The following is a 72,089-nucleotide window of genomic DNA, read 5'->3' on the forward strand; positions in this document are numbered from 1 at the left end:
GGTGGAGCTCGGTGGTTGAGGCAATACACTTCGAGAAGGCTCTTATTTTGCTGATTTTCTTGGCATAGCAGGGGTTGAATGCTAGGCTTCTGGAGGAGAAGAAGATGGGATACTCGGTGCCCAGAGACGAGCAAGACGGGTGGTTTACGAGGGACTTAGTGGCCGAGTCACTGAGATTGGTGATGATGCTCTGATCTTGAAGGTGAATGTTGAATTGGGTTTAGTGGCAGTGGAGTCAAGGTATGTGTAGAGGTTCGACGGGCGGCCAAGGCGAGACTGCCGCCCGCCTGTGAAGCAGGATGACTAGGTTGTTAACCTTGCTCTGATACCATGTTAAAATTGATGTATTATTGATTGATATATGTTATGTTTACAATGAGTCCTATATATAGAAGATTAGAGGAGGTAGGTATGTAGTAGGTGGAGTAGTAGGTAGAGTAGGTGAAGTGGGTGTAGTAGGTGTAGTGGTAGGTTTTGGTAGGTTTTAACACAACCAAAATAAACACGATTTCTCATAATTGAATGGGTCTCCTCTTCAATTCGAAAGCCACCTTACAATACACTGATTTTTCCTAGCACCTTCCATTGTTGAGTCTATAAATTCTCTCCCAAACCTTACTTTCACACCACATATCTCCCTCCATTCCAACACACTTTCTTCTTCCAAAAATGGTATTCCTCACTTTAAAAACACCTTCCTAACACTAATCATCCTGGCCGGAGTAGTCCTGCCAGAAATCGTAGTGGGTCAGAATTGTGGTTGTGCTACAGGATACTGCTGCAGCCAGTTCGGTTATTGTGGCCAGGATGCTGACCACTGTGGTACAGGGTGCCAATCAGGGCCTTGTACCGGTTCCAATGGTCTGTCGGTTTCTGATATTGTGACACAGGCATTTTTCGATGGGATAATCAATCAAGCTCCTGCTGGATGTGTCGGGACAAGCTTCTATACCCGGTCGGCATTTCTTAATGCTCTCAGTTCTTTCTCTGCTTTTGGTACCATTGGAACTACTGATGATTCTAAGCGTGAAATTGCTGCTTTCTTTGCACATGCTACTCATGAGACTGGATGTAAGATTTCAACATAATTTCTTTGCCCCAATTTCACTCATCGGTCTTTATGTCTATCTATTTATACATGTTTACTTTTGATCTAGACAGTTTGCCACTAGTGATTTATGTGCACTGAATCAATTAATTTTTAAAGAAAATCCTGAATTTGACACCTAAATCATTTTTTTTTCTCCTTGCAGATTTTTGCAACATAGATGAGAAAAGCCCAAGCTCAAACTACTGCGATCCAAAATATACCAAGTACCCATGTGCACCAAACAAGAGTTACTATGGAAGAGGTCCTCTTCAGCTGTCCTGGAACTACAACTACGGTCCTGCTGGAGATTTCATTGGATTCGATGGACTAGCCAACCCGGAAACTGTGGCAACAGATTCACTTGTATCGTTCAAGGCGGCCTTGTGGTTTTGGATGCAAAATGTTCACCCTGTAATGACTACTGGACGAGGGTTTGGTGCAACAATCCGAGCAATTAATGGTGACGTTGAATGCGATGGAAAAAAACCTGATCTTGTGACTGCCCGCGTTAATCTCTACACTAACTATTGCAGCCAATTTGGTGTTGCCCCTGGTGATAATCTCAGATGTTAGTTCACCAAAGCTGGCTCTTCGGTACCATCTAATTTTGGGTACATGGAAAAAAGAAAATAAATAGTAGTATGTTTGTTTGTATTATTTTTTCCCTGTAATAATACCATTAGCATGGATGAACAAGAGGTTTAGGTACATGTTTGGTCATGGCCTAGAGGGAATAAATCAAATTTATTGTTTAGTTGATGCTGAACAGTATTAATTGTTGGCTTCTTCAAGAAATAATAAATCAACATGATTTTAGTACATAGACAAAATGATTGTGACTTGAATTTTATTGATTTGAATCAATCTGTGGAAATTAAAAACTTGAACCTCAGAACCTGTCCCTAGAATTCTGATAAACACAGCATGCGAAATGCATTAAATCAATATTATGAGCTGAAATTAGGAAAAATCCTCTACAAAATTTGTGAAATCTCCAAAGCAGAATTTCAAAGATTATACATGCTTGGATATTAAAACAAGCAAAGTAATGGATTTGTGAATAATTCATCTTTGGAAGTGGAAGGGGATATCCCGCCTAGGAGTGTCAGAAAAATGATGGAATCGAATCGTCTGTTTTTAAGAACAATCGAAATTCTGTTTTCAATCTGTTTTTTGTTTCACATTTGGAAATTTTTATACCGATACAAATCGAATCAACCAAAATATTATACAGAACAACTTTCACATGTTTTTTTTTTTTTTTTCATTTATTCCTAATGTGGAATTCTAGAAGTTTTCATCTATTCCCTTAGCTGAACCACTTAGTTGGCTGAACCACTTGTCTCGTATTCTTCAATTTTATTTATTTTTTTGTGGTCTTCTTTGTATGATTTATGAATGATTGTTAATTAGAAAGACCCTTTTAAAAAAATGGTCAAGTCTAATGGTAGGATGAATAACTAGGATTGAAAATGTAATCAGCTAGAAATAGTTTTTTGTTTAAAAAAAAAAAAAAAAAAAAGTCATACAACATGATAATTAGGTAGGACTGTTGTAATTGGAAAACATGTCCCCTAGAATTCTCTGATTAAACAGAGCATGAAAACCCATTAAAACAATATTACAAGCTGAAAGTAGGAAAATTTCTCTACAAAATCAGAATATCCAAAGCAGAGTTTCAAAGTGTAAACATGCTTGGAGAGGAGTCTTGATATAATTACGTAATAATATAGCTTTGAAAGTATGAAATTAAAATGAATAATAGAATTTTTTTAGAAGAAAAAACACCACCACATAAATAACAACATATCCAAAAGGTACCAGAAGTCAGTCAACAACTCCATGATCCGACTCAACAAATGCTCACTATGACCCGTTCCTATTGTGTTGACCATTAAACACAAGAAGATAAGATCAACATAACTCTTTGAAACTTCACAGTGTATTTTACTTTTCTTGAGCATGTAAAAGACTTTTAATTTCTTGCTCTTCCTCAGTCTTAGTCATAGGTATATAACGATGAGTCATATAACGGTCACATAAGGATTCTGGCCATAAACTATATATATATATTTGCTTGGTGCATGTTACTAGATTGCTTACGTTTGTTTGTTTAGAAATCTGTAGTGGTTTCTTCAAGCTACTTAAATATTTATTATTGTAATCAGAATCAAACTTGTATCGTCGAAAGAAAATATAATTTTAGGCCTCCCCAACTTGATTCAATGACTTTATTTGAAAGCTTAAAAAAGGGCACAATTTACTAATAGTTCATGTAGTTTCTTTCAAGTTTCAATTAAGTTTCTATAATTTTAATTATAATAACAGTTTCATGTAATGTAGTTTCTGTAAGAATATCTATAAAGTGGCCCATATGCCACATGCTTGTTTTATTTATTTATATTTTATATATATATATTTAATCAGTTTAATGGGTAACTAACATATGTCCACTATCTCATATGGTGGTTTCATGGAAAGTTACAACTTCCTGATAGTGGGAAGTTATAAGGAGTTATACTTGGATATGGGTCCAAGCCTATCTATATATATGTCTGTGATAGCCATCAAACACAGACGTTGTCTTGTGAATAGAATAGGCTTGAAACTTTATTCCTTCTACTTTTTCCATATGGTTCTGTAAAAGTGTTCTGTGAGTGGGTTTTGTTTATATATTCAAGATTTGATCATTCAAGGATAAAAATTCAAAGGTTTGAACATCATGGCAGGAGGTATTCTTCTTTCTGAATTAAAATTGTTTTAATTCTCACAATTGGTATCAGAGCCACCTTCTATCCTTGTTGTTTATCGTTATTGTATGTTATGGAGACCAAATCTTATTGCGTTCTGTTTTATGCACTTGCTGGGCCTCTATTCCGTTATCATTTCGACATGATAATTTTTTTCATTTGTTCGATTTGTTTTGTTGGCTATAATATATTATTATGTTTTACACTTCCTAATATTTTAATTAGTCTGAGCACACCACGTCTCTGCTTTTAGCCCTTTGTTTATTTTCTTCTGTCAAGGAGGTTTTGGAACTTGCAGGCCATCATACTTTTGAAAATAAAATTAATAGTCTAATTCTTAATAGTGAAGTTTCAGTCAACATGGTGCCATCATTATACGTGACTTGTGATTGTGCCATATAGTTTAACATTATTTAAAGTTTGAATTATTAGAATGAATATTCATTGTTTGATTCATCTTTATATATATATATATATATATATATATATACATGAAACTTGATGGATTAAAATATTAATTTGATGTCTATCAAAGATGAATTATTGCATGATGTATTACTTAGAGGGATTAGTAGAATTCATTCTATTATGTGATTGTAGTATTTACATCTAAAATTACTCATGTTCTGAATCTATTTCATTTTGGAGAATTATTGTATGTCGTTAAGTATTGATTTCTATTTATTGACAAACATTATAAAAAATAAAAATAAAAATGAAAAATCGTGTCCTCTTATTTTGTGTAAATTCTAGAAATTATCATATTTTATTTGGATTTATTTGGTTTATTTTAAAAGGCATAAAAGACTTGAATTTATTTCTAGAATTTTCATAAAGAAATTTTAACATGTTGTTAAGGATGTTTTGTTTATTCTAGTTGCATGTTTAAATAGTAAGCAAATTCAATTGAATTTCATGCAGTGAATTATAACATGTTCTTTTAGTTTTATGATTTTTGAGATTCATTGGCATGTTATCTAAAATAATGTAATATTATATTACATGTATTAAGGTAATTATTTATACATTGAAAATTTATGTGAAATAAGAGCATGTATACATTATGTATTGGACTTATGGAATTTATTTCCAACTTCTAAGCAAAATCTAATCTAAGGTTGAATTACATGGGTTTTGGTCTTGGGATTTTCATGTGATATTATTATGATTGCATGTATTATGTGCATTAAAGATTATGTACTTGTTGTGATCATATGGATTTGCTCACATTAATAAATTATGCCATAATTAAAAAGATTAGATTTTTTTTTAAGATTAGCCACAGCATCTTAAAAAACATAAAGATGTAGTGATCCTCAGTATTATGATCACATAAAGTTAAAATTTGATTTGGCATTTTTCCTATTGCAATTATGTTTTGTGAATAATTTCTTGGTCTCACAGGAAAGTAATTATTTACGAAATTTAATCGGAATAAGATAATGGATTGGGTATTAAAAGGATTGAACACTCTAAACCCACAAGTATGAGTTTTCTTTTCCTTAAATATTTCAGAACCCATTAGTCTTATTATAAAGAAATAGCAAATCTAATACAGTTTAGTGACCTCTACCCACAGGAAAGTTTAGATTTGTTGCTGAATTTGACATTGGTTGATTCAAACTATAGTTATTGTTTTAAAGCATTAATAATGTTCTTGGTAATTGTAGTGATTTCTACCTCTGTACTATCTAATGAGTCTTCTTGTATTCCACTCTTGAACGGTGATAATTTTTTGGACTGGAAGGACAAAATCCTTCTAACATTAGGGTGCATGGACCTCGATCTGGCACTTCGTGTGGATGAACCTCCTGAACCCACAGATGAGAGTTCCGTTGCAGAAAAGAGTGCTTATGATAAGCGGGAGCGATCTAATTGCTCAAGCCTAATGCTCATAAAGTCACATATCAGCCAGAGCATTAGGGGCTTAATCCCACCATCTGATAAGGTCAAGAACTATATGAGGGCTATTGAAGAGCAATTTGTTAGTTCTGACAAAGCATTGGCAAGCACCCTAATGAACAAACTATCATGAATGAAGCATAAAAATTCTAGGAGTGTGCATGAGCACATTATGGAAATGAAGGACATTGCAGCTCGTCTTAAGTTTTTAGAGATTGAGATTTCCGAGTCATTCCTTGTCAATTCCATACTCAATTCTCTTCCTGTGGAATATGGAGCATTCCAAATTTCTTACAACACACAGAAGGAAAAATGGTCTATCAATGAACTTTTGACCATGTGTGTTCAAGAGGAGGAGCGATTGAAGCATGGAAAAGTGGAAAGCGCTCATTTAGCAACACATAAAGGAGGGCAATGGAAAAAAGGGCAAAAGTGGTTAGAAATGGAAGAAGCTTAGTAAAGTGCCATTTAAAAATCATGGCAATAAGGATGCATGCTTATTCTGTAAGAAAAAGGGTCACATGAAGAAAAACTGCCCCAAGTATAAGAAATGACTTGAGAAGAAAGGTAATATCATATCTCTTGTGTGTTGTGAATCTAATTTTGTTAATACTCATCAATATGATTGGTGGATTGATTCAGGTTCTACCATTCACATTGCTAATACCATGCAGGGTTTCCTCGGCCTAAGGAAATTGGTGGGAAGTGAACAAGGCATCTATTCAGGCAATGGGATGCGTTCGCACGTCAAAGTTGTTGGAACTTTCAAACTTGTTTTAAAGAATGGCTTTGTTCTGGATCTTGAAAACACTTTTTATATTCCATCTTTTTCTAAAAATTTAATTTCTGTTTCTAGACTAGTACCGTTTGGATTTGAATTTGAATTTGTTGGTGCAAATTTTAGTTTGTTTAAAGACTCTGTTTTTGTAGGATTTGGTAATTTAATTAATGGTTTGTACAAATTAAATTTGGATCCTATTTTTGAACAAAATCTTTTAACCTTGCATAGTGATATTGGCATTAAGTGTAATATTGTTGATGAGTCCTCCTCTATTCTTTGGCATAGGAGATTGGGACATATCTCCATTGAGAGAATAAAGAGGTTGGTTAATGATGAAGTCCTTCCGACTCTTGATTTTACTAACTTTGGTATTTGTGTGGACTGCATAAAGGGAAAGCAGACCAACAAGACCAGTAAAGGTGCCAAAAAGAGTGAGAAAATTCTTGGAATCATACACACTGATATTTGTGGACCATTTACTCCACCTTGTCTGAATGGTCAGAGATATTTTATCTCATTTATTGATGACTTTACACGATACATGTATCTCTACCTCTTGTTTGATAAGGCCGAGGTATTTGATGCCTTTAAAGTTTATAAAGCAGAGGTAGAGAAACAAACAGAAAAGAAAATTAAAATTGTGAGGTCAGACAGAGGTGGAGAATATTATGGGAGGTACACAGAATTGGGACAATTACTATGTCCATTTGCTAAGTTCCTTAAGGAATAAGGTATTACTGCACAATATTCAATGCCTACAAAACCACAACAAAATTGTGTCGCTGAAAAAAGGAACCGAACACTTATGGACATGGTAAGGAGTATGCTTCGTTACTCCAATGTGCCTATGAATTTATGGAGTGAAGCTTTGAAAACCGCTATGTATATCTTAAACAGGGTTCCATCCAAGGTTGTTCCCAAAACACCATTTGAGTTATGGAAAGGATGGAAGCCAAGTTTAAGACACTTACACGTTTGGGGTTATCTAGTTGAAGTGAGGATGTATAACCCACATTTAAAGAAATTGGACCCCAGAACAGTTAGTGATTTTTTCATAGGCTATGCGGAAAACTCCAAGGGCTACAGATTTTATTGTCCTTTAAATTCACTTAGAATTGTTAAAGCCAGAAATACTAAGTTTATTGAGGAAGTTGACCCTAGTAGGAGTTACCCTCAAAAGATAGAGTGGAAGGAATCACGAGATCTGGATACAACACCCATGAATATAGGTGAATTAGTTGTCTTTCAAGATAATCAACCCGATATTCTTGAAAATCAACCAATTCAAGAACTTCCACCACAAGAGAAACAAGTCAACATAGAGCCTGTAGCTCAAGTCCCAATTGAGACTACAGAATTTAGGAGATCCTCACGAGCCAGAAAGTCAGCAATTTTTGGTGATTATTTTGTTTACTTAATGGAGTTTGATTTTAACATCGGACCTAAAGATGATCCTATTTCATTTTTCAATGCCATGAATAGGGATGATTCTAAATTATGGTATGATACCATGAAGGAAGAGTTGGAATCTATGGCTAAGAATAAAGTTTGGGAAATTGTCGAGTTGCCTAAAGAAGTTAAAGCTATTGGCTGTAAATGGGTCTATAAGACCAAGAAAGACTCAAATGGCAATGTCGAATGATATAAGGCCAAACTCGTAGCTAAAGGTTTCACTCAAAGAGAAAGCATCGATTATCATAATACCTTTTCTCCGATTTTAAAAAAGGATTCATTTAGAATTATCATGGCATTAGTGGCTCATTTTGATTTAGAGCTGCGTCAAATGGATGTGAAAATGACATTTTCTGAATGGGAATCTTGAGGAAGAAGTATACATGGAGCAACCTGAAGGTTTTTGTTTTGATAAAGATAGTTACTTAGTTTGCAAGCTCAAGAAATCTATATATGGACTAAAACAAGCTTCCCGATAGTGATATTTAAAGTTCCACAATGTTATTACTTCATATGGTTTTACGAAGAATGTTGTGGACAACTGTATATACTTAAAGGTTAGTGGGAGCAAATACATTTTTCTAATTCTATACGTGGATGACATTTTACTTGCATCTAATGATTTGGGATTGTTGCATGATACTAAACCATTTCTTTCCCAAAAATTTGAAATGAAGGATATGGGTGAAGCTTCTTATGTCATTGGCATAGAGATTCACATAGATAGGTCCAAAAAGACATTAGGATTGTCTTATAAAGCCTACATTGAAAGAATTTTGGAGAAATTCAAGATGAGTGATTGCACTCCTAATGCAACGCCCATTTTAAAGGGTGACAAATTCAGTTTAAGTCAATGTCCGAAGAATGAGTTGGAAAGGAACAAATGGTTAGCATTCCCTATGCGTCTGTCGTAGGCAGTTTAATGCATACTCTGGCTTGTACACGACCTGTCATTACATTTGCAGTTAAGATGCTTGGAAGATACCAAAGCAATCCAGGAATGGAACATTGGAAGATTGCAAAGAAAATCATGAGATACTTAAAGGGAACCACTACTATAAAAACAGTTAAAGATCACACTTTGACAAATGAAAATATCTCACTTTTATTGAAAGTGTGATAAAAAAAATTAGATTAATATTTTAATCACGCTTGATTTGATTAAGTGTGATAATATTTATTTTTATATCACTTTTCAATTATGATTATTTATATTTTTTTTAATCACACTTTCTAGTTAATATGGGATTATATTTATTTTTTATATTACTTGTCAATTAAGTATCATTATATCTTTTTTAGATTTATTCTCTGTATGTATGATACATACCATGGTTTTGAAAACTGGACCGGACCGGCCGGTTCGACCGGTTGAACCGTCGATCGGTCGGGGTTCCGGCATTGGAATTTTTTTTTCTTTGTTTTTTTTTTTTCCTTATGCACCATGTCAAACAAAAGAAGCTGGCGTCCAAATTTCCTTCTCCTCGTACTAATCTTACACCTCCTCAAACACTGCCATCTATCTAGGAAACACCAAAGTTACACCAGACATATTAATAATGAACACACCTCCCATGCCACTTTACAATGATCACATCAGTTCTATTTACCATGCCACTTCGTTGGACACTTCCCAACACGTGTCGCCATGTCAGACACACATCCAAATGTGTCCTGTTATTATTTTTATACCTAGACACACTTCGGACACTTGAGGTACATGCATGTCCATCGCTTAGACACACATGAAACACATTACAATTTTGAAGAAAATAACCTAAGATCCTCTTATAAAAGAAAAACAAAGAAAAATTATATTTATCAATCCTTCCTCCTTTAGATGTTGGGAATTAATCTCATGTTACATTTTATTTTTTTTTAATTATCTTTGAAAGCAATATTTATATATATGGCATGTAATAAATATGTAAAACCATATATCTTACATATACCTCAACATGTCGTATCCATATCATATTGTGTTGGTGCCTCCTAGAATCAATAAAAATTAACCTCAAACTTTCTACGCTTGAAAGCATCTAGGTCTGCCCTCTCCCCTCAAAATCCACTCATTTGTAATATGAACTAACCCCAAACATTTAGAATTGTGATCAATCAACTATTGCAAAGCCCCAGTATTGTTTATTGATCAGAATTGGACCATAAAGGGCTTGTTTGGTTTGTTTCTTAGAAAAAAATTAATTTGATAAAAATAAGCATCAAAAAGATATTTTTAAATTTTTAAAAATTATTTCTGACCTCCCAAATGAAAATTTTATATAAAAATGACAAGTGTTTTAAATTTTTTATTTCTTTCACCAAATTAACTACTAATGTTTTAGAAAAAAAAAAAATCTGAAACAAGTTTCTAGAAGCCAACCAAACATTGCCAAAGACTTTGAAGTAGTCAATCTAAAATAGTCCACCTATCTTCCCATCAACTTTACATTGCACGAGCTCTCAAAAATTTTTAACACCACACCACATCAATCTCCCAATCATGCAATGACTTTGGAATCGAACATCCCATGTTATCATCACCCTTAACCTTATTCAGTCTTCCATGAAGCATACGTACCCACCACAACCCCATATAAAGAAGGTATGCTAATCCATAACATGGAACCCCACCTATACATGTACCAGGGTTACCTTATCACCTGTGTGAGTCGATTTCTGACTACACTGCCAAATTAGTACTCAGCTGGAGAACACTGGTAGAATAAATTAAGCCCGAACAACCTGCTACAAAAAGGAGAGATTGCGGCGGTGGTTTGTTCACCCGGGGGCACTCCGACGATCAAGTCAATTATCTGTCAAAGATAGCAAATGTGCTTAACTCACTATTCAGAATACCAAAAAGCGTACCTTAGACACATGAGGGTGTCTCTCTTTTATAGCCAACACAAACCTAATCCCAATAGAAGCCTAACTTCAATAGGCTCTGGATTACTACTAATCTTGGACTCCCAATAGGATTGGGATAAACTCTCTAAGAGTCTTATCTTTATCCAAACTGAAGTCCTCTCCCAATCTAGGACTCTTGTCTCTTATTCGCTTATCCCGGATTCCAGTATTCTCACAGATAACCTCGGCCTAGCCGAGATTACCTCGATATCATGTCCAAGACACGTGGCACCTCGGCTGACACTTCGGTGACAATGTCACGTGTTTTCACTCAAAAATTATGTCCCCACAATTGCCTCCTAGGTTCTATTACCTCAGCATCCTGAGGTGATGGAACCGATTTCATTTCTTCCACTTACCACATCGGCTAAGCTTACTTTATCTTTCATTACCGAGGTCATCATTCATTGGCCCCATACAACCAAGACCTGTAATCTGTTTTCATCAATGCCTTAGAACAAATAATCTAGTCGGTTCAAATTATTTAGCCGAGATTATCCTCATAGCCGAGGTTTTTGCTTCATTTAAACCAAGAACTTCAAGAGTTTCAACACGCGTGTGAGCTGTTACACACAATATTTCAACCGTTTCTGCCACGCATCTTTCCCTTACTGGATCGTACTTGACACGCACCTTTAAGTCTCCTTGCGTCTGCGTGCGCCATCTGACAAGCACGTCGCCCTAGGCACATTGATTGCAATTTTGCCGCCATTTCGTGGTTTTGATTAAAACCACTTCTCTCTCTCCGTCTTTTCACTTTTTTACCATCATATTCGTGCAAACTCTCTCTCTCTCTATTCTTCCCAATCCGTCATTGTTTTCAAGCTCTCAAGCTCTGCAACCACTTTCATTCTTCCCTTCTGGCGAAGCCTTTGCTGATCTTTTCCGGTTGCTTCCATAATTTGACTCCGACGTACTCAACACCGACTTCATTTTCTTCGGTGAGTCACTGTTCCTCCTTGTTTCTATTTCTTGTTTCTCCTCAAACTGTTACGTTTATATTCTGCTACTGTGACTTTATTCATGTTCTTGAACCTTCATTTGTGCGTTGAATTCAATCATGTATAAGGGCATGTTTGCCTCATGATTTTATTTTTGCCCAATCTTTTCCTGTATATACACATTGCTTACATATCTGTTGATTTTTGCCACTGTTCTTAACCTTACACACCTACACAAACTTTATCACTATTTGTGATTCTGAATCATTGTTCTTGTGTCTGTTTTCTGTGTCTTTTCTAGATTCTTGCCTTCAATCTTTGTTTGCCTAGACTTGGGTTTGGGATTTGTCATAAAACTCATGAATCTTAGGGAAAACTGAAACGAATTGCCCTTAGATTCTTACAAATTCTTACCACAGCACACTTTTAGGTTTTAGCCAAGGTCCTTCAAACCTTCACAAAACACTTCCTTCTGAAATCCAACACCTTCCCCCAAGCCGACATCATGGGCATGTGGAGGTGTAGGGTAAACACCCCAACTAAGTTAGAATTCTTCAGGTAGGAGTTTGACATCCCGACCGACATCCATCTCAAGTTGGCTGGGGAGGATGACTCCATCATGCCCACAGTCGACTCCATGCCCTTCCCAGTTATAGCTTTCATAGAGTGTGGACTTAGGCTCCCTCTTGACATCCTTTTTCCGAAAAGTCCTCCATTAAAACAAATTGAACCCAATGCAGCTCGCCATCAACTCTTACCGAGTTATCAATGGCATAATAGCCTTAGCCAAAAAAGAGAACGTTAGGGTTACTCTTGCCGATATCCAGTACTGCTATATCATGTGTGGCCTCAAGTTAGAAAAAGGCTACATCTACTACCTCAAACCAAGGTCCACAGAATACAAACTTGTTGCCGACCTCCCAGACTCCAACAAGGGAGCCGGGGACGATTACTTCATTGTCTCGGGCAACTAGGAGTTCGCTCCAGATAAGGACCTTCACCTCTACCCTCTTAGTCGAACAGTATTCGTAGAGGATAATGGTAAGAGCTAAGTGTTACACTCACTTGTTTTTCAAGTCTTTAATACTTTGTTCTTTCTGTATGTTCTAACGTTTGTTTTTCTTGCAGCTCTTCCACAGCCGCCAAAAGACTTCCGTAAGTCCTTCTTCCCTAGCAAGGACTTCAAGAAGCAGTTGGATTTACCAGTTTAGAGGCGGAGAGCTCCCTTATTGCTCAACTACATCCCGACATACAAATCCGTTTTGCCCGACGTCCCGAAGAAGAATAGCAAGTCTCCTCCTTCCACCACAACTCCACCAGCAACTTCATCGCCCCGGCCAGATTAGGGATCAACTTCCGATCTAGCTAAGGGACCATCAACCTCGACTCCACATCTGATCCCTCCATCTCAACGCAAATGCTGACTCCGAACTATAATCGCTGCCAAGATGGGTCGCAAGAAAGCAGTTGCAGACAATCTTCTGGCCGACATCCCCGACACTGCCAATGCTCAACCTTCTCCATCCTAGTCTCAACCAAAGCCAAAGCCCAAGAGACTGAAGAAGGCCCAACCTAAGGCAACGATGACTCAGATTGACATTGAGGACACCTTGCCAATTTCAAAATTGGGCGAGAGCGAGAAGACCTCCTCCGCTGCCGAGAAGAGGCCCGCCGAGGCCGAACCATCCCAATCAACGCAGTCGAAGAGGCCGAGGTCCGAATCAGCTACAACCTCGGGCTCTCTGAAATCTAATGCCCCCTGGGCTCCCCCCATTACCATCGAGGATCAACTCTATTATGTTTCATGGAATTGGGTACGGGTGTTGTTGCGGGTATGTATGTGAGTGTCTGATTCAACTAATTCTCATGTTGAGGACACCTATACAATAAATACTTATTTTATTTTTTAATGGTAAAATGATGTTTACAAACTAAAAAATAGCATTTGAGTATAAAATGGAAGCCTTATGCATAGTTATATAGCAAACTCAACTACTTATACATTCTTGTTATGTGCATCTCCTACTAGACATATTGGATGCATATCTCATACCCTTACTCAAGTCAAGCATCAAACAAGAGTACTTCGTAAATTTAGAAGAGTCCATACACCTTTTGAGAATTCATGTACCCCTTCCTAATACCTCTACATACAAACACTGCACATGCTTTTGCAATTCAGTTCCAATCACCCCGAACACAACTGTACCTTGTGACAACCTCTATAAATATGAGGGAGAAAGTCAAAAATCTATAAATATCTTGGTAACGTTTTTATCAAATAGAGTTATAAGTTCTGAGAATTTCATACAGGCCTTTAAAGCTTTGTGTAATTCAGAAATGAAGCCTAAAGGGAAGCATGAAGAGAGAGAGAGAGAGAGAGAGAGAGAGAGAGAGGGAGGGAGGGAGGGATTTTAGCAACAGTGCTATTGCCTCTATCTCTTAATTCTGACTTTGTGCGCAAATAGGAGGGAGGAAGATATTGTCCTAAAATATCTCTAATTAAATCCCAAGCACTTAGAAAATTAAGACAAGTATTAAATTTGCTTTCAATTATTTCTTACGAAAAGCAACAAACAAGACTTAAGAAATGGTATGTGAGAATTCTAGTAGATTCCCCCTCTCTACAAAATTTCTGAGAGAAAATTTTCCACCAGAGATTTATATTCCAGCCAAACAAACATAGTCTTAGAAAATGTAAGCTGGATTCCCAAAAGATTCTCCCTATCCTTCTCCTTCTTGTCAATCAGGAGTAGTCCTTCAATTATTTTCTTTTTTTCTGCATTAACCCTAACCCAACCATTTCACCAACCTTTTTCCCTTTAATTCCAAAACCTATAATCAGTTGGTCTCAAGAGTTTCCAGCAACTAATTCTACATCAACCGATTACTTTTGTGTATACTGAGAAGAACCGGAATTATACCTATGTTACATGGAAATTGACAGATAAAACACAACACCTTTCAAGTCAAACTAGAGTTTGAGAACCTGGATTCATACAAAAAATTCCTATGTTGTTGAATGAAAAGTTTACCAAATTTAAATTCAATTCATCATTATTGGAGTCTACAACATTTGACTTTAGTGTGAGAAATGAAAGATATTATTTCTTACTTGTTTTCTTGAAACTTCACTCTGTTTAATTGCTTCTGTTCATAATCAGATAAAGGTAGTCCCATCAACCACCTGCATAAAACCAAATTGGTAAGTGTTCACTATAAGCTCAAAACTAGATTATCATACTGAACTGTCATAAAACATGACACATTAAATGAACTCCATAAGGAAATGTTATACGTAGATACAGGATAATGCAAAATGCAAAAATCAGCCTTAAATGTAACCCATAAATTCAAAGAAATCCTAAATAATCATTCTACTTGTATGTCTTTAAAAGTAGATTAAATCATGGAGTAACTTAATGTTGTGTTTGAATCATGGATTTGTGGAAGAAAAAATAAATGGAAGGGAAAAGTGTACAAAAATACAATATAATTTGTACAATTTTCCCTTCCCATTGAAAAACAGAGAAGTAGAATTAAGGAAACCAATAAAAACTATAAAATCTACAGTGGTAAAGAAAAATATCTTACAACAGCAGCATCTAGTAAAGAGAACTTTCCAAACTCTGAATAGGACAAAAAGTAGTTGTCAATAAGAAAAAAGATGTGACATGCCCCATAACCAAACAAATTGGAAATTGAATAAGAAATTATTGGAATCTATCAAACAAAACAATGTTCATAAGATGATTTCAACAAAAGGTCAATAACAATGTTCCAAACTTCAAAGCTTTTAAGCATTCATCCATATCCACCACCATGATTTATTATTATAAAGACAAGGAAGACAATATCTGTTCTAACTCACCAGATAGCAGCTAAAGCTCTTACAGCAGAAGAAGAAGAAGAAGAAGAAGATGATGAGTCTGACACTGAATTAGAAAATCAAACTCATGGTTGTATCGTACTCCTCCGACACAGCCAAATAAACTAAAAACACGAGAGTTCGAAGGTAATTTGCAAGCTGAATGAAAGAATTTTTTGAATTCAAAGAGAAAAGGTAAAGGTAGAGGCAATCAAATATTGAAGGAAAAGCCTCTGCATAATGGGAACTGAATTGACATGGGAAAGAAGGAAGGAGGTGAAGATTACTAGTATGGAACAAAATGAAGGACAAGTTAAAAGGAGAATGTCCTGCATAATTCTATAAATTGATGGCAAGAAGCAGTTAAATTGACTTAAAGAAATATATACAAGCACAAACATACATACATACATGCATATAGTTGGGTTTTGAGAACATGTAATCATACAATTTGAAGAAATAAAAATTGGAGGAAAAAAATTTAAGTGTGAATTACACTAATAGTCCCTATAGTTTGGGGCTTGTGTCACTTTGATCCTTGACTTTTTAATTGTGACACATTTGATCCTGAATTTTGAATCTTGTTCCAAATAAGGACAATTGAAGATATCATTAGATTTTTCAAGGGTAAAATCGTCAATTTGATAAGATATAAACTAATTTGACAAAAATAAATGTCAAACAAATATTTTTGAATTTTTAAAAATTATTTCTATCCACTAAAAATAAAATCATTTAAAATTGATAAATCTTTTAGACATTTATTTATTTTTTTACTAAATTAATTTTTATTATCTGTTTGGATGATGATCATGTAAAATTAATTTTTAAAAATTAATCATGTAATTTTTATCAATTTTACATAATTTTATCATTGCTGGATAAAAATAATTTTTAAAAAATTAAAAATATTTTTTTGACATTTATTTTTGCCAAATTAGTTTATATTTTATTAAATTGACAATTTTGCCCTTGAAATTAAACAATATTATCTTTAATTGTCCTTATTTGAAACAAGATTCAAAATTCATGGTCAAATGTGTCACAATTAAAAAATTAGAGACCAAAGTGACACGAGTCCCAAACTATAGGGACTGTTAGTGTGATTTGTCCAAAATTTAAGGGAACTGAAGAGAGAAAGGGGTTTGGTTAGCCTAGGGTTTAACAGTTGAGCGATGAGTTTCACAGTAGGGATGGCAATTTAAACCCGGCCCAACGGGGACTCGATCCCCCGACCCCGATTAAGACGGGTTTTCCTTGAAAATTTTCCTCATAGAGCCGGGGATGGTATTAAAAATTAAATCCCCGATAATTTTCAGGCCGATGACGGTGATAGCTTCTCCAGACCCAGACCCGGCCCCGGCCCGGCCTCGCCCCAAACATCCCCGAATAGTCTTTATTACATAGATATATATATATATATATATATATATATATGTTTAGGTTAGGCTATATCTCAGATTCTCAGATCTCTCTCTTTCACTCTCTGACTCTCCACTCTCTCTCTCAACTCTCTCCGAACTCTTTGTCAACTCTCTCACTGTCTCACTCTCTCTCAACTCTCTCACGATCCTCCATGGCCTCCTCCGTCATGGCCTCCTCTGTCCCCGATCCTCCGCTTCATGGCCTCCTCCGTCGCCTCCTTCGTCACCGACTGTGAGATCTAGATCCAAATCAAAATAAAGTTTTAGAGAGAGAATCCATGACTATTGTTTGTTGATGATTTTTTCAAATTTTTTGATAATTTTTTCAAATCTGTTGTTGATGATTGTTGTTGATGATTTTTTCAGATTTTTTTCCTTTCTTAAATTTTATTTTTTTTTAATTTTTAAAGTTGATGATTGTTAATGATGAATTGAAACATAATGAAAATAGATTTTTTTTTTTTTTGTGTTCTTGTGTTGAATAAAATTTTTATTAAAAAAAAAAAGTCAGGGTTTTTCTGGGGTTGGGAAAACCCGATCCCCGTTAGGGGGCGGGGGAGGTGGTGGTGTCCTCGCCGGGGATCGGGGGCAGGGACGGGGATTTTCCTATCTTCGGGGATCGGGGACGGTGTCATCCCCGGTCCCAGCCTGGCCCATTGCCATTTCTATTTCACAGCTTCGGCTACCTCGATCGCTAAAGCCGAAATCGAAGCGCGGCGAACGAAGTTCGGATCCTCTCCAGTCTCTCTCTCCAGCTCATCCTCCAGGAAACGGCTCAGATAGAGCCACGTCATCTACAAAGAAATAAACGGTTCAGATTTATTTCTTTAAAAAAAAAAAAATACATACTCACTAACACACACTCACTGCACACACACACTCTCAATTCGTCCCTTTCTCTCTCTCCGTCACTGACACACACACTCATCACAATGCGCCCACACTCTCTCTCTCTCTCTGGATCACATTTCTAACAAAAAAAAATTTAAAATCACACTCTCTCTATATCACATTTTTAATAAAAAAAAAAAAACTATTTAATCTTTTTAATTTTATTTTTATAATACATATATATATATATATATAATTTTAATTTTTATAAAATTAATATCATTGAAAATATACTTTTAAAATAAGACTAATATTAAATATATTTAATAAAAATTTAAAATAAATAAATAGTAATTATTATGTTTAGTTATGCTTTCAAATTATTATTTTTAAAATATAAAAATTATATTGATGAAAATAAACACACAAAAATCATATATTTTTAAAATTCTCAAAAATAATCTTCATTCCAAAAAAAATATATGAAAATAATGACTTCTGTGCATAGATGTAAATTTTCTATTTTCTTTAAAACGCATTCAATCTATGCATAGGTATAAATCAAATATAGAATGTTTTTTATTTCCTTTAAAAAAAAATTATATACTCATTTGATTAATAAAATTAAATTAAAAGTCATTATTTTCATATGATTTTTTTTGGAATGAAAATTATTTTTGAGAATTTCAAAAATATATAATTTTTGTGTGTTTATTTCATCAAAATAATTTTTATATTTTAAAAATAATACTTTGAAAGCATAACTAAACATAGTAATTAATTTTTATTTATTTTAAATTTTTATTAAATATATTTAATATCATTTTTATTTTAAAAATATAGTTTCAATGATTTAATTTTAAAAAAATTAAAATTTTATATTAAAAATTATATATATTATGAAAATAAAATAAAAAAGATTAAAATAGTTTTTTATTTTATTTTTTATTAAAAATGTGATAGGGAGAGTGATTTTAATTTTTTTGGTTAGAAATGTGATAGAGAGAGAGAGTGTGTGTGCTGTGATGAGTGTGTGTAGTGAGAAAGGACGGAGAGAGAAAGGGACGGATTGAGAGTGTGTGTGTGCGCCAGTGAGTGTGTATTTTTTTATTTTATTTTTTTAAAGAAACAAATCTAAGCCGTTTATTTCTTTATAGGTGACGTGGCTCAATTTGAGCCATTGCCCGGAAGATGAGCCGGAGAGAGAGGCTAGAGAGGATCCGGACTCCGGGGGACGAAGCCAATACATGGGAGTTTTTTTTTTTTTTTTTTTTTAGACTTCAATTTGGGATTAAATGAACTTCTTCCAACATAAAATGATAATTTTATATACAGTTATATCTAATTATTTATGTATAATTTTTTTTTTAAATCTCGTCAGCCAATATAATTGAACAAAATTTATAATTTTCACAAAATTAAATTTTATTGTAGAAATTAAATAGACAATTTTTAATGAAATTATATTGGTCAATAATTTAAAAGACAAAAATTTCACGCAATTATACTTTATTTTGCACGGTAAAGTCTAACGGTGGGTTTTATTGCTCTTCACAATGAGACTTTGCCGTGGATGAAATTTTTAAATAAATTTTTTTAATATATGTGTGTATAAAGATTAGATTTAACTGTCTAAACAGCTTCTTTTTTTTAAAAAAAAAAAAAAAATTAACATATGATGGTGTGAAAAGACATTCAAATGAAATAAACACATACCAATGATACCTTCAAAGTTGATTTTTAAATTTTTTTGAAAAAATATTAAAAAAAAAATAAAGAGATGATATGACGTAAAAAGATCAAAAAATTCAAAAAAAACTGCCTTTAACTGAGTTGCCAAAACAAGTAACGTATCACCGCCACCACAACCAACATTTACATCATTCAAGGCAGCTCTTTGCTTAGACGATAGGGCCCTATTTGATTGTCTGGATTGAAAATAAAAGTTTGATGACGATATATAATACCTAAGGATAAAGATAGAATATAATATTTTATAGGATATGAGATGAATTTTATATATTGTGGAGTCACTTATATTATGTTTGGTTAAAATAGAATATAGGATGAAATAAGAGAAAAATAATTATTTTTGACCTTTTGATAAAAAAATTTCCCACATCCGACGGTGAGGGATATACAATACCACGGAGGGATTAGTATTGCATATCCCTCTATTTTACCTCATATACTATCCGGACTCCTATATGCGAAGAAACCAAACATGAGATATAAAGAGACAAAAAACATGTGAAACCCACCTCATATTATATCCAGTCTCACCCTCATATCCGTCTCTTATATACTGTAAACAAATAGAGCCTAAGGCTCTTATTTGAGAAGGTCCAATATTTTTTATACCCTCAACCCTCAACGATAATATGTATATATATATAAGTTTAATGATGCAAGCACCCTCTTAATTGTTATCGTATATTAAGAATATTAATTTTAATATCATGTTGACAATTTACTTACGCTATATTTAGTTAAGAAATTTAAAAAAGATTTAAAAAAAGAAAAAATATATATATATAAAACTAAGTAAAACATAAATATACTAGTGTATGCCCGTGCCTAAAGGCACGGTGCAAATAATGATAAAATCAAAATGTAATTAAATATAAAATTGTTGGGTTAAAATATAATTTATTCCATTTGTTGCTAAAAAATTGAAGTCAAAATATAAATCAAGGTCTGATTAATTTTGAAAAATTCTTTTTTTTTTTTTAAACTTGAAAATAAACCTTTCGTAATCAACTATTTAAAGTACGTCAAGTAACTCAATCATAAACATTTTGATTTTATTAACAAACTTTATGACTCTAAAGCATAAACTTCATATCAACACAAAAATTAAAAATAAAAGCATCCTTACCAAGCAAGTCAAAAAAAAAAAAAAAAAAAGAAATTTATAGATACAAAATAAAACGCACAAACCAAAGATATTGTACATTTGTTAACACAATAATCCAAAAAAAATTACACCAAACAATGCACAACCAATGCTTGACAATTACAAAAAAAAAAAATCAAATTAAAATTGAATATCAAACAATGCATGCCAGCCAATGCTCTATAATCTATAAAAAAAATTAAAATTGAAATGCACACCAATCAATACTTTATAATTTAAAAAAAATTAATCTTAAACACCAAGCAATGCACACTTGCTAGTGCTATTGCCACAACTCAACATTGTAATAGTTCTTTGCAAATTATAAACCCAAAACTACATGAGAAAAAATATAGGGGAAAAAAAAAATTAACTTGCCTACATGGTCACATGAGATTTTAAAAAATGTATTCTCAGCACAATCTACACCACATGAAAATAAGAAAAAATCAAGTACAACAACTTACTAATGGTGCAGAGAGACCATATATATTTTGTTCAAACCTTATGTAACACAACAGATATATAAAATCATGGAAACACCTATGTAAGGACTAAATACTACTGTAAATGTTTTGTAAGGTACATCCCTTTTCTAATCACTGATAAATGTGAACGCATACAGGAAAAGATTTCAACTGTTGAAGCAATTATGGATTTAACAATTATAATAGACCTCATCAGTCAGACAATAAGGTATAATAGACCCTAAAAATATATTATATATCTGTACAAAATTCCTTCCACAACATGAGGAGTTTATTCCCAAAACCAACCAACAATACAAAGTTAATGAAATAAAGAACATCTGTAGGTGTGAAATCAATAATCTTCTACACTTTTCAGTGTTTAAATAAACATCTAAAAAATTTTCATATACAAAATTGTAGAAAGCCTACTGTTTTAAGCATTCGCTTTAAGTGAATAAATCTTCCCTCTGTAGAGATGAACCTTGAGAGCAGTCTCAAAATGCAAAGCTCAAAAAATATTGTTTTTCCACTTCCCGTTGGTGCTAAAATGACCATATTTACATCAGATTGGAAACAGGCAGAAACATTCACTCTGCAATGAGTTAAAGTACCTATACAACAAATACAAATGCATAAACAATACCAATTACACCATGTATAGCAACAGAACAATATTTTAGGCATTGTGGGTCAATTCCCTAAAGAAAATTTAGCATCATACATTGTTTGGGAGGCACGGTGTAAAGAAAATTTAGTGTATGCCCGTACCTAAAAGCATGGTGTGAAGAAAACAAATGGGAAAAAGGATACAAATGGGAAAAAGATTAAAAAAAAAAAAAAAAGGTTTGGGAGGCATCCATTGCCACTGGTGGCGACATCATTAGCAGGGAATGAAGGGGATGCGGAGGAGGCACATGTGAGGCGAACAGAGTCGATGATGGCTTAGGGGTGAACAGCAGTGTTGTAGGTGTAGAGAAAGAAGAGAAAGAGTCAATAGAAGATAGAAGAGGTATGGTGAGAAAGAAGAGAGAAATGGAAATAGTGAGAGAGTGAAAAAAATCTCAACGCTTCACTTTTTAGTTGGAATTATCTAAACCATTCTAACCAAATATAAGAGAAATATTTTCAAAATTTGCTACAACTATAAACTGAACTAACTACACAAAAATTACCTAAATGAACATCTATAAATCTAGAAACAATGAATCAAATGTAAAAGTTAAAAAACCGAACTCATCAATAATGAAAAACAAAAAGAGAGTAGTTTTTTGATGTATGTATGGTCGACCATACTATCAAGAGAGTAGTTTTTGGATGTAGAAATGGTAGAGACTATTAAGAAAAAAAATTTATGCTCTATACTAAATAATTTGTCGACCATACATACATTGTATGGAAATAAAATCTGTAGATATTGAATCAAATTTGTCAAGCATACATAAATTATGAAAACAAAATAATTTTGTTTTAGATGATGAAAACAATTTTGTTCAATGATAAAAATATAAAATTTCTGAGTTAAGCTCTCAATTTGGGACCATGAAAGTGGTGGCCCTTTAAACATTATGCAAGCAAGCCATATGACATAATTGTATCTGCATAACAACCAATTATTTGAGATGTTCCTTGAAGGTAACAACACAAAATTACACCCATAGCAGCTCACTTCAGTCATGGTATTAACTGGAAAGGTGTAATTTGATTTGTAGGGTTTACCACTGGTTTCAATTTGATAAAATATGACATAATTGTATATGCCTAATAATCAATTATTTAAGATGTTCCTTCAAGGTCACAACACAAAATTACACCCATAGCAGCTCACTTCAGTCCTGGTATTAACTGGAAAGGCGTAATCTGATTAGTAGGGTTTACCACTGGTTTGAATTTGATAAAATAAGTTAATTAATTTCATCTTGTTTATCGTTAAGAAATGAAGAGTCTATTATAAAATTATGCTTATCACTTATTTTTTTTTAAAACAAATATGATAAAAATCATATAATTACAAACCTTTGCTACTCTGATAAGTTATTAGTGGGTCAGTGGATAATGAGAAAATTCAAAGCAAGCAATTTAACATGAAGTTAGAGGGCCACTATGAAGAGGTTCCCTGATTATTTTCTTTACTGTTTAAGTGGGGAGGGCTGGAAATGCGTGAAATGGTAATGTAAAATGTGACCTTCCATGGGTATCCAAAAATCTCCACATAATTGCTCCACTTCTAAGTTGATGCTCACTTAGCAAGAATTACATTTGGATTAGGCTAATCACACAGACACAAACAGACTTACTTGGAATTCACACTTCGGAATTCAAATAGTTCATGCCTTGTGTGAAGGACTGTTGATGAGCAAACTGCCAATATTTTATGACATGACTGTCTTATACCAGTATACTAATAACTCTACACCAGTATACTAATAACTCTAATAACTCTTAGCTTAGCTTGTTCTTGTTTTTGGCTAATATGTTATCCATGTGTGTGTGTTCTTAGATCTTCCGACTCGTATAGAGACCTAATTATAGAAGTATAATGGTTTGTTGAATCAAAGATGAGAGATTTTCTTCAATTTACATTTTGGACCGTTAGATCTCGGTTGATGCTCAAAGAGCATTTGGGCGGGAAATAAAGACAGCTCAACCATTGAAGTTGAGATGAGACAATTTAAACCATTGGATCAAAATGTATCTCTATGACATTTTATATATTTTCAAAAACCTTCTTCCCTTATTATATAGATTTCTTATTGTATTTTCTCATCTCTAAACACAGTAATTGGGTCTCAAGTGAGAAAATAAGATAACAAATGAGATTACATGTAACATTATCTGCATTCATTCGATTCAAAATCAGGAAGTTCGTTTTTTAGATAGGAAAAATCAAGAAGTTTTGGATACATAAAAACTGATTATAGGATCGGACATAAAATATATATGGAATAAAAAGTGAGCGTGTGATGTAAATTTAAAGTTGATGGAATGTAGATCACACACACTCAAAATAGATGTAGACTATTGATTTTTTTTTTTTTTTTCTATGTGATTTTCTAAAGTAAATCTTCTGGATTTGTAGCATTACTATATATGAAAGACATTTTTTTTTTTTTAAAGTGGGCCTCATTAGCGAATTTTATAAAATTTTATTTCATTAATGCATGTTTTATGCTCTTTTCTGTGTTTGCAACAGAATGGGATGAAAATCAACAACTATATGGGTGAGTTTAGTATTGTCTTTTACTTTGGAAAACAGAAAATAGAAGTTGACTTAGAAAATTTGCTTGCCAACTGTTTTTGAAAATTGAAGTTTTTTGAAAAAAGCTTAGTTGAATTGTTTTCACAAAAGAATGAAAACAATTGGTGTTTTTGAACTACTCATTGTTTTTGTTTCTGAAAACTTGAAAAACAGAAACAACACCCAAAATGACGACCACAATTATGGCTATCTAAAGTGATTCAAATTGATTTTTTTTTTCTTCTTCTTAATCAATCCACCCCAAAAAAAAAAAAAATACAAAAACAAAAACAAAAGAAAAGAAAAGTTGCTTACTCAATTGGCAATAAAGAAGGGGAATTTTGTCCAAACTAAAATCTAACAGTTATCAACACATGCATCTTCCCAAAGCATCAAAATAATTTTGGAATTAATTCCCTTTGGTTTTGTTTTCAAATTTTGTTTTAAAAAAAATGATCTGAAAACTTTGTTTGGCAATTTCTAAAAACACCCGTCTTTTAGAAAAACATTTTCAAAAACTTTTCCAAATTTTCAACAGCTGTTTTCAAACAAAAACGAAAACGATGAGTGTTTCTGAACTCCTCATTATTTTTGTTTTTGAAAAAACAAAAATTTCGAAAACCATACCTCAGCTTGAAGTTTCTGGTTCTGAGATTGGAGAGTATCATTATCAGCCTTGATAGCATCAAACTGTCTCTTAAGAACATTATAGTCTTTCTGTAACTGCTTTGTCTTCCACCTAGCCCTCCTGTTCTGAAACCATATAGCTATTTGTCTTGGTTGCAGCCCAAGAGCCCTTGCCAGCTGCATTTTCAAGAGAGGGGGAAGAAAAAAAAAAAAAAGGAGCCTCAAAGATACAAAGAAGGAAATTACAGAGAAAAGAATGCCAAAAAGGTATGCATACAATATAAAAGAAAAATAAAGTTTTAGTTTCCTGCCTCTTTTCTTTGGAAGGAGCCTTGTTTGCAAGTCTAGCTGTTTGTACAGCAGCATCTGCAGATGCAGCTTCAGGAGTTGCCTGCAGAATCTCACATATAAGCTGTTGGCATTCACTCTATTATACAAAATTAGAAAAATAAGACTCAATGAGAACTAAATCTATGAACCAATATTTTTAATTAAATGGACAATGTTGAAATTCAGAAAATGAAAATTTTTCAATTGGTCGCTAGATTAGCACCAGAAAGCTAATGACAAATACAATGGCAGACACTACCTGCAAAACTGTCAATGAAAAGCCGATACTGTAGCCTCCAGTATCATGAGTTGCATCAGAATCAGGGTTCCAATTTATCTCTGCCATTGACTTTGGTGTGTTCATGTCACTTTGTTGTGAGGATTTTGATTCTAGAAGCTCTCCAACAATAACATGTTTCTCTGAACATTTATATGGTCAAACTTAAATTCAACAAAAGGGAAAAGAATACCCAAAACTAAAGGGAAAGAATACCCGAATATCCGAACAACAGCATCCAAAATCGAATTAAGAAGTTCCTTTGCTACAGCCTGTGCTGTTCCAATGGGAGCCATCACAGGTGAGACAGGGCTGACAGCTAATAGCGTTCCAGCCAATGATATTCCATTCTGTCGCTCTCCAAATAGTAGCTCTGTGAGACACTCATATAACTCAACAAATCAAATTATGTCGCTCTCCAAATAGTAGCTCTGTGAGACACTCATATTCTGTCGCTCTCCAATAGCGTTCCAGCATCCAATGATATTCCAGCCAATTGGCAACTGGTAGCTCTCCAAATGCCCTTTCAAATAATGCGGCCTGACCAATGCCAGCCCTTCAGCAACTAAAGTGCTCTGCATAACCTTTGATCTTGCCAGTGATAATGTCGTGAATTGTGGGACGCAATCTTTGGCTGTTACAAAGGAAAATCAAGGACGTAAAAAGATCATCCTGAGATACAAACTTATATTAAGAACACTATAAAAAATACATGTGAGACACTCATATATAACTCAACAAATCAAGAATATAATACAAAGAAAATTACACATGCAAACTATATTCACAATGGTAGCCAAATCATGTTTTCTATGATTAGTGAAATATGCAACTCACTGCATGTCTGCCAGGAGGTGGGGATGAAGAGGTAAAAACTGCTTCAATATAAACCAAACGATTAAATACCTATTTGCCCCAATCTATCACAGAAGCTGAAATTGAATGACAAAAATAGGAGTTAAAAATATGTTCCACTGATTAAATACCTATTTACCCCAATCTACCACAGAAGCTGTGGGAGTTACACTTACCGATTCAAGAAATTCATTCACGATAGAGAGAGAGTTCGAGGTTTTAGTTATGTATTCAAACAATTAGTAGCAACTAACTTGCGCATTATTCAGGGGAGCAATAATTCAGAAATCATAAAATCAAGATTCCTTACTTTGATGAAGAATCAAGAGAAGTTCCACACATTTGATTTGAGGGAATAATAATTCAATAATCTTGCAACAATGATAATTTATAATAGAAACTCCAAACATAATGAAAAGAATGTTAACTGAACAATCAAAAGAGATCCACACCCAAAAGTGATTTCACTTTATTGCTCTGCAAATGCCCAACAAAATGCCACTCAATGTCCTCAGGAAGCTGCAAAATGTTCAACAATTTCAATATCAAGCATCTTCTTACTCCACACAATCTCAATTCCAAAACAAACTTCTAGAGAGAGAGAGAGAGAGAGAACCTGAGGTGCTTTTTCGATGATCTCTTGGACATAGTTCTCGCCGAAACAGCGATGACCAGAGTCGTAGACTTGGCGGATGAGAGAGATGGGCTTGGTTTTGCTCACTGCAACCACCCTCACATCATCGGCTATGCGGCCTGATCTCTCAGCAGCCTGGCGGACTCGGTGGAGCACCGCTCGCAGAGCCGTCGAGGCCGCACCCTCCACGGCGGTAGCAGCCATCATCACCATTATTTTGATTTCTCTATCTTTTCTGGTGGTTCGGAGTCACTCTCCGACAAATGTGGAATCTCCATCACCCGATAGAGAGAGAGTTCGAGAGCAGCGCCAAAGCATCGAACATTGAAAAAGAAATCGAAACAGAGGGAGAGTGGAGAGATAGAAATCGAGGAAATCTTACCTTGCAAGCCGAGCGATGAGGGAGGGTTGTAAGGGGAGGAGTGAGCAGCGTCAGTATGAAGAGGGAAGAAGAAGATCAGAGAGGGCGAGAGAGGTAAAGAGGAAATGGGGAGAAGACGTGGCTGAGAACAGAGTGGGAGAGAGAGAGAGAGAGACGTGGGTGGGTGGAAGGCTGAGGGAGAGATGTTTAAGCGGGAATCACATTGTCCTTTATCATGATCTGTACCATTAATATATTCTTAGAACTGATCTTGGCCATTGGATCAAAATGTATCTCACATACATTTTGATACATTTTTCAAAAACCTTTGTGTCTTATTATATAGATATATATATATATAATATAAGAATATAAGAAAATTTTAATTTGAAACTCTTTTTCAAGGGTCTCCTCTTGTGAGGAATCCCATTGAGAGGTTGATGAAATTATTGTGAAACTCTTCACCTATTTATAAGAAAAAAACTCTTTCAAAAAAACTCAAGAAATCCATGTGGGATTCAATCAAATGTATTGGAGGGAATATTAAAATTTTGATATCCCTCCAAAATTTTTGCTCTCCTTTCAATCAAATTATTTGAATTAAAATCATATGAAGGGAATATTAAATATTTGATTTCATCTTCCAAAATTGAAATTAATAATATTTTAAAATATACTATTATATTTTTCAGTAAAAAAATATTAGGACAAATATTGAAGATAATTTAATATTTTTAATATTTTTAATTTATAATTTTATTACTTATATTTTTACTTAAATATAATTTTAATATATTTATTACGTCACAATTTGATTCCGGTTCAACATGACCCGTGCACCCGATCCCTTTTCCGATTCGCTCTGCATACACAAAGAACAAACCAAACAACAAACAGAGCATCGTTTGGTCTCCTTCTCATATACCTAATCACTCTCCCTCCCATCAACTGACCATTGCCCATCACTCATTGTCCCTCTCATCGACAGTGATCACCGTCCCTCCCTATGTCTCACCGTCTTTTCGCCACAGTCGGTACACCGTCTCGCCTCCCATCGATTTTGATTCAGGGGTCTCTCTCTCTCTCTCTCTCCATTTCACTCTAGCTCTAGGGTTTTTATTTTGTTTTTGATGCTATAGAATCTTGATTTCTGTGAAATGAGTAAATGTGTTTTGATTTTTGTTCTAGATTTAGGGGTTTTTTTCTATGCAGAGGCTTGATCTGTTCTGTATGTTGTATGATTCGTACTGTATGCTGTATGATTCTTGTAATATTGATTAGAGTAATTCATCTACTTCTAATTTGAGTTTCTTAAGGTGGTCCAATGCGTTCTCACCATTCCAATGTTATGGTTTCTTGTGATATAAAGGTAATTGCCCTGGTTGATATAACTAGATTCGAATCAAATAATATACATGAATGTAGGGAGAGTATATGGGATGAAATATATCACACTAATACATACAAGCATGGTGAGGCAAGTAAACCACATTTGGCATGCTTTTGAGCACTCAGGAACACTTGACACAAAGAAGTAACATATTTTTAGATTAGTATAGGAGCCAAAGGATTGGGTCGGTAAAAGTACTTTTGACCTTTTTAGGTTCTGAAAATTAACAGAAACATAGAATAATAAGTTTACTTTCATTCCCAATTTCAGAATTTGCATAACCTAACCAGAATTTTTATCTATAGGCCATACACCATATTCTGTCCAGATTTAACACACTTTTAGGAAAATGAGCATTTCTCTCAATCTATCCAATAACTTTTACTCAAATAAATTTTGTTGGAAAGAGGACTAAAAATGCTAAGTTTTGACATAAGAGCCAACCTAAGATGATTTTTCTAGAATTTTTTTTTTTAAATACACGAAGTGGACTGTTTTTTGGAAACACTGGGCTAGATTGTTTAAAAAAAATGTTTAGACTATAAAAACGTCTAATTAGGGGCTACCAAAAATGTCACATGCTCTAGACACCTCAAAGATCATCCCCTACATTCAGTTTTGAAAAAGAAGTAAGTTTGATATTTTTCCAAGAGTTGCAGCAGTCATGAAATCAGCAGAAAATACAAGGTTGCATCACTTATTCATACTAACACCTAAATTTACACCCCATTTCCAAGCATACCAACATTTCATACATACACGGGACATGCTAGGAGGTAGATTAAGAAGAGTAAGCAAGATTAGAGAAGAGAAGAGGGGTGTGTAATTTTCCTTGAAGCTAGCTTTCAAGTTCTACTTCCTTACTCTCTCTGTCTCTCTCTGTCTCTCTCTTCTTTCTTTTTTGTTTTTTTAAGTCTCAAACTCTCTACTCCTCTTGCTTCAGCAGCTCACAAACAAGAATGAGGGGCTAAAAGAGGTGAAAATATATACATAATATAGACTGAAGAATTAGAACTATAGGGTTGCATGTTTGTCCCCTCTTTGCAAAAGAAGTGTGGTGTTCTGGTGAGATTCCCACAAGTTACAAGGGAATAAAGGAGCATGGGAGTTACAAGGAACTGATGGAGCATGGATTTGCCACCCCTTCCCCAAAGAATCAAATCAGACACACTTAAGGGATTTATAGCATATATTAAATAATATAATAAATAACTGGTACAAAATTAAATATATATATATATATATATACAAAATAAGTGTAAGGATGCCAAATGAAATTTTGTAACCAAAAATATTTATTATTAGTATATAATTAATGAATGTAGAATTCTATTTTGTGAGAAAGCGAAAATTCAAAGGTTTAACTGAAATAATTACTAGTAATATATTACAAAAATTAGGGTCTCTACAATCTGTGTCTAGTTTAGCCTTTAGTATTGATGGACAGTTGCTTGCATCTAGAAGTTTTGATGGACTTGTTAAAATCTGGGACATAAATTCTGGGAATCTCAGGTGTACGCTTGATGGTCCTAATGGGGCATTGAGGTGAGATTTTATGACTACTCTTAGTGTTTTTTGTCACATAGTTAATGTATGAAGATTGAGTATGAACTATCTGCCTACACAGTGGGTCACGTGGCATCCAAAAGGACATTTGGTCTTGGCTAGTTCGGAGGATTCCACTGTTTGGATGTGGAATGCTGACAAAAGTGCCTATCTTAATCTGTTTTCAGTCATGCTAGTAGTGTGACTTGTGGTGATTTTACACTTGATGGCACTATCCTGCTTTTGGTGACAACAAAATAGAAATTGTATATTTAAGGATTTTCATTCAGAAACTAAATTTTATCTATGCCTGTGTGTTTTACTTCGTGGTAACTTTAGGTAAAACAATTTGTACTGGTTTTAATGATGCAACTTTGAGAATATGGAACCCAAAAAGTGGTGAAAACATCCATGTGGTTAGAGGTATGCACTTGTTTTCTTTTAAAGATTTATGTTCTGTTTTGTCCTGTGCAGGTACTATTTAGCATTCATTTTTTGTGCTAAATTCATAATAGTGTAATTCCATGCTTGATGTGCTGCAACATATCTTTTTGTGGAAATTTGAATGGTCATAGTAGGAAGTGCTTGAAGTTAATAGGGGAAGATGGGCCTTATCCTCCCTAATACCCATGGTCAACACATGATGTTTATAGTTTAAAACTTCCATTTCGTGGGAGAAATCTATTTCCCAACCACTAATTTGAGCACTAAATATTGATAATAATTTTTTTTCTTGGATTTGATTTTAATTGAGTTATGGTTTTACTAAATAAATGTTCTCAAGTACTTAATTGAAGAGACATAGAATTCCCATGTTATCATGTAGGGTCTAAAAGCCATTGATTTGCATAGAAAAATGTTAACGAGATACTATTTATATATTTGAATAGCTAAGGGCCGCTATTAAGAAGAGTACTGCTATTTTTGACAAAGAGAAAGAACATTAGCGATTGTCAAAGCTATCTGGCGGTGTTACTGTTTTCAAGGTAAATATTTATTGAATTTCTACTGTTGCACGTGTTTTAATGACTTCATTGAAAGTCTTATTCCTTCAGGTTAGAAAGGCTAGCAAGGCAGAAGTTGGAGAAAGGAAAGATCGGGTTACAGATGCTTTAAAAGCAACAAGAGCAGCTGTGGAAAAGGGAATTGTTCCAGGCAAGTTTGTCTTTTTCATTTTTGATGGCCAATTACATTTCATTTTTGGAGTAAGATGATCTTAGTTTGGGTTATGATGCTGCCAAGGGTTTGTTTCTCTAGATGCTACTTAATAAGCCTTTCATCCTCATAATTCTGTTATATTGAACTGAACTTTGCCAACCAAAATCTTGAATCATTTGACATAGTGAAATCTTGATGCATTTGTTGCCTGAATTTGATAGAAATTTTCCAGTCCAAAGATTAGCAACCTACTTGATGTGATACTCAGAATTTCTTATATTCTCTATCTTCTTTTTTCCAAGCTTCCAAACAGCATTATGGTCATGTCAAGAAAACTAGTTAGTTGGTCTAAACTTAACAAATCCTAAAGGTTGTTCTTATTATGTTTCTTTCCTTTGTATTTAGATGGCTTGTTTGATTTTTGTAATTTCCTTGCTGAAATCTTCATTGACATTGCCATAAGCATCTAGGTTATAAGTATTGTAATTGAAACTTGTCATGTAGACAGATTTTCATAGCAGTGCTCGTTCTATTTTTTTGCTATTAGTGGATGCAAAACTTATTCCTTGTGAAACAGTATCTATACGCATTCCCCACAACTAGACAACATCTATTTTCAAGGCAAGAAGGAACACCACCTCACAAATTCACATATAGTTTATTTAAGACAAAAAATACACAAATTATGAGAGCATAATATCTCACAAATAAGAACTCCAAACCTAATTAAAATGCATAAACAGCAGTTGCAAATCAAATAACAAATTATGACATGATGTTTGAACTTTATACTAGATTGACCAACTTTGTGAAATGAAAAATTGCAAGGAACCATGGGGTCATTTGTGTTCCTCTCCCAGGACAAGTGAGCTTACTTTATTACTAGTTGAGGACAGAAGCCTTGAAAAGAGTTTTTTTTTTCCCCCACTCACTATATTTAAGCCATAATTGGCTCTTATTTTGGTTTTATGACTTTAAAATATCTGGCCATGCACTAAAGATTTTATTTTGGATTTGTTAATTCTATATATATATATATATCATATCTATATGGTAATCCAAACATTTTATACTAGTAACAATCAAAGTGGTTCTTCCTTTTGTGTTGATGTAGGAGATGAAGAGTCAGTGTGATAAGAAAATGTCTGACTTTATCTTTTCTGCTATAACATTCTCTACAAACAGTAAATTTATTCATATGCTTCTAGCGCTCTCTGAATTAATTTGTGTTTTCATTTTTTAGGTCAGAAATTGCTTGGAAAGATGCAAAATATGATCAAAGAATTCAAGAACTTTGTGCTTCAAGTTTTTTCATTTTTTAATATATGTAATCACAGTTAAAAACTTTTTATTAATTCCTTTGTATATACTTTTAAACATTTAACTTTCATTTATGAAATATATAACGTTATTCCATTCAATATGTGATTGTGATTCAAATGATAGTATATATTGTGAATTACATTCTTCAAGTGCGCGTACAAAAATAATATTGATTATTCTTCAAATACGCCGAACCCTTTTTTTTATCACAAGCATTAACTGTGATGAGAAATACATATAATGTGTAATCTTATCTCGTTATTAATCATACTTAAAATATGTGATCTAAATATTTATTATCACACGCAAAATTTGTGATGGAATCATCTTTTAATGACACTTAAAACGTGTGATTAAAAATGACCACACTCTTAAAGATCACATTTTGACAAAACTTAAAATGTGTGATTAAATAACATACATTACGCATAAAAAGTATGATCTGTTTATAATTTTGTAGTAATGAACCAAAAACTACATGCTTACTTACAAGCATGTTGATTGTCTTGAGGTAGTTGGATATTCAGACTCGGATTTTGCGAGTTGTTAAGATTCTAGAAAATCCACTTTAGGATATGTCTATTTGCTAGCAGGCGGTTTTGTTTCATGGAAGAGCGCCAAAGAGACGATAATTGCATCGTCAACAATGGAAGCAGAGTTTATAGCATGCTTTGAAGCAACATCATTGGCTATTTGGTTAAAGAATTTTATCATAGGGCTTCGAATTGTGGATTCAATTTCTAGGCCATTAAAGGTTTACTGTGATAATTCGGCTGCGGTTTTCTTCTCTAACAACAACAAAAGTGGCAGCCGAAGCAAGCATATTGACATAAAATATCTTGCTGTTCGAGACCATGTTAAGAAACAAAAAGTCAGCATTAAGCATATTAGTACCGATATGATGATTGCAGATCCCATGACCAAAGGTTTTTCTGTAAAGGTGTTTTCAAAACACGTTGAGGGCATGGGATTGATTGGTTAGCTCAATAATTTTTCTAGTTGTTGTTTTTGTTTTGTTTTTTGTTTTATTTTGTCATGACATTTTGATTATTATTAAAGAAAAGCATCATTTTGTGCACCTAAAGTATTTGTGATGCTATGCAGTCCATTGGGACTATTGATCTATAGGGATCATTGGACCCAGAATAACTTATTTGAAGTTATTCATAAAGAATGACACCACATAAAGTTGAGAGTATCATACAATGTAATACATAAAAGGAAATACTCAATTGATAGAGTATAACCACCATGATTCGTGTATTATAACTCTAAGGTTTGGATAGTTTTTTTTAATGGCCATAATTTGTTTGTTAGTTACCTGACAGTCAACGTGTGTTATATGTGCCAAGTGGCAGAATGTAAGAATATCCATAAAGTGGCCCATATGCCATATGCTTGTTTTATTTATATATATTATATATATATTTTTTATTATATATATTTAATCAGTTTAATGGGTAACTAACATATGTCCACTTTCCCATATGGTGGTTTCATGGGAAGTTACAACTTCCCTGATGGTGGGAACTTATAAGGAGTTACACTTAGACATGGGGTCAAACCTATCTATATATATGTCTGTGATAGCCATCAAACACAAACGTTGTTTTGTGAATAGAATAGGCTTGCAACTCTATTCCTTCCACTTTTGCCATATGATTCTGTAAAAGTGTTCTGTGAGTGGGTTTTGTTTATATATTCAAGATTTGATCATTCAATGATGGGTTTTGTTTATATATTCAAGATTTGATCATTCAATGATAAGATTCAAAGGCTTGAACATCATGGCAGTAGGTATTCTTCTTTTTGAATTAAAATTGTTTTAATTCTCACAGTTTCTTCAATCAATTTTGCACTTTAATTTTTTACATTGTATTAATTTAGTTCAATTGTAATATCCGTTAAGAAATTGAATAGAAATTCAGTGTAAAATTGTTCAAGAATAAATCATTTCAAATTCAATATCAACCTTTCAATCACTTTGAGACAATTGAATGAACTATTTTGTTCACTAATTTCAATCTAATATCTGAATCAACACAATTTAAAAAATCAAAGAAAAAATTAATGCAATTGGAACTATAAATCTAAAAAAAAATTAACACCAATCTTGAAAATTTGTAATTTGTCTTCAAAAATTGTGTCAGATCCACCAATCTTGACTATTATTTCCCAATAGTCCTCATAATATTATATAAACCCACAAATCTTGACTTGATGGTCTGAAATATGTTGGTGCATAGATGGCCTTATGGTATTTTAATATTAAAATTATATATATATATATAGTTAAAATTATATAATAATGTAATATGATGAATTGAAAAGATTTGAGTGTGTCATGCAGTGGCGCAACTTTCTAAAATTTATGTTTAGTTATAGGTTAATAAATTATTTCTCACTTTACCCTTTCTAAATTTGAATATATACTCGTATTTTTTTCTTTATTTTTTAAATAGTTCTATAATTTGTACTATTTGAATGTTTATTTTATGATAATAACTTTTATAAAGTCTACCATTAAATGTTTATTTTCTATTCTTTTTTATAATGTTTGTTAATTTATTCTTATTAGTATTTTTTTTTTCCTTCTTCTAAGATGAATATATGTACAAATATGTAAAAAATTACTTGTTGTTTGATGAAATTTCTATTTCTTAATAAATAATTTGTTTTTTTCTTGAGACGATCATCACAGTCTAAGTCAATGTCTTGGTTAAAAATGGGGGTTAAGTTTGTTAGGGTTGAAATAAGACAGGGTGAGAACACTATTGTAAACATAATATTTTATTGTTGCCCCTTCTGAACTAAATTCCTATCTACACCACTGGTGTCATGTGAAAGGTTATGAGTTATAATTAATTTATTATTATATTTACTATGAGACTCTTCATGTTTTGATGAATGTGTATATATATGAGGAAGTGTACATGAAGAATATGAGTGTGTGTGTATATATATTTTATATTGTGTTTATACAGAAATGTTTAGGCAAGCTGTAAAAGTGTTTTTGTGGTGTGTAGAGTTGATGGAGTCAACCTAACTAAAAGTCGGGTTGTTATATCCTGCAGGAGACAAGCTAATTTATTCTACTAGATCAGAGAGTGATAGTTTTTACCAACTTAGTTTGAATCTTCTTAAAGGGAGTGAGATTATCGCGCCTCAGTCCAATTTATTGTATTTTCATATATTTGGAGATATGATATGTAATACATATTTAATATAGTGAACAAGAGGTAATATCCATGAATGTTGGCAAGCCGAATCATGTAAATCGGATATCTTCTCATAATGATAATTTTTACCCATATTTATTTTGACTCTATAATATATTATTTCTTTTGGTAAACACTCCAACAAAATATATTATTGTTACTTGGTCGTTACTCCTTAACAGCATAACACAAGTCAGATATTATGTCTGAATCAGTGCATTTCATAAGTCACCAACTTCTTTTAAAAAAATCAATGTTTCATCAATTGAAGCCAAAGAAAATAATAAACAACAATTACTTCTGCTGCAAACTATGCAAGTATTTAGGAAAACATACTTTATAATGGATTTAAAGTAAACAATAGTAGCAAAATGGTTGCTTTACTCTCTATGCTTGAAAGTATATTTTGTGCATTTTAAGACAAAGTGGTCTTAGACAAAAAGATATTGGGGTCATCATATTAACAAATACACTTAAAATTTAAAATGTATAGATCAGATTCACTCTCATGTACTTAATACCACAACCAAGTATAATTGTATACAATCGATTTAAATTCTAAACAATATTTTGGTATTTTCTTTTAAATTTTAAAGCATTTTGAGGTAAGAATAACAATATTACATACTTTATAAAAAAAAAATAGAAAGGTATCCAAACTTGGGGGTTGTTTGAAAAGTGCTAGATTAGTATATTTTTTGACTTTTTACTAAAAAACGTGAAATATGGATTGGGTTTGAAATGATGTGGTAGAGAAGTGATGTGACTTAAATAAGATGATCGTGACCCAAATAGGATAATGTACTAAAATAGTATGTGCTATTTTAGCACATGCCAAACAACCACTTGAAATATATAAATCATATTCATTTTGAGTACAATACACATCACATCAAATTTTTTGTACTTTTTGAACATTCTCAGAAGATAGAATTTTTCAATGAAAAATGCTTGAGACACCTAATGATGTATCTGATAAGTGTCAAATTTTAATTTATCAAACATTCTATTATGTGAGACTTAACCTTAATGCCACATCAATAGAAGTCATTTAGAAATGAAAAATTAGGAAATGCAATGTGGTTGTTTTCCAATAATGCGAAACGCTTCCAAGTTACCAACAAAGCCATGTATAACCCATAAACTATATTATAAAAAAAAATTAAAAACAACAACAACAACAATAACACAAGATCAGAAGTCTGGTACGAGAATTGATTCAAATTATAATTTTGTTTATTCATACAATAAAAATGAAAGAATTTGTTTATTCATTTACACTTGTATCCTCCAAGTATTCCATGTATAACAAAAACCAAATCGTATATATACTTCTTGTGACTGGCTAACATGTCCTTCAAAAACTTCCATGATTCAGTGGCCTGGACCTCTCGGGCTAGGTCCCGACGGTAAGCGTTCGAGCCAACATGCCACAGACAGCTGGGCTTTCTCAAACACGGATGGATATGTCACAATGCGGTTTCCACAGCCAAAATCCTTTGATAAAACCCTCGTTGCCCCGACATGGGTTTCACACAAAAGGGCAACAAAGATCACAAAAACGATCAGTGCTACTCTTTTTCGCAAGAAATACATCTTTGATATGGAAGCAGAAAACCCAAACCTGACAATGTTTGATGAGAGAGCTTTTAGTTGTTGGAGATGTGTTATGACAAAAGAGTGTAGGGTTTGGAGTATTTATAGTTGAATAATTGGTTGTTGTGTGCTTGGACTATGGTGAAAACACTTTGAATAATGAAATTTGGTATTTTTTGAAACTGCATTAGAGAGCTTTATTATGTGTTGACCAAGTAACCATTTTTGAAATAGTCTATGCTTTGCTTGTTGATTGTATGTGTGTGATATATGAGGATGCACTGTTGTGGTGGCGGCTATTATGAATATGTGGGTTTTTCAAGCTTGAATTTGTCAACGGTTAGGATTTTCAAAAGCTTAATTACAATTATGCCGTTGTTTTCTGAGATGGGTTTTGGTTCGATGAAGGGTAATTTGGTCTTTTTACTAAGAAAATGGTGATATTGTGAAATAGGGCAAAATTGTGGGTGTTATTTTATTTGAGTCAAAATTTAAAATTTTAAATTGACCAAGTGGCCTGTACAAAAAAAACATGGAAGATGGTAGTCAAGATTATCCCCTGGTGACAATCTCAGCTGTTAGTTCACCAAAGCTGGCTCTTCAGTACCTTCTAATTTTGGGTACATGGAAGAAAGAAAATACTAGTAGTATGTTTGGTTGTATTATTTTTTCCCTGTAATAATACCACTGGCATGGATGAACAAGAGGTTTAGGTACATGTTTGGTGGTGGCCTAGAGGGAATAAATCAAATCTATTGTTTAGTTGATTCTAAACAGTATTAATCGTTGGCTTCTTCAAGAAATAATTAATCAACTTGATTTTAGTACATAGATGAAATGATTGTAACTCGAATTCTATTGATTTGAACCAATATGTAGAAATTAAAATTTTGAACCTCAGAGACCCCCCGGTCACTAGAATTCTAATAAACAAAACATGCGAAACACATTAAATCAATATTACGAGCTGAAATTGGGAAAAATCCTCTACAAAATTTGTGAATCTCCAAAGCATAATTTCAAAGATTATACATGCTCGGATATTAAAACAATAGGTAATGGAGGAGTGTTAGAAAAATGATAGAATTGAACCGACTGCTTTTAAGAACAATCGAAATTCTGTTTTCAATCTGTTTTTTGTTTTTACATTTGGAAATTTTTATGCCGATACAAATTGAATCAACCAAAATATTATACAGATCAACTTTCACTTCTTTTTTTTTTTTTTTTTCATTTATTCTTGATGTGAAATTCTATAAGTTTTCATTTATTCCCTTACCAGAACCACTCGGCTTATTATACACGAAGAATGTAAGGATCGAAATGAAGAGATCCAATCCAATCCAATGGAAATGGACCTAGATCATTAGGCCCATTTTGGAGGAGATGAAAACGTTGGTAAACTATTGGGCCTATATTTGGGGGGAGATGATCAAAAAGGCACAATCTTTGTTCATGGGTGCTTCACCTTTAAGGCTGCTTATGATTTCATTAGTGAAAGCTATCAATGCTTAGGCCTCGTTTAGGAACTAAGTATTTTAGTCAAAAAGTTAAAAAGTTACTACAAATTATCACATCACTCTCTTTATTTTTCTGCATATCTTTTCGTAAAAAGCTAAAAAATTACTAAAAAATAACATATTTTCAAACAAGGCCTTATGAGTGGATTTGGAAGTTGCAGCTTCCTCAAAAGTGTTGTAATAATATGTAGCTTTGAAACCAATGTTTTGAAAACTGAATCGGTGAGCAAATCGGAAAAATAATTAGGTGGATGAGTCACTGATTCAACTGTGGGTGAACTGAAATCAAACAATGATGTCATAAATAATTTTATAATATATTTATAAAAAAAATTAAGTTCAAAGGAAAAAAAAAGTGTATATATAAAATTAGAGGTGAGCAGCAGGTATACCGATCCGCCCAAACCGACTGAACAGAACCGATTGCCACATTTTGGACGGATGCATGAAGACGAGCGGACGGTTGTGGATTGATTTTTTCCAATCCGCCTAGTTTTGGACGGATGGCGGATTTGATATTCATTTGGCCACAACCGAACCGCCAAACCGCCGAACATCCCTAGTAATTTGTAAGATTTTGTGTTTTCAATTTGTTTATATATTCTATTTGTGTTTTCAATTGAAAAATAATTTAAATATTCTGTTGAATGTATTATGTTGAAAAAGAGTTTTCAACTTAAATATATTTTTTGAATTGAAAAAAATAAATGTATTATTTATCTATATATTTTAGTTTTTAAATCTAAGTCTAAAAATAATAAATAAAAAAGATTATATATGTTGGTTGATTTTTGTTTTCAAAACAGATATGGATGTAATAATATAGAGGTATACAATCTCTACTACTGCTCTGTTTATGGTTTTGGTGGTCTGAATTATTTTTATATTTTAAGAACAACAAATTATAATACTTTATGTGGATGAGGCATGCTGTAATTGTAATATGTGGATAAAGTTTCAAACTTTCTTTCTTTGGATGATACATGCAGTGATTGTAATACTCTATTAAGTCATTGACTGTAATTTTTTATTTTTTATTTTTTTTTTTTGAGAAAGTGCACAAGTTGAATTATTTTGAAAATTTATAAAATTTTAAACCACCAAACCGATTCACATCCATTCTTCAATCCGCTCAATCCACATCCGTCGGATTGGCAGATGAATGCGGATTGATTTTTCCAATCCGCCAATCTGGCTGACGGATGGCAGACTGGAAGTTGTTAGGGAAAATATGTGATTCCCCACAAGTAAATCAATCAATGGGAATAAAAACTAATGCGAAAAAATTAAATAAAAAACAACACAAGAATTTTACGTGGTTCCCTTAATGTGAGGTACGTCAACGGGATCAAAATCCGATTCCACTATCAACCAAATAAGTTTCCAAACCATTACAAACGAGACACGAATGGTCTCACAAAACTATCCTTAGGTGAATTCCAAATAATCACAAATAAACAAAAAGGAAAGACCTCACCAAATAGATGAATAAAAATCTTCAAACCAGAGTTGTAGAAGACCTAAAATAATTAACCCAAATCATCCAACTATGAAGCCGAAACCCAAGTAGTCAACCGAAGATCCACTGAATTTGATCTAAGACTCACACGGCAAGCTTGAATAACAAACCCACAAGTGCACCAAGCACTATCTCAACAAATATGACTTGGCAGCCACACTGTTCCACCGAACCAAAAACAAAGACAATATATATTTTATATATATTGTTGATTTTTGGACTATTAATCAAAACCTTAGTTGTATCTAAATTGAATTGGGTTTTCACAAATTAGATATAATAAAAATATATTATATTATAACCAATCCCAAACCAAATCAAATTCTTTTAATGAACCAATTGGGTCTCAAACTCCAATAAGGAGATATATCCCAACAGTTCCGTGGCCACAACCGACCCGCGCCCACCCCTATATAAAATAAATAGACTAAAACAAACTTATAATACAATTGTTTTAGCACTAAAAGCAATAGATGCATGAATAGCTTAGCAGTTAGCATTTGCAATACATTGTGAAAGGTTGGAAGTTTGAATCCTTCTACCATCAATAATGTTTAGGAATATTGTTGTCAATCTAATGGTCCAATGGACGGGTAGTTTAAGCAGGTTGTCGGTTCAGTCGAGTTTTTAATACAAACAGTTATCGTACAAATAGAGTTGTACGACAATTAATAGTGTTTTTTTCAATTATAATTTGATAATAAAGGAATATTTGAAATAGTAATCATGTAAACCCAGACGAAGATAATGAAATTTTTTTGTAGAAATCTTGAAATAAACAGGGGATTAGCCAAAAAATAGCAAAATACAAATCAAAATCATTCCAATCGGAGTAAAGTTACATACTTTTTTCCCCACGGAAGAAACTTTTGGGTTTTGAGGACAGAGAAAGCACGAGAAGCAAACGAAGAATCAAGAAATCAACACATAATTAGCTCGTTAATAAGGGAAAATGATCTCTCAGAGGGTTTGGGGTTCAAAAACGAAAAGGGGCTGAAAAGCAAAGTAAGAAGGAGGAGAAAGAAAAAAAAAAAAACCAAAACGACGTCATTTTGGCAGGCAATAAGAAGAGCCACAGGAAATGGCGGCAGATGATTCAGACTCATTCAAACCCACCCCAACACCACCACAAATCCAGATTCAAATCTCTAATTCATAGCGAATTGAGAGAGATATGTGAGCAAGACCAAACCGCACAAATCGCCTCAAGTGGATCTTTGGATTTCGCTGCATTTCTTTATTGATTGGAACTTAGCAATATATACTTTCGTTTGGAATATGGGTTGACTTTTTGACTTTTTGACTATTTTAGTCTGAGGTTAAAAGTCTCATTTGAGATGAACTTTTTGCTTTTTTGAGAGAAAAAATAAAATGATTATGATTAAGATGTGACATTTTGTCTTATTAATTTTTTAGCATATTTTGTCTTTTTATGATTAAAATAGCCAAAAAAAAACTCATGCCAAACATAGCCATATTAAGGATATAAGCCTTAAGATATAAATTTTAATTTTGAATTCATAATATATTTTTTATATTGTTTAAGTGATGAAAGTATTTTTTAGTAAATTAAGTGAATAGTTTTAAGTTCAAGTCTTGTGCCACTTTCTTCCTTTTTGGATAGAAAAATTGACACGGTGTAAAAAGAAAAAACCACTTGGTAGAGAGAGGGAAAAAAAATTCATGATACTAAGTTGTTCATTTTTAATAATAGTATAGAAGATATATATATATATATATATACACTCAAACACATGGGTCTTTGAATTTCTAATGCATTTTTTTTTAATGTGTCCATGTTGTGCTGCAATTCTTTAACAAATGGATTGAGATGGTGTATTGTTGCGTGAAGAGTTCTACCATGCTGCCTGTTGCAGCGTGAGGAGGGGGGAAGAGCTGCCATAGCCGGTATTTTTTTGGGGTTTTTTTTTTAGGGTTCCTGGTATTAAAATTTTATAACATAAAGGACATTCAATATTTTCATAATGTCTAAGGTCCCTTAAACATTGATCCAGAGAAATTTCAATCCAGAGAAATTCTGTCCAGAGAAATTTGTTCCAGAGAAATTCTGGACTTCCTAGAGAATTTCTCTGGGTTCAACCCAGAGAAAATTCAAATTTCAATGGGTTCATTTTGACCAATTTTCTCTGTTTTCAAATTTCTCTGGGTTCATTTATAAATCAGAGAAAATTCAAATTTCTCTGGATTCATTTTAACCAATTTTCTCTGGATCACAATATCATTTTATGAAATCATTTTGACAGACCTTAGACCAATTTCTCTGAGTTCAAATTCAAATTCTTCCTCCAGAGAAATTCTTTGATAGCCTTCATCATCATCATCATCATCATCATCATCATCATCATCATCTTCTTTCTACATCAAATAAGTAGTTGTAGTAGCACCATGAAAGCCATATAAGCAAGAGCACTTTGATAGTATCAACACAAATACACAACATGACAAATGATTAACTGGAGGTAGCATGAGGCAATAACAAAGCTTCCAGAGAAATTTGAACAACCCAAAGACCTACCAGAGAAATTTGAACAACCAGAGAAATTTAAACAAACCAAAGACCTACCAGAGTAATTTGAACAACCAGATAATTTTGAACAATCCAGAAAAATTCTCTGATCCAAACCATTGCAAGGTTTATGTTCTTAAATCTGTTGTTTAATTAATAGTTGGGGTTGATTTATTCAAATTGTTATTGTTGTTGAAGGCAGAGAAAATGATAAACAAATCAAAAAAAATTTAAGTAAACCAGAGAGAATTTTTTTAGTTTGGAGAGAATTTCTCTGGTTTAGACCAGAGAAATTCAAAGCTAGATGGTTGTTGTTGTTGTTGAAGGCAGAGAAAATGATAAGGAATTTCTTTGGATATCTACAAAGTTGTGTCCTCATGGGAATTGAGGTCATGAGAGCATCCTTAGATAATCGGTTTATATTTACTTGGGCTTGCAATTTATACACTACCATCTTGAGCATCTGGTCCCCTACAATAGCTCTCGTGTGCCGGACAAATCCATCTTTGGATATTTCATTTTTCTGAAAATAGCAAAATATTTTACCCATTAGGATGAGATGTAATACAAAAGAAATCATCTCATGCAAGACATTCATAACAATTAACGAAATGCATGTCATAGACCCACCTTTAATTTATAATAAAGAGTATGAAGTTGCATGGCTCTGTCTTTATCAAGTTGGGGGTTGTAAGACCGAAAGCAGCATGGCAAATGGAACTTGTTTTCCACAATTCATTGGGTTCATTTCCTGTTCTGTTGTCATTGCCTCTTGATTATTCATATTTTGTAACTTTGGGTTATGAGACTTACTCTCTGGATTGTGTGTTCTGTCTGGCTCTAGGATATGGACAAGATTCTTTTCAGAGCTCTGAACACCCAGTGTTTGAGAAAAATGGAAGGGATTCTGTTCCAATTGTCGTTGCTGACAGTCATCTTGTGGCTGTTTCAATTCCTGTGAGGTGTCAATTTGTTGCTGCTGACTCTTAGGACCTACACCATGTTGCTTTAGCTCCATTTTCAGATGATTGTGGATCTTGCTGCTGGGATCCATTCAGATCTTGATAATTTTGAAAATTGGCATTTTCATCTTGGTTGGAAGTTTGCCACTGTGGAAATAACTGACTGAAAGTGTGATTGCTTCGTTGAGATAAAGCTACTGTTAAAGTGTGATTGCTTCCTCCCAGGCATCCTCTTGCCGTCGTCGAATGAGGAATCATCCGCCATAGCAACAAGCTTGAATGTGTTTTGATTCATCGTCAAATCGATGTCAGCTAGGGTTGAATAGGAGTGCGAGGCATTTCTGAAATCAAATTTGGAATTGGCAGTGGTGGTTGAAGCGATGGCGTTGAGAGGGCGGTGAGTTTGGGGATCGAGGCCCCGAACGATGAGCTCTCGCTTGATGTGAGTGTTCCAGTAGTTCTTGATCTCGTTGTCGGTTCTACCTGGTAATCTTCCAGCTATCAATGACCATCTGAAAAAACAAGTTCAACAAAATCAACAATTGTAGTTTCAAAATTTGGATTTCCTTTTTGGATTATGTTTGATTGTCGAGAAAACAAATTCACAGCTGCCAAGCAACCAATTCAAAAAGTTGTTATGATTTCTTTTTTGCAGATGCGAAACAAAAGCTGATGAAAAGTAATTAGAAATGAAATTGAAGGAGAGAAAGAAATAGTATACTTGTTTCTGAGCAAGCTGTAAAGTTTAATAATGAATTCGTCTTCTTGTTTAGTGAAATTCCCTCTCTTGAGGTCAGGACGGAGATAGTTAATCCATCGGAGTCTGTAACTCTTGCCACAGAGAAGCAAGCCTGAGTCAAATTTCTCTGATATATGTTTAGGGACCTTAGACATCAAAAAATAATATTGTGGATCTCTTCTATTACTAAAAGTGGGAGAGTGACCTTAGACTAATTTTCCCTATTTTTTTAACTTTTTATGCAAATATATATATATATATATATAATAAAGAAATTTATATTTTTTTTTTTGGAAAATTTTCTACTATGTAATATACACTGTATGCAATTCCACTATAAAATTACATAAATTAAATACAAATTTACATAAATCTTAAATTTTCAAAAACTCATGTAAATTTGTATTCAACTTACACATTTTTGTGAGATTAATAATGTAAATTCATGAAAATTTACATAATTTTATGATAGGATAACATATGGTGTGCAATGCACACCAAAACATTTCTCTCTCTCTTTTTCTTTTTTCTTTTTATAGCTAAAAACTTATGTTTCCAACCAAGGCCTTAAAAGCATTTACAATGACAAATGTTATAATAACATTGTCATTATTATAATTTGACAATCCACAGTACCGAATTATCAAATTATAACAATGATAATCCAATGGTCACATGCCATTTTGGCAAATTTCAACAAACTTTTCCTCTAATTTTGTAGGTAATGTTTGAATATAAGTTTCTGAGTGATTTTTTATTGTTTATTTTTTATCTTTTATGATATTTTTAAACCTTTTGGAAAAATATATATATTTACATTCTACTTGACTAGACAAATATAAAAAATTAAAAATATATATAAATATAATTCACCCTACCATTCACATACCACTACAAAAAAAAATTTAAAAAAATATATTAACTACATTAAATATTCAAAAGTCTAATGTTTTAATAATCCAATGGTTGAGATTCCCCCTCTGGAATCTTCCATCATGATCCATCTAGGGCTAAGTAACGAATCCATGAAATCCATAATATGATCCGGTTCAATCCAATCCGGTTGGTTTAGGTTAGTTTTTTTTAATTCGTGGTTCGGTTCCGAATTGAAAAAATAAAAATCCGTAGCCCACGGATCAGTTTCGGATTGGAACCGATCCGGACAGTATACAAATAGCCTATATTTATGTTATACACCCTCCTGCATAGTATCTTCTCTTATTCCATATAAAACCTAAACCTAAATCCGCATAGCATCTTCTTTTATTACTTTTGTTTGTTGGTTTTTAGTTGTAATTTGTAATGGTCTAAATACTTATGGTGGAACCAGTTTTCTTATGGTTGTTTAAATTCTAGAATAGTATGTCGCTATTATAAAATGACATGTTACTATTGTAAAACTAATATGATACTATGTTTATATTTTTACGAAATTAAAATGTTCTATACTTTTTTCTATTATTTAATTATATGAATCTGTGGTCCTAAACCGATCCAATCCGTATTTAAATGGATTGGTTTGGATTAGTTCCGTGATATAAATAGACTAGCGTATGCCCATGCCTAAAGGCACGGTGTAAATAATATTAAGATAAAAATACAGTTATAAAAATATATTTAACAGACTGTACTCTACAATTCCAAACAAATCAAATATAAAAAAAAATTAAATATCAAATAATGCACACCAGCCAGTGCTCTGCAATTTAAAAGAAATTAAAATCAAAATGCACACCAGCTACTGTACTCTATAATTCCAAACAAATCAAATATAAAAATAAAATTAAATATCAAATAATGCACATCAACCAGTGCTCTACAATTTAAAAGAAATTAAAATTAAAATGCAAACTAGTTAGTGCTACTGCTGCCAATCAAATCTCTAAGAGAAATTAGAATCGGTGAATCAAATCTATAGATGGCATGTAGCTTCACAACAAAATTCATCCTATGACATCTGGTAACCACAAAATTTAGAAAATATAACGCACACACATCTATTCTATCATTGAACAAAATTGTTTTCATCTCCAAATACAAGATGCCTACTTTTTGTAGAGTATTGTTATGTGATTACCAATTTTTACACCAAATTTATATATCATTTTGACATGTAATCGCAGAATTAGTGCATCAGTAGACACCTTTCATGCCTCCTCAGATGATGGAACCTAACTGTATAGGGATAACTTGAAAATGGAGCCTAATAGCAGGAGGCACAATACATTATTTAACTGTATAGTATAGAGAAAAATTGACATTTTTTTCACTATCATATTCCATATCAGTTTAGGTGTTTTCTTTTGTCTAACATTAACAATACATTATTTAAAAGAAATACAAATAAAACAAAAATGATTGTCTACAGAAAATATAAGGCACAATAAATATGGTAAATGGACCACCCCAAAAACAACTGAGATTAATGAGTGATCAAAAATATCCTAAATGTAGAACTGTTTCTAGAATTGGGTAATCATACTGTTGAAGATAATATTGTGCAACTGATTTAGCTACTTCTATTCAAATCAATCACAGGGGCAATGGGTTACGTTTGTCAGACCCACATTTGAATCCCTGATATAGAATATATATGGTTACAAAGAAATTTTCAAGTGTTAATTCAATCTATCAAAAGCAGCAGTTGCAACAGCTGATCATTACATAGCCACACTACACACCACAAAAGAAATTCAACACTAAAAGAGTTAGAAAGAAGTATGGACCCTACCTTAGGCTGAAGATTGGTTATTGTGGACCTCAGCACAGTGATCTTCTTCATCTGGCAAATACCAGTGGGGGAATTGAACAAAAAGAGCGAAAAAACATAAGGAACATCCAATCTAAAGATGAAATACTTACTAAAAAAAATCTAAAGATGAAACAAAAGTTAACAGGTAGCTTTCACTGGACATACCCTGAACAAAAGTAGGGGTATATAATATTTATTTACCAAATGTTGATCAGTAGGTTTCTACTATATAGCACAAAGAATCCCAAAGATGATGTCAAATTTTTATCGAAGGAAAATAAATTACAAACATAGTCAATAAAAAACTGAAACAAAGAATAGTACGGGATGTTGGTTGAAGAAGAACTATAGAAGGCATTGCAGTTGCTTTGATAGGTTGCATACTCTTAGCAATACATTTTCTATATGGTTTGGACCAAATCATTCTGTGTTCATCACAATATAAGCAAGCACTACTCAACTGCACAAAGAGAAAACAGCGAATTACTCAATTGTAACGAAGATGGCTTGCCAGGAACAACAGTACCAAAAATGCTTGATTGAAACTTTGCAGAATTCAGATTGCAATTGAAAGACGACACCTAAAACGAAATAAAACAATAATAATAACAACAATGAGAGCAATTTCCATGTCGCACATTGCAATCCATGAGTAGTGAAAACTAAATGACATAATGTGGAAACAAAATTAGAACAAAAATAAATAAATAAATATAAATAAAAATAAAAAAAAAACACATACAACAGAATTAAAAAAACAAAGAAAGTTCTAAGGTCGAGAATTTAACTGGAAAAAAAAAAAAAAAAAAAAAACATTACCAACATCTCAATAAACATTACCAAAAAGGGATATGTTAGAATCAGGTCATGGTATTTGACAATAAATAAATAACTAAATAAATAAATAAATTTTAAAAATAAAAAATAAAGTGAGAAGCTAAGTTTTCAATAACCTAATTGATGTTTTCATGATTTTCAAAATAGGAAAAATCAGTTCATGAAATAAAATTAATTCTAACATATCTAAACAACCAAATAAGCATCAAAGAAAAACGAAAAAATTGAACAACAACACAATGAACATAATCCACAACTACCTCTTTGGTAGTAGATGAATAACATCTCAACGCGGATACTGCAGGCTGCTATATCCTCTGCAAGGATTATTCTAAAATCTGAAATTAAATACTATCTATTAGATGCAAAAAATATTCCTTTTTCAAAATCAAAACATACGATTGAAAGACCTACTAGAACAGGAAATCCTCCAGCTCCAAGATTTTGCCTTGCAATCCTCCACATCCTCACAAATGAACTAAATACATACATATATAGTCCACATACACAAAGAAACCATAAAATTAAGCAGATAATATCTCCAAATCAGAGGCAAAACAAAATATTATACATAGTTCAAACCCGAATTGCAACAAACTGAAAATAGTCAATAAAAAAAAATTGTTTTAAATTTTTTATCATAGACCACCGTTAAAGCAATCCTATTCATACAGGACTCAATCAAAGATAGTCAGCTAAACACCAAAATCGATCAAAATCATTCAAACAGATTCAGTAGGTAATCCATAAAGTAAAGCTCTTGCAATAATATATAACAAAAGTAAGTACATCCAATTCGAGAGAGTAAAGTTCGTACGATCGGAATTAAATAAATAAATTAGAACAAAAGGAAGTTCTAAGGTTAAGAATTAGAACAAAAATAAATAAATAAATAAATAAAAATAAAAAATACACATACAACAGAATTAAAAAAGCAAAGAAAGTTCTAAGGTTGAGAATTTAACTGGAAAAAAAAAAAAAAAAAAAAAAACATTACCAACATCTCAATAAACATTACCAAAAAGGGATATGTTAGAATCAGGTCATGGTATTTGACAATAAATAAATAACTAAATAAATAAATAAATTTAAAAAATAAAAAATAAAGTGAGGAGTTAAGTTTTCAATAACCTAATTGATGTTTTCATGATTTTCAAAATAGGAAAAATCAGCTCATGAAATAAAATTATTTCTAACATCTCTAAACAACCAAATAAGCATCAAAGAAAAACAAAAAAATTGAACAACAACACAATGAACATAATCCACAACTACCTCTTTGGTAGCAGATGAATAACATCTCAACGCGGATACTGCAGGCTACTGTATCCTCTGCAAGGACTGTTCTAAAATTTGAAATTAAATACCATCTATTAGATGCAAAAAATATTCCTTTTTCAAAATCAAAACATACGATTGAAAGACCTACCGGAACAGGAAATCCTCCAGCTCCAAGTTTTTGCCTTGGAATCCTCCACTTCCTCACAAATGAACTAAATACATACATACATAGTCCACATACACAAAGAAACCATAAAATTAAGCAGATAATATCTCCAAATCAGAGGCAAAACAAAATATTATACATAGTTCAAACCCGAATTGCAACAGACGGAAAATAGTCAATCAAAAAAAAAAAAATTTGAGACTATCAAAGATAGTCAGTTAAACACCAAAATCGATCAAAATCATTCAAACAGATCCAGTAGGTAATCCATAAAGTTTTTCTGAATATAGCCATGAATTGAAAACACAAATATATAAATAAATAAATAAAAATAGAATTTATTGGGGAAAATACAACTTTGATGGACGAGAGCGATGTTTCGGATGGACATGGAACCCAAGAAATGTGTTCTGATGAAGTGCAGACTCTTCCAATTTTGCAGAAATTTGAACAAACATATTCTAAATAAAGCCAATTACAAACATATACGTACACAAACAGATATTGTTTATGCTCTATTCTTACTGCTTGATCACAACCCATATGCTTCAACTTGAGGACATAAATGCATTACTAAGACATAAACAAATGAGAAATTACAAAAAGAAATTTCTCAGAGAAAAAATAGCTATAAGTCTCCACAGTCCTTACATATCACATCAAATGTTGCCAAAAAAAAGTAGAAGTGTACCTAAAATAGGCCATGATCTCATATTCATCTCCATAATTATTAAATCCATCTATATCTATTAACTCTTTTACTTAGAAAATATTGACATTTGTATTCCTTTGAATAATATTAAACTAAATCAAGAGATTCCCCAATTGGCCTATAATAATGTTCAGCATTTTAAAATCAACCACTTGACTCAATGCAGAAAGAGGTTTCCAAAACCATTTCGAGTATTTCTATTCCATTCTGGATATTGACAATGACAGAAAATTTTTCCCTCAGTAAACATTGTCCTAAAGCAAGCATCATGTATGATAAAACATTATGTCGTTAAGTAATGTAATGCAAACTAAATAAGCTCAATTGGACCTGGAGATTTCATGTTCAGGATCAAACAAATAGCATTATTAAGATAAGAATCCGTTATCCAACTGCAAAACAATCCATCTTTTGTAATGAAGTGGAGTCCCACAAACATCAAACATTACAAATTTACAATGATCATTATATCATAAATGTGCCACAACTGATCAACCATCCAATTTTCACATGATGATAAATGTGCCACAATGATAAAAAGGCACCGTAGATTTCTTCTTAGCCGCCCTGGAGAGCGAAAACCAGACCTTAGGCCGTAAAACCGTCGGAATTATACCCAACAAATACTTCATATGGTTGAAGAAAGACAAAGATTGAATATAGCCATGAATTAAAAAAAAATAGAATTTATCACCTCCCAACACCACAGACAGGACTCTGTCTCATCCTCTAAGATATCAGCATCAGCATTACGGACTCCATACAAAGATCTCTGACCAAAATGAAACAAAAAATTGAAAGAGCACAGTGCATAAAGCTGATGAAGTTTGAGAATCGAAGAAAATGAAACATTGAATGAATGGACTAGAATTTATCAGCACAGTGCAAAAATCAATGTTGATGATCACAGTGCTGATGCTGATGAATCAATTTTTCAGAATGATGAATCAATGTTTCAACAGTGCAAAAATGAAACATTGATTTTATCATCTGATGAATCAATGTTTCATTTTGGTCAGAGATCACAGCATTCAATGTTTCATTTTTCAGAATTTAACATTGATTTTTGCACTGTGATCATCAACAAAAAATTGATTCATCAGAATTTATTTGCACTTCGATTCATCAGCATAAAGCTGATCTCATCCTCTAGGTTGCTGTTCATTTTCTTCGATTTCCAAAAGTACTACATACCCTTTTGCCTCAATACATGCAATTCATGGAAAAGACTTGTAGTTACTTTCAAATTTCCAACCAATTGAATCAAGGTTGCACATCCATATAATCAAACAAAAACACAAAATAATTTTTTTAAAAAAATCTTGAAAAAGCAATGAAGGTTACTCGTTTAGGAAAAACCTAAAAAAATAAAAATAAATAAAAAGAAGAAAGAGATTCCAAACAAAATAGTATAAGATAGTTTACCAACAATTAATCACAAAGCAAGAAAATTTCCATATATATCTCAGGAAATTTGAAAGAACCAACTATAAATACAAAAAGTCGTACTTCGTCGTTACAAAATTCCCCAAAATTTCTTTGTCCTCGATTCTCTTTCACACGAAGACTGGCTTCTTCGTCGCCTTAATTTCCCGCGACTTCAATTTCTGAATCATCAGCAAAATTCGCAGCTACTTATTCGAGTTCCAAAACCCTCCTACGAAAATCCAAAATCGAATTCATTTTCTGCATCAGAATTCACCATTCATCTTAATAAATGAACGTTGAATCTCGAGCCGAATCCATCGTATACCACATTCGAACCATCAAAACCCTCATTTTCCCAGATTTTCCCCCTTCGAAATCAATCGAGTAAAAGCCCTAATTTTCACCAGATTTCGGGAATCGTATCAAAAAATATCTCAGATAATGACTGCCTCGTTAGATCCGTTAGAAATACGCTAGAATTCCTACAACTTCATTTCCTTGGCATCCTTAGCGATCTTGCCGTTGGAAGGCAACGCCTTCTTCATGATCCGACTGATGTTGGCGATGGGTAGGTAGCGGTCCTGATTGCGAACGTCGGAGTAAGGGAGAGTGGTAACGGAGAGCTCCAATCGGGGTTGCGAATCGGAGAGGTCCGAGGCAGCGAGTGGGAGGGTTGCGAATTCAAGCCACTGAGAGAAGAGGGGGGAGAAGGAGAGAGGTAGTGTGCAACACAAAGGGAGAGAGAGAAAAAGATGGAACGGGTAGAGACGTGGGTAGATGGGAGAGGGAGAGAGCACCGAGTGTTTGTTTGGGCGGGAATCAAACATATCTCAACCATTGATATTTATTAGAATGAATCTAAACCATTGGATCAAAATGTATCTCACATACATTTTGAGACATTTTCAAAAAGCTTCTTGTCTTATTATATAGATTAGACTGGTTCTAATTTTTCAAGAACCATAAGGTGTTGTTTGGTAACACTTACGTTTTCAGTTTTTTGTTTATATTTACAAAAATTTTAAAAACTCAAATAAAAACTTGTTTGGTAAAATTTTTGATTTATAAATCAGTGGTCTCAGTTTATAAATTTGGCTAAAAAATGAAAACACAAAAAATGTGTTTCCATTTTGAGTTTTCAGTTTTTTTTTTTACCACCCAACACTAGCCACCACCCACCACCATTTTCCACCATCGTCTTCCGCCGCCACCACCCGCCACCACCACCTGCCACCACCACTCACCATCCACCTGCCACCACCACCCACCTGCCACCCACTCGCCACCGCCACCGCCACTGCCACCGCCACCGCCACTACCCGCCATCCACCCGCCACCACCTACCACCCGCCACTACCATCCACTGCCCGCCACTTACTTGCCACCACCACTCACCACCCATTTGCCACCACCGTCCACTACCTGCCACCACCAGCCACCTGCCACCCACCCGCCACCACCACCACCCACCACCCACCCCTCACCCACCTGCCACCACCACCTACCATCTACCACCCACCATCCACCACTACCCACTCGCTACCACCTACCACCCCCCACCGTCACCAACCCACCCACCACCACCACCACCACCCGCCACCTACTTGCCGCCACCCACCACCACCCACCATCCGTCACCCGCTTACCAACACCACCCACTCGTTACCACCTACCACCGTCACCCATCCACCCATTATCACCACCCACCCGCCACCACCGGCCATCCGCCACCCACCTGCCACCACCACCCGCCACCACTACTTACTCGCTACCACCCACAGCCCCCCACTGTCACCCACCCATCCACCACCACCACCCGCCACCTACTCACCACCCGCCACCACTACCTACTATCCGCTACCTACCACTTGCCACTGCCACCCATCACCCGCCACCGCCGCCGCCGCCACCATCACCACCACCACCACCACCACCACCACCACCACTACCACCCACCACCCGCCACCGTCACCCACCCACCCACCCACCCGCCACCACGACCCACTCACCACCACCCACCACCCGCCATCACCAGCTACCCACCACCCACCGTTACCACTTTCCACCATCGTCTTCCGCTGTCATTTGCCATTTCTTACTCTTTTTTATATTTTTAAAATGCTTTAAACATTTTGTCAATTACCAAACGCGTTTGTAGTTTATGTTTTTCTAAAAATAAACAAAAACCAGTTTATAAAATTTTTGTAAATATAAATTGAAAACGTAAACGTTACCAAACATACCCTAAATAATGGATTGATTCTGATTTTGTCCCAATCTGAACCAATCGGGACCATGCTCACTCCTAGATCCATCCCCTTTCTCTGTTTGTCATCCCGTCTTGCAAAGACTCAAGTCACCTCTCTCTCTCTCTCTCTCTCTCTCTCTCTCTCTCTCTCTCTCTCTCTCTCTATTGTTGAAAATTTGCCTGTTTCATCATCATCATCAACAACAACAACAACAACAACAACAAAAATTAATCTACTACTACTATAAAAAATAAAAGATAAAAAATAACTTTTTGGAGTCCAATTTGTTTGTTGAACAACAAATAATCAACAATTTCTTTTAAAAAATGTTTTCCAGATCATCATCTTCGACTCCCAAAAACATACTCTGACCTTAATACCCCTCTGATTCTCTGTCCTTTTTTTTTCTCTTATTTTTCTCTCTCTGTTCTCTATTGCACAATTTGTAACTAATTACCCAAAACTAATTCAATTAAAAATTTAAATGTAGTGTAATTTAATGCCTGAATATGAGTAAACACGTTCACATCAAGCAAATTCTGAAACTGTCTTCTAAAAAACATTCATAAATACATAATACTTATTTTAATTTCTCTCTTTTTTAAATTAGACATGTATATGCATATATGATATATGCACCCCATTTACATACATACATACATACATACATACATATATACATATATAAGAAGATGACGAGGAGCGAGAAGAGAGAGAGCCCTCCTCTCTGATCCACTCTCATAACCACGAACCCCAACGAAGGACTGACATACGGACACTCCTCGATGTAGTCAAGATATATATATACATACACACATACATACATACATACATACATATATATATATATATATACAAGGATGGCGGCGATAAGGAAGTCAAGGACAACAGCGACAATGGAGAACTCGAAGATGACGGAGGCGACGACCCCATCGAAGTAGGCTCGAAGTCACCAATGTGAAGCCAGACGTGGAGGAGGAGACGAGACTGGTGACGACGGCATTGGCAAGCGATGGACGCGAGGGAGAGGTCGATGGAACTATAGTCGACGACGGAGGCAATCGACGTGGGTTAGGGTTTGAGCATCGACGAAGAGAGAGAGAGAGAGAGAGAGAGAGAGAGAGAGAAAGAGTTTGACTAAGGGGGAGGGGGAGAGAGAAATCTGGAAATTGAGGGTTTAGGTGAGTCTAGATCGTCTGTCGTGGTTTCCTGCGGTGGCTCCTATGGCAGTCCAAAACGACGTCATTTTGGACTCTCTTTTTTTTCCCCCTTATTCTTTTGCTTTTAAGCTTCTTTTTCTTCTCTCTTAGCTCTCAAATCAAAGAGACGAAGATGGGCGATGATGGCAATGATGGCATAGAGACAATGGCAATGACCATCCCCACCCTCGCCCACTCTTTCCCAATCTCTCCCAGTGCCATCGCCGCCGAGCTACAACTACCACGAGTCCATTTTTCTTTGTTTCTCTCTCGATCTCGACTCGCCATCACCGGCTGCACTCTGTCTCTCTCACTCCATCATCAGCGCTCTCATCCTCTTTCTCCTCCTCCTCTTCCTCCTCCTTCTCCTCTTCTTCTTCTTCTTCTTCTTCACTGAAATCAACCACCTTCACTAAAATCAACCACCTTCTCTAGAAACCATCAATATCCACACCCTTTTGTGTCAAGGCCACTCTATTACACATCCTCCTTATAGAGAAGAGGTAGCATCAGAAACCTTTCATCGTTCTCTTCCTCTATTTCGTCTCCCAGATCTAGAAGGTTCTATGATGCTAATAGATTCTATGAAGAACATCAACCCCATTTCTTGGAGGCTTGTTTTCTTTGTAAGAAGACCCTTTATGAGGAAGTTGAATTTTTTAGGAAAACTTTGTTTAATCACGAAAAATTCTATATATGTTTGGGAAAAGTCCAATTCTTTTTTGCTCTACAAAATATGGGCTTACTAATTGGAGATGGGTTCAGGATAGAATCAGAAAAGAATGAGATTTTTCTGTCTTATTTTCCGTTCACTGTGTTTGAGGGAAGACGAGGGGCCAATTTGAGGGAAGCACAAGAGAAAGAAGAGAAGACCCATTTTGAGGATTTTTTATTATTATTATTATTATTTATTTTCATATAAATAAATGTAAATGCTTATATGAGGCTTTGTTTTTGTGGGGTGAAGAGAGGCCAAAGGGTGTGGTCAGCTTCCATGTTTGCAAAAGAGGCAAGACCATCGTCTTCTTCAATGAAACAAGGCCTTCTTATGGCTGTAGAGTCCATGAATCTGTTCTAACTGATGTGGGTTTTGCTTAGAGAGAGAGAGAGAGAGATGATGACGGTGGTGTGGGTTGCCACTGCTTTCTTTCTTCTTCCCTTTCTCTGGTTCTGTTCTACTACTTTTTATTTATTTATTTTATTTTTATTTTTGGCTCCAAAACGATATCGTTTTGGGCATTGCAGGAAGCCCCAAAGGAAAGGACGGCAGAGGATCCGGACTCAGTTTAGGTGAGGTTAGGTGTACGAAGATATATATATACATGGATATTTTGGTCATTTTGGAGTGTTTTGGGAATATGATTAAAAGTAGACTTTTTAGTTTTTTTTGGCCTTTTTTAAAAAAAAACGTGTAAAAAATGTGAGAGATGATATGACCCAAAATGGGTTAAAAACTGGGAAATGACATTTAACCCACTTCCCAAAAGAGGCATTTGTAAAAACGTGTCCTTATAAATATAGGGTGTGTTTAGTTTGTGTTTTGAGATAAATTTTCAAAAAAAAAAAAAAAAAAATTTGGAGAGAGAGTTTAGAATTCTTTTTGGTTTGTTTGGTTGTATATTTTGAAAATATTTTTTAGAGTTTGGGAGTTTGGGATGATTTGATATTTTGTTGTAATTGAATAGATAACAAAACTTTAAAAAAAAATCTCAAAAATTTTATCTCGAGATACAAATCAAACAAGCCCATAATATTTGAACGTGTAGATCTTTAAAAAAAATTTAATTTAATTTAATTTATGAATCGAGAGCTCTTTATTATTAAACTAATTTGATATAAAAATAAAAATTAAAAAATAAATATATTATAATTAAAATAATGGGATCTAAAGTAGAACTTACAATTAACGACTATGGATAAAATTTGCCTTAGACATAAGCTCCAGGTTTGGTCAATTTATGAGTAAATGAGAATAAAATATGTGACTAAATAAGTGGTGGCGAAAAATTGAACCATCTTGATTAGGGCGGCGTTTCGACATTAACACAGTTGAACCTCAGTTGAAACACTTCGAAAAATATGAAGAAGAAGGCTGGTGGGCAGGCAGGGGACTCTCTGATGCTTAAGTTAAAAAGCTTGAAAGTAATGGAGCAAAATAATATAAGAATAGGAGCAACCCAAAGTGATTATAATCCATTATCTACCTTTTCCCTCACTTGGTATGGCTTAGTATAGCCTTCAAAGTGACTATTAGAGTTGGTTCCATTTCCCTGCCACTCCACATGTTCAGCCCACTTTTTGTGGGATCATGTTCCACTATCGCAGATTTCTAGGAGTGGTTGGCTTTTAAAGTAAGGACCAAACTTTGACCAAGTCTACCCCCAAGGGCCATGCCTTCTAGACTTGGCCTTCTAGCCTAAACCCCTGCACCACTGGACCTGGTCCTCTAGTTCTAAACTCGCATGTCTGGACTTAGACCCCTGGTTTCCTCTGGTTCTGGACTTGCATGTCTGGACCTAGACCTCTGGTCCTAGTCCTTTGGTCTTCTGAACCCGCTGTTTTGTTATTCTAGATCTGGACTTCTAGTCCTGCTCCACTTGTAGCTCATTTTTGCCTCCCATAATTGCCCCCAAACTCCGACTTTTCTAAGCTCAGTCGTAAGGGAAAGTTACAGTTCACCCAAGACAGAACTATCCATACTAGAGCGGAAAAATTCAGCTGTTGATTAGCAGACTTTCTATATTTAAGTATTTAAGGAAAAGAACATAACTACAATCCGAGCTGGATTGTTTAACTTTCTTGTACTTTAGTGATTTCTAAAAATTAGACTTAAGTAAAACAACATAACTACAATCCAAGCTGGATTATCTAACTTTCTTGTACTTAGCGAATTGCTGGAAATTGCACCTAAGTTAAAAAAACATAACTACAATCTAAGCTAAATTGCCCAACTTTCTTGTACTTAGGTAATTTCTAGAAATTAGATCTAAGTGAAAGAACATAAATACAATCTGAGTTGGATTTTCTAACTTTCTTGTCCTTAGGGAATTGTTAGAAATTGCACCTAAATGAAAAAACATAACTACAATCTGAGCTGGATTGTCCAATTTTCTTATGCTTAGGGAATTGCTAGAAATTGAACGTAACTACAATCCGAGCTGGATTGTCTAACTTTCTTGTACTTGGGTAATTTCGAAAAATTAGACCTAAATAAAAGATCATAACTACAATCTGAGCTAGATTGCCTAACTCTCTTCCTTTTGAACCAATAGCTGTTTAGAAATTTTCTGATCTTTTTCTAGCTTGTTGTATTGATCAATCCTGATAAATAGATCAGTAACTCCTCTTGCTGGTTTCTTGGAAAGGGGCTGCCATGACTTATCATTTGGTAACAAGCCATGCTTAAATGTGGCAACTACTACATGATTTAAGCAGTCCTCCTCAACTTCATAAAAGGTCTCCTAGTAAAGTTGGGAGTATTGCTTGAGGGTCTGGTCATGAGTTTTTTGGAGGGCGAGCAATGCATTCACTTCCTTAGCACACCTGATGTTGGTCACAAAGTACTTCACATAACTCTCTGATAGATGTTGTCAACTGTCAATAGACCCTTCATGAAGCTCGTCAAACCATTGGCTAGTTACTTTCCCTAGGCTAGATGGGAAGACCCTACATATGAGTGCTTCATTCCTATTCCAAAGAGATCCAAGGGATCTGACCAACCATCGTAGAACTCAAACTCTTGGATGTTGAAATTTTTTAGAGGCTCCATGTTATTAATCTTCCTACTAAAATGAGAAGTGATCATATCAGGCCTTGGTTCTGTTGTCCAGACCACAATTCCTTCAGATGTTCTTCGAATAAGTGCTGAACTCCACTGTTATGTTCGAACAGGTACTGGAGCATGCAGTTTTATTTGGACAAGTACTAGAGCACGTTGTTTGTTCGGATAAGTGCAGAAGTAGGATGTTCTGCTCGGACAGATTTAGGAGTGAGATGTTCTGCTCGGACTAATGTTGGAACACGTTGTTCTGCTCGAACAAGTGCTAAAGTATGTTGTTATGCTCAGACTGGTGCAAGAGCAGGATGTGCTGCTCTGATAGGTGCAGGAACACGCTATTCTACTTAGACAGGTGCAGGAGTAGAATGTTCTGCTCAGAAAGATGTAAGAGCAAGATGTTCTGCTCGAACAGGTGCATGAACAAGATATTCTGCCCAGAAATTGCTCGGTCTGAGCTGATTTCTAGTCCTGAGTTACCCTTTAGTCTGAGGTTAGAGTGGACATTACTTCAAGGTTCTAACTTGTTCAGACAATTCCTTGAGTCGTTTGTCCATTGCATTGATGACTTTGTCTCTCTAAGATAACTCATGCAACTAGATGTTGTATTCTGCTTGGTCTTCCATAGGCTAAAAATGCAACCAGATGTTGCCTTCTGCTTGGTGTTTCATGGGCTGGTCGTGAACTTCATGTTCACATCGTGAACATGGAGCTTCTACGTCTAATGGGCATGTCCATTGAACCAGAGAGCATAAAATGTCATGTTTTTCACCAGTTGGTAGGATGACATTTTTTGCTGCCATTAATGACTAAAAAATGAATGAACTGAAACTAGAAAAGGGTATAAAAAGGATTTTGTTACAAGTTTCCCACAGACGTGCTAAATTATGGTGACAAAAAATTGAACCAACTTGACTGAGGCAGCGCTCCGGCGTGAACACAGTTGAACCTCACCTCAAACACTCACGAAAATATAAAGAACCTGGCTAGTGGGCAGCCAAGGGACTCTCCGATGTTTAAGTTAGAAAGCTTGAAAATAATATAGCAAAATAATATAAGAATAGGAGTGTAGACCGCCTGAACGTCCCGGCTCCGCACGTGAATGGCGCGAAATCCGTTTTGTTCATTAGCTACTACAGTTCAGACTCAATGTCACGGTTCTGAATCTAATCTCGCAAAGTGCAATGCAAGACCGATAAATCACCAAAGAGTCCAAATCCGACAAATCATTTTGGAAAACTGATTTTAATAAAGAAGTGCCAAACATGGACTGCTTTGCCAGATACGGAGTCGCCACCTAAATGTTTTTGTTTTGGGAAATTTAGGAAACCCCGACTCGTGCCTAAGGCCATGTGTCCGTCATCACCAAAGTTGCCTCGACTCAGGAACTTGGGTACGAGAGGGGAAGGTCATGCAATGAGCACCCCCGCTCGCCCGATCAAAAAGATCGGCCTTTACTAAGCATGATATTTTGTTTTTAAAAACACATGTGTTCTTATTCCGGTTTATTAGCTAGCTTACTACGTGATGCGCACAGCATACAAATATAGACTAGATCGCCTAAGTTGGAACAAAACATCTCATGTTTGTTTGAAAATGGCTTGAAAGTGCTACTCGCAAGTAGGCTAAGACATGGATTTGCCACCCTCAAGTGGGCTTAGAAAACATGATTTTGCCACTCTCAAGTGGGCTTAAAACTCGCATTTCAATGAATTGTTCTAATTAAAGCAATTCAACCTTCACCCACAGGCATTCAGGCAGTTATATCATTTAAGCAAATAGCCTCATGGAAAGCATGTTGTCATGGCAATCAATAACACATATGCAGGGATGCTAAAGCATAAACACTTACAGTGTACTCCAAGCCAAAAAAGAAGCTAGTTAGTAATCAATGTATGATCCTAGTTATGTTAAGAATGCCTAATGCAACACATGCAAAATGCAACTAAAAATAGGCCCGGCTATTCTAAGATGGCATATGAAATGCAACTTGATAACATGCTGTTGAACACGTATTCAAGTAAATGTATTGAAATACAATGCGGTTTATATGGTGCGCCGAGCCCGGTGCATGCAAGACATATGAATGAATGCAAACATGCAAGCATAAGGATGCTAATCAAAACATGACCTAGAACTAACCATCGTAAGCAGTTAAGTAAAAGGGAGAAAAACGTGGGGTTGGAAGACATTCACACACTCACGCACACTTATTACAAAATTCGCCCTCCCGATGGAGGGTCCGAATGAATAATACAAGCTAGCTACGCTAAGCTATTCTAACTAATCTAATTAGACTAATTATTACATAATCAAATTGAATATTAGCTAAGCTAAGCTAATTAAGAATTTACAACGATGAATTAAATTAGCTAACACATTAACTAATTAATTACAAGTTAACTAACTATACAAAGCAGTTAAAACGGCCTCGAGAAGAGGGGCATATGCATGCTCGATCGACTTCGCTCGGAAATCCGTTGCCATGCCTCATGTTACCTCTGTTTGCACTGTTCTGCACCTCTGAAAATTATGCCAACTTTTGTGATGCTTCTGACCTACCTCATGGACATTCTGAGAGGTCATCGGCCAAGAGGGGTGGCCATCGGCCAGTGGATAATGGTCATCGACCAATTTTGAGACTATCGGTCAAATATTTGTAGCCGATCGGCACACTAGATAGCCGATCGGCCATCTCTTCCTGCAAACTCCTCCTTTTGCTGCAGCAGAGTACAAATAGAGGCATGACAATACATTTGCAAGAAAATGTTTGTACAACCACACTCCTTATTATGTTCGAAGCTCAAAGAAGTGTAATGCTCGACTCTTGAGCCATCAATCACGCATTTCGATGCATGATGGCCAAAGAGGCCGAATTGCACAAATCAATATGGATGAAAGGCACAAAAACACATAAACGTCTTAACCTCTATCATGCATGATCAAGAGGGTCGGCGACCGAGAATTGAGGCACGTTTCATCACTTCAAGTATGAAACGTCCCTCGTTCCTCGTGCCTGGCTTAACACCCAAACCAAACACAATGCAATGCATGCACAACTTAACAAAGCTAATGGCATGCAAACAATGCAATGCAACCTAAACATGTAAACAACATGGCATGCAACAAGTATGCAACAATGTTATGTAATGCAACTAGCATGCAACAACATGCAATGTACCAAGCGATGCAACGACATGCAATGCGACAAACATGCAACAACATGCAAAATGGACTTAAACTAAAATGGACAGATCTCAATCATGCCCAAATCAGTGGCCAAAACACCAAAACTAAGGCACCAAAAGGCAAAACATGCATGCACACATATTGGTCCACAAGCTAGGCAACAAGAACACAACCCTTAGAGGCACTCAAAGGGTGACAAAAGCGGAAGTGTAACAACACTATAAGCTCTAAAATTAAGTATGGAATGATACCAAATCAACCAAGCAAGACAAGTATGGTATGCAAGAAAGCTCAAAGCTTGAAACTAGCATAGGAACTTGTACCAAAGCCACATGAATCAAACCCCAAAGGGCCAAGGACAACCAAAACAGTCCTAGATCATCCCAAAATGAGTCTAAAACATGCATGGGCCAAAGCTAAATCAAGCCAACATGAAGGGCATAAGGCACGATGCGTGAAAGGCCAATAAAGAGGGTTACACTACACCTACCAAGACCAAGTGTGGCATGACTTAACCAATAAAAATTCGAGTTATGGCATGTCAAAATAAGCCCAAAAAACCCACTGAGATGGCATCCCAAAAGCTTAAGCAATAAGACATGCATAATGGCTCATGTTCAAGGTTTAAAACACAAACCTCCCAATGCATGGAAAAGGTGACAAATGTGAGTACATGACCACACTATATGGACTGAAATCACATGTGAAATGATGCCAAATCATGAAAATGGTCTAAGCAATGCATGCTAGTGACTTGGACACTCAAAGCTAACAAGCTAGAATGCACTATGGCTATACAAAGCAATGCATGCATGACTAAAATGACATCAAACAGAGCTCAAGCATGGTAAAACATGAGGGAAAGCTTCTTTGAGTTGAGTCAAAACATGCAAGAATGATGATCCAAACACAAGATGCATGTTAAGGCAATAGAGAGGATTGCACTACAAGTGCTTGGTGCATGTAAGAGGCTATCAAACCAACCTTAGACAGAGGTATATCATGCTGAAATAAGGTCTAATACATGCTAAGATGGAGCCAAAACAAGCTTAACAAACATGTTACTTTTATGAGCCATCAATACAAGCATATGAGACATAAGGAGAGGGGATGACCCTCTCCTATTTGGGACCTCAAAACACCATTTCCACCACTAAAAATCCTCTGGATTTCAGTGGTGAGAAGGCCAAAACAAGGTGGTCCCAAAAGCTTAAAAGGAAGGCACAAGAACAAGACCAAACTAGGCCTAAGAGGGGGTAGACAACCACCAACACAAAAGTGACCTTAAACAAATATTACAAGCATGAAAAATCAGAACTTTTTACAGTAGAAAGTTAAGCTTAAATCAGCATGCAAATAGGTCCAAAAGCTTAAACCAAAACAAGGGTTTAAAAGCTAGTTGACTCACCCTTGAAGAACACCTTCAAGAACACAACTCCAGCACTCTTTTCTGACCAAAACCAGTCCAAAAACACTAACACCAGCTCCTAAGTACCTCAGCAACAAAAGGATGGTGTTCTAGTAGGTGCTTTAGTGCAAAAGTATGAAAAAAATACACTTTTGAGCACAAACTAGGGTAAATATGGAGAGAGAGGTAAAATATAGAGAGAGAGTGATATATGTTTTGTATATCAACTTTTCAAAACCTCTGGAAAGGGAGAAGGGTCTCCCTTCTTATAGAAATTCAATTCTCAAGCTTGCTGAACAAGCTTAAGTCTTGATTCAATCCCTCCATACACGTGTATGGAGGATGAGATCTGTGCTCACCAGTTGTCACAGCTGGCAAGAAAATATCTGAAAAATCAGATAGAAAGGTCTCGGCCAGAAAATATGGCCAATCGACCAAAAAGAGTGCTGATCGGCCACCACTTATGGCCGATGGCAAGAAAACAAGGCCGATGGCACAAGGCCTTAGCCGATGGGTTATAGGGATGGCCAACAAGCCACCCTCTTCCCTCAGAAGCAAAAACCACAAGTCCTTGGTCCATAACCAAGCACAAAACAAACAAGTTGAGAGATCCTAAGGCAAGGCACACAGCCGAGACCTTCGGGAACTCAAAACGAACACGAGCATGGATGATCATCGAGCGTTCAATCGATGACGTCCAAGTCTTGAGGACGGTCAAAATGGGGTGCCTACAATGAGTAGCCCAAAGTGATTATAATTCATTGTCTACCTTTTTCCTCACTTGGTATGGCTTTATATAGCCTTCAAAGTAACTGTTGGAGTTAGCTCCATGTCACGCTCCAAAATTGGGACAATTAAATATTAAATTAAGACCAAACCCCAATCAATATTCCATCATCCAAATCCTAAGAGTGAAACAAAATCTAAACGTTCACATCTCCAAAGGGTTTAAGTAAATTTTCATCCTCAAAAGATTACAAGGTATAAACTAACAAAACGCCAATCAAACCATCCACCATAATTTCATAACTAACCAATACCTCCAACGTTAAAATAACAATAAATAGTTAAAATAACTTAAATAATATAAAGTTACAAACCATGTCAATTATCAAAATACTAAGGTCATAAAAAAATAATAAATACATAAACTAATATCAACCCTAAGCTCAAGAAAACAAAAGAAGTTCAAACGACATGTCTAACAACTATAGTTACTTCTCTTCACCACCATAGTCCCAACTAATCCTACAAAAGAAGCTCGGCTACGTTCAACGAGAACGCACTGGAGATGCCAAGAGACAAAACGAGTCAGTATACAAATATACTGGTATGAGTACAAGATTTAACACCCACGTGTCCACCAAACACAAAAAAAAATACATTTAATTCTTGTTACGGGACAAGACAAGTAGTTTCATCCACACCGAAACGAATGGGTAGTTTCCCGAAATACGGTGGCATTTAGTTTCTTGCCCGTACACAACGAAATATAACTTGAGTATAAAATAAACAAAATAAAAATAAAAATATGGTGGGTCAGCCCTACATAAAAAGTTAGTAAGACCTACCATTCTGCAAAAAATAAAGTTAGTATAATTTAATCATAAGTAACTTGTTGAAGAAGTGTAAAAAGACACCGTTTCATGCTTAAATAATTCAAATTGACAAAAACTTAAAGAACAAAAGTTGTATAGAATCAAATTTTAAAAAAGGTATCGCGGACGAATTTAGTAGAAACTAAACAGGTTGAGAGAAAAACTTAATAGAAAATCCTAAACGAAATTCGATCGAAAAATCTGGAACTGAAAACGAAAAGAAACTACTGTAAGATGTTTTTTTTTGGAAAAGTTCAGAACATGAAAAGTGTTCAGAATAATGTTTTACTTCAATTTAGGCAAAACCAATAAAAATGAGCTCGTTTCGTAGGTTAAAACAACATCTAAAATCTGCAATACTAAAATAAATAAAAACTATTGAAACAAAAATCATCTGATTACAAGTTCTAATCGATCTTTCTAGTAAAAAGTTAAAACACAAAAGTTGTCTAGAATCACGTATATATACCTCTACTCAAATTTTATAATTTATTGAGGTCGTTTACTATTTTTCAAAATGTACAAATCAATATAATTCACACTATAACAATAAACTCATATTTAATTTTTTGTACCTGAACTCCACTACTTCGACCCTTCACATCCAGCCTACTGTAGACACCCCATTTTTGACCGCCCTTAAGACTTGGGCACCACTGATGTTTTGCTTGGCGGAGAAAGGTGTGCAGGTCAAATGTTCAGTTTCTTCGGCAAGGAGAGAGGCAAATCCTTCAAAACACTTTGTTTAGGGGTTTGGAGTTGAAGAAGAGAGGAAAGGAAAGGAGAAAAACTAGTTTGGGAGAAGTTCGGCATGGATCTGGGTAGAAGCGAGTTGAGCAGCCCTCGCTGAATCGGGCTTATCTGTCTGTACACTTTGAGTTAAGGTATGAGGCCACCACCGTTGGAAAGAAGACTTCCGGGGCTTCATTTTTCATTCAAGAATCTCTTAAATCCGAGACCGGAGGGCGGAGATATGATTGGTTGAAGTTGGGCATCATCCCGGTTGGACCGAAACTGAGCAGACTTCACTAAAACAAGCATAACTTTTTACACGGTTGGAATTTTGATGCAAGGATGGTTCCATTGGAAAGCTTACTTCCGGGGCTTCAATTTTGACACAAGATTGACCTGAAAAGGAGTTCATATGAAGAAGTTATGCCCGTTTGAAGTTGGACCTGCAGAGCAGATTTTTCCTGCCGACCGGCCAAAACAAATGGCCGACCGGCAAAATAGATGGCCGACCGGCAAGAAAAGATGGCCGACCGACCAAGTTTCCTAGCTGATGACCTTCCGGAGTATTCTACAGATTGAATGGATGCCAGCTGTGGCAGTTGGAATGCACAGACCCTGCTCCCCATGCACGTGTGTGGCTGTTTTGCACCCTTTGCACACCCTTTGAACCCCCTAACCTTCTAGAAGCTTGAACCCTTTGGCCAAGCTTCTTGGAGAAGCTTGGCCAGCTGTTTTAGCTTCCTCTAGAAGCCTTGAACCCCTTTGACCCCTTTCCCTTTACTTAGCTTGTAAGTTAAGTGCTTCCCTTGCCTTATATAAGCACCATTCCTCTCCCTTTGTCTAGGTTGGATTTTTGGAACAAAAAACCAGAGATATATAGATATATCTGATATATACATACATATATCCCTTCATCTCTCACCATATCTCTCCCATTCAACCATCAAACACCCTTGTTCTTGGGCCATTTCTTCATCAACTCATAGCACAAGGCATCCTTACTCCATTGCAGCAACTTGAGGCTGTTCTCCAGAGCTTAGGAGCACCTAAACTTGGTCCAAGAGGTGCTGGTTTGCTGGTCTTCAAGGGTGAGTCCTCCTCTTCCATTTTCTAGTCTTTTCTTGCTTCATATCTAAGCCATAGTTGCTTGCATTTTTGGGCTCCGACCCAAACTGTAAATCATCATATTTTGAGGTCCTCTTCATGTTTGATTGAGGACCTCTTGCTGTTTGGGGACAGTAGCTTGCACTTGCTTCATTATCCTCCTTGAATGCCATTTTCTTGCATGCTTTGGCAGCCTATTATGCTTCTGTTTTTGGTCTTTTTACAGGCCTAGAAATAGTCTTATTTTGGCCCATTCTTCATGTTTCATTAAGGGTCTTTGGCTGTTTGATGAATATTTTGTATACTTTGTGTTATAGCCTCTTTTGAGCCTCATTTTGCATTGCATTTCTAGTATGTTTGTATACTGTTGTGGGGTTTTTACAGTTTTGTAAATATGCTTATTTTTTGTCCCTCTTCAATGTTGTAGAAGGGAATTTTTCAGTTTGGGCTTTGCATATACCACTTGCCTCTTTGGCCACCTTTTGGCCCTTTTTCTTGCATAAGAGCTTAGCCATATCTATGTTTGTTTTTAGGGTTTTTACAGTTCTGTAAATGTGCATATTTTGGGCCCCTCTTCAATGTTGTTGAAGGGCCCTAACCCATTTGGAGTCAGCAGCTGTGAGTTGCTTCATAATCTCATGTTTAGGGCCATTTTTGCATGCCATTGTTGCCCTATCTTTGCTTGCTGTTTGGCCATGATTTGTACTAGTAAAATGCTAATTTTGGGGCTGCCTTGCTTCTGTATTTTCATTCCATGTACCAATTATGCATGCTTTGTATAGCTGTAGTTCATTCTATGCGCCTAATTTGCATTTCGGGAGAGATTCCATGCATCGGGTGTGCTTTCGCCTCATTTCAGGGCTGTTTTCCCCCACATTTCAGTGCTGAAATCCCATTAGCATGTTTGCATATCATTTTCCATGCCATTGCATTGCATATGCCATTGCCTCGGTTTGCGTGCCCGTGTGCACGCATTTCGAGGCACTTCATTTTCATCTTATAGCCTCCTATGTGAGTGTGGCTGAGGTCCACTTGTATTGATGTAAGCCCATCTTGCATTGTGTATGCCATGTTTCAAAGCGTTGTTCATGTTATGTTGTTAGCATTGTGCATGCCATGTAGTTGCATAGCATGCTTGTATTCTTGTTTGCATACCTAGGTTACATTGCATTGGCATGCATGACTTGCCTCTTGATCATGTGATAGAGGTTGGGCTTTATGTGTTTGTTTGGTTTGCATGACATTTGAAATCAAAGCGCATACTTGGTTTCTTGGACCATCACGCATCGAAATGCGCAATTGGTGGTCCGAGAATCAAGGAACATACCCCTTTGAGTCAAAAGCATGATAAGGGATGTGTTGGTGCACACATTTGCTTGAAATTTCATGCCATACACTGCCTGTTCTTTGTTGCTGTCAAAACTGTCTTCTGCAGGAAGTTTCTGCCGACCGGCAACATTCAGTGCCGACTGGCCATTTATTCAGTGCCGATAGATTTATCTCCAGCCGATGGATATTGTACACGGCCGGTGGCCATTCCTCCCAGCCGATGATGTTCTGCAATGCTCATAGAAGGTTCTCTGGGACTTTGACAAGTTTTCAGAGAAGAAAAGGCAGTGAAAACAGAGGCAGTAGTGCTATGGCAACGAGTTTCCGAGCAAGTTGGATCGAACGTGCATTATTCACGCATCCCGAGGCGGGGGCTGTGGCCATCTTCCCTTGGCACCTTTTTTTTTATTAGACTAGAAGTTTTGTAATAATTATTCGGGCTGTATTATTATTTTGGTCCCTCCGAGTGAGGGCGTGTCTGTAATAAGTGTGTGTGCGTGGTGTGCATGTCTTCCAACCTCCACTTCTTTCTTCCCTTTTATTTACCTGCTTATGATGGTAGATTAGGGCACATTTATTTTAGCATACCTTATGCTATGCATGCGTGCATTCATGCATTTGTTGACATGCACCGGGCTCGGTACATCATACAAACTACATTGCACTTTTCAAATACATGTTACTTGTAGCATTTCATATGCCATTTTAGGGTTAGCCGAGCCTGTTTAGATTGCATCTTTGCATGTGTTGCATTAGCCATTTTTAACATGAACTAGGATCATGCATATGATTACTGACTAGTTTCTGTTTTGGCTCGGAGTACTAGGTAAGCTTTTATGCTTTAGCATATCGCATGCGTGTGAGTGTTGCCATGACAGTATAATTACCATGAGGCTAGCTGTTTATGTGATATAACTGCTTGAATGCCTGTGGATGGAGGTTGAATTACCTAAATTGGAATAATGCATTAAAACTGTGAGTTTTAAGCCCACTAGATAGTGGCAAAATCATCTTTTCTAAAAGCCCACTTGAGGGTGGCAAAATCTGCATTTTAGCCTACTTGCGAGTAGCAAATCATTTTCAAAACAAACATGAAATGTTTTGTTCCAATTTGGGCGATTTGGTCTATACTTGTTTGCTGCGCGCATAACATAGTAATTCTAGGCTAACAATTGGTTTAAGAATACATAAAGTTTTCAAAAACGGATATCACGGTTAGTAAAGGCCGGTCTTCGGACCGGGCGAAAGGGGGTGCTCATAGCTGACCTTCCCCGATCGTACCCAAGCTCCCGAGCCGAGACAACTTCGGTGATGACGGACATGTGGCCTTCGGCACCGAGTCAGGGTTTTCTAAATTCTCCCATAAAAAAATATTTAGGTGGCGACTCTGTATCTGGCAAAGCAGTCCATGTTTGGCACTACTTTTTCAAAAATCTGTTTCTCAAAACGATTTGCCAAATTTGGACTCTTTGGTTCAGATTAAGAACCGTGACACAAATCGAGTCTGAACTGTAGCATGAGGCCCACGGGCGCATCTACACCTACACATATATCCCATGCCTCCCGTATATCTCACACCGCTCCGAAGCCAAACTTGCACAGGGATATCGTCTCGAGTTTGACCCACACTCCCCGGATGGTTAGCATATACGTACGTGCGTAAATCAAAGCACTGTCTACTCATGAGAACGAGACAACAATATATATACACAATCTCTCATCCACTCATGAGAACAAACATAATAATGCCAAGCCTAATGCATTCAAATAAATCTCATAATCCTTACTTTTTTTTTATACACTCTTTCTTATCAACACTCAAATAAAACAACAATCTATGGAGTCATGGTGGAGTATAAGGAATTCATCTATGGGTTCTAAGTTTATTTTAATTTCATATATCCATGAGTGTGATTACAATCATAAAATAAATTCATGTATAAACCCTAAACCTTGCATACACAATTAATCAAAATAATTAAAATCAATCAATCATCTAAAAACCCTAAACCTTACATACACAACTAATCAAAATAATTAAAATTAATCAATCATTTAAGAACTCTAAACCTTACATACACGACTAATCAAAATAATTAAAATCGATCAATCATCTACATGCAAATGCGAAATCAATTCAACATTAAATAAATAAAAATAAATAAATAAAAACAACGAATTAAACATAAATAAAGGGAAGTGGGTTTTGCACTCACGATTATTTTTCGAAGATAAAAGAATCACTTAAACAATTAATGAAGCCACCAAAATAAAGCCCTAATCTTTTTTTATTTTTATTTTTTTTCCCCTTTCCTCTTCTTCCCGTCTCTTTCTCTCTCTGTTTTTCTCAGTTTGATCAAAGTCTCTCTCTCTCTCTCTCTCTCTGGGCTTGCTGTTGCACCACAAAGCCCTCTCTTTTTTGTTTTGTTTTCTTATTATCCTAGTGACTATTCTAACCTAATAACATTATTTTATACAAATACCATATATATAGATATAAATATCCTATATAAAATTTATATATATATAAATAAATATATCAATATTCAAATTAATTACATATAATTAACTATCACATTAAATTAATTAAATAACACATTAAGTTCTCATGTAACCACACAGTTAATAAAGCCCAAAAATAAAGTAAGATCACAATAATAATAATAATAAACAAATAAATAAAGACTTACGAAAAATCATGGTCGCTACAATATATACACCTCAAAAGAATCTCGTCCCGAGATTTGATAAGAGAGAATACTAAGCAAAATGCTCCGAGTGCATACGCCGAACTTTCTCTTCCAATTCCCAAGTGATATCATTCTCATCCTCGCTTCATTGCACTTTCACCAAGTTCACTTTCTTGCACTATAACTACTTTACATCCCGGTCTAGAATAGTAATCGGTCGCACCACATACGTTAGATCATCACTGATCTCCAACACCTCTGATGATACTACTTGGGAAGGGTCTTGCACACACTTCCGTAATAAAGATAGATGGAATACATTGTGAATCATAGCTAAAGCAGGTGATAGAACTAATTTGTAAGCCACATTACCAATTCTCTCAGTGATCTCATATGGTCCCCCAAATCTAGGTGTTAACTTTCCCTTCTTTCCGAACCGCATGATACCCTTTATTGGCGAAACCTTCAAAAACACAAAATCTCCGACATTTAACTTAACCCCTTTACTTTTT

At 34.9% G+C, this 72,089-nt stretch overlaps 3 protein-coding genes and 2 long non-coding RNA genes across 8 annotated transcripts; 3 read left to right on the top strand and 2 right to left on the bottom strand.

Annotated features, from left to right (window-relative positions):
- The first annotated feature begins 654 nt into the window (after positions 1-654).
- LOC114264556 (endochitinase EP3) lies at positions 655-1,920 on the top strand. Its single transcript, XM_028205231.2, is given in 3 exon segments — positions 655-688; positions 691-1,071; positions 1,254-1,920. Coding segments are annotated over 3 exon segments (810 nt in total). The 5' UTR covers positions 655-669; the 3' UTR covers positions 1,664-1,920.
- A 3,571-nt stretch (positions 1,921-5,491) lies between these two features.
- Positions 5,492-5,875, top strand: LOC114283250 (uncharacterized). Its single transcript, XM_028226069.2, has one exon. It carries the CDS (start codon positions 5,492-5,494, stop codon positions 5,873-5,875), a length of 384 nt encoding a protein of 127 aa, XP_028081870.2.
- A 15,695-nt stretch (positions 5,876-21,570) lies between these two features.
- LOC145788833 (uncharacterized) lies at positions 21,571-27,796 on the bottom strand. Of its 3 annotated transcripts, XM_082874945.1 has the most exons (7): positions 27,253-27,796; positions 27,089-27,155; positions 25,998-26,415; positions 25,764-25,924; positions 25,486-25,601; positions 25,175-25,351; positions 21,571-21,923 (listed from the first exon to the last, which is right to left on the bottom strand). In XM_082874945.1, exons 1-3 carry the CDS (start codon positions 27,481-27,483, stop codon positions 26,183-26,185), a joined length of 531 nt encoding a protein of 176 aa, XP_082731071.1. In that variant the 5' UTR covers positions 27,484-27,796; the 3' UTR covers positions 21,571-21,923; positions 25,175-25,351; positions 25,486-25,601; positions 25,764-25,924; positions 25,998-26,182. The 3 variants fall into 3 exon arrangements, with proteins under 3 accessions (XP_082731071.1, XP_082731072.1, XP_082731070.1); XM_082874946.1 differs by having other exon boundaries at positions 21,571-25,351; positions 25,486-25,565; XM_082874944.1 differs by having other exon boundaries at positions 21,571-25,351.
- A 713-nt stretch (positions 27,797-28,509) lies between these two features.
- Positions 28,510-33,197, top strand: LOC145792935 (uncharacterized). Of its 2 annotated transcripts, none has more exons than XR_014333201.1 (5): positions 28,510-28,702; positions 30,906-30,989; positions 31,457-31,552; positions 31,622-31,721; positions 32,968-33,197. It is a non-coding gene; the product is annotated as an uncharacterized LOC145792935 (long non-coding RNA). The 2 variants fall into 2 exon arrangements; XR_014333202.1 differs by having other exon boundaries at positions 28,510-28,665.
- Positions 33,198-51,213: 18,016 nt separating this feature from the next.
- Positions 51,214-53,118, bottom strand: LOC145792932 (uncharacterized). The gene is made up of 2 exons (XR_014333181.1): positions 52,386-53,118; positions 51,214-51,648 (listed from the first exon to the last, which is right to left on the bottom strand). It is a non-coding gene; the product is annotated as an uncharacterized LOC145792932 (long non-coding RNA).
- Positions 53,119-72,089: the final 18,971 nt, after the last annotated feature.

This window comes from Camellia sinensis, chromosome 6 (genome assembly GCF_055761805.1).
Source record: "Camellia sinensis isolate YWXY chromosome 6, ASM5576180v1, whole genome shotgun sequence".
NCBI lineage: Eukaryota > Viridiplantae > Streptophyta > Magnoliopsida > Ericales > Theaceae > Camellia > Camellia sinensis.

Bases quoted from the DNA above. Each gene is read 5' to 3' on its own strand.
- LOC114283250 (XM_028226069.2), top strand. From the start codon at position 5,492: ATGTTCTTGGTAATTGTAGTGATTTCTACCTCTGTACTATCTAATGAG.
- LOC145788833 (XM_082874946.1), bottom strand. From the start codon at position 27,483: ATGGTGATGATGGCTGCTACCGCCGTGGAGGGTGCGGCCTCGACGGCT. The intron at 27,156-27,252 runs GTTCTCTCTCTC...AACATTTTGCAG, and splicing joins TCATCGAAAAAGCACCTCAG to CTTCCTGAGGACATTGAGTG. The intron at 26,416-27,088 runs GTGTGGATCTCT...CCTTTGTAACAG, and splicing joins TAAAGTGAAATCACTTTTGG to CCAAAGATTGCGTCCCACAA.